Genomic DNA, 72,089 nt, shown 5'->3' with positions numbered 1-72,089 from the left:
CGGTCCATGCCCCAGGGAAGCAGGGCTTTTACCCTCTGGGACCCAAATCCATCACGGTTTGGTTACAGGGTGAAACTTCCATGTTAACTCACCTGTCGCTCCCTTCCTGTGCTGAACTGCCCTCCCCCATCGATGACATCAGGTCGTATTAGAAGTCCCGACTTGCTTGTCCTTAGCTAAGACTCTGAGCCTCTTGCTAAGTCTTCCTGAGTGGAACCACTCATCTGTGGCAGAAAACCTGGGGTTGTCATCTATGCATCATTGTCCTCGGTCTTTTGGATTTTCTGTTGGGATATGGTTCTCATGCAGGGATATCAGTTTGCACATGAGAAGAACCTGTAGACATTTTGAAAAATACAGACACTGGATCATCCCCCCTCTCCAGCCAAGGCTGGAAGCTTTCTCCCTCTAGCAGGGGTTACACAATCATTTGCTTGGGAATTGACCACACATGTTGGCATAATCACAGTAAATTTCCCTTTACTCAGTGCCTGCCAAGTGGCATTTTCTACTTCATGTTGTCTTTGTACCTTCATTATCACAACTAATCCCTGCATTATAGATTATCACCGTTTCGGTTGAGGACACTCCCACTTGCTAATCTTGAATACAAGTATCTTTGAATCTCTCAGTCTATTTCATTCCTGAGTTTCCTGTTCCTGAAATTAAAGAGTGAATTGTGGACACATGTATTTAATATTCTCTTATTATATGTATCTGACACATCCTCTAACCAATTCATATCTGGAAAAGAGAGATTTTCTCTTTTAAACATTTGCTTTTTCTTATTCTATAGTAGTGCATACACACGGTGGAAAATGTAGAAAACATATAAAGTAAGAAAATTACAGCCATACATTATCTAAACACCAGAGGACAATGCTATGTCATTTTGGGCATTTAACTATTTTTATTAATATTTTATCATAAAATTTCCCTAGGGCAAGTTGCTTAACCCTGGAATTGTACTAGCCTTTTTTCAAGTACACAATAACATTCCCAGAAATGACCCCAATATCAAAATAGTATGTGGGGCTGGGAAGGCCACAGGGCTCTCAGCTTATACTCTGAGTCCTACAAAGAATGCTGTTAATTCACTGATGTCACGCATCTGATGCCTGTGAGTCACTCACCCACTCAGCTGGCTCGGACTGAGACCTACTTTATACCAGCTGCCGATCCAAGTGCTGGGGAGACCCCAGAGCGAGCCTGGATCACGGCATCACTGTCCTTCTTCATTTGCTCCCAGAATCCTACTCAAGAAGTCCACATGGAATTTGAAGTGTGGAGGCAGGTGAGTTATGGTGAAATTCATTTCATTATGTTCCTTTAGACATATTTAAATAGCATGAAAATAGTTGTCAATTTTGATAAGTTTTCTTTTGCCTTCCTATGTATTTTTGAGGATGGGTATAGTTTGGGGCAGCAAGAGTAATTGATAGATCTCTGGTATGTTACGATTTTCTATGAAAAATTAAGAAAGAAACTGGCACCTTATACAAAGAGAAGAGGCAGTGAGGAAAACGCAAGCCACCCTCGAACTTAGCTACAATTCAGCATTCCTGGTTTTCAAACAAGAGAAACATAATTCAAAGCATATTCCCTAAATACTTCAGTCCAGAGTAGAAATACATGGAGGCAAAGTTCAGCTCACTGTAACCTACAGCAATGTGCTTACTTAAGTGAAGGTATAAACAGACCACAGATACTATAATGCATCCTTTACTTTAAACTAGTTCATGTGAGCCTGTTTCATTTCACATGAATTGCTCAGTACCAATTTAGGAAATATATCCTTCTCCTTGATTGGTAAAAATAGCTCACTGATAACCAGATTCAACAAAATTTACTGTTAAATAATTAACCTATTTCCTTCAGGAAATGCTTTTCTGTAATCTGAGTTAAGCATTTCCTCTATCGGATCTATTTCTTTTCACAGAGAAAAACAGTATTATTTGCACATGAGCTACTTTTACTCCTTTGGAAAAATCTGACTGTGAGCTCAGGGTAAGAGTTTTCTACTGCACAGTAGGGAAAAAAAGGATTCATTTCACAGCGAAGATCAGAATCTTTCTTTTTTTGAGGGGCATGGTGAGCTGGGGGACAAGGGATATGCCTTTGTGCAGAGAGAGACCCCAGTAATCCACACTGAAGCTGAAAGATGAAGCCCTTGTGAAAATGTGGAAGGACACACTGACACCCAAAGGTGTTCAATCGGCAAAAACGGAAAGAAAGAAAGAAAAAATAATTTAACTGCCCTATAAAAAGAATGGACAGAAACTTGGTAATAAGGGAGAGAGACGGAAGGTTAGGGAAGGGAGGAGAAACAATGAAATGGAACTTGGATGCGGTGGGCAGAATAGCAGGTTTCTGGAGCCTACAATGAAGGATGATAAGAAAAAAAGTAAAGTTTAAAAAGTAACAAAGTTTAAAATAGTTTAAAAATTAAAAAATGAAGTTAAAAAATAAATTTTTTTATAGTGGAATGGAAAATTTTAAAATGATGGAGGTTTTTTATTTCAAAATTCAAGTTGTTTGAGTTTCTCCTCCATGCTCCAAACAACAGTAAGGCCTGCTTGTGTAAGTGATTTTGGGGGAGACCACAGAGAGGGGTGAGCTCTGCAGTTAGGTTGGCCAGGAGCAGAATGCTGGTGTGGAAGGCAAGACAGAAGAGAGATCAACAGTTTCATGAGGACAGAAAATCAAAGCCAGAAATTATTTTAAATAGATTAGTGTGGTAGGCAGAAAAATATTCCCCCTCAAGATGTCTATGTCCTAATCCCCAGAGTATATGAAGAGGTCAGATTCCCTGGCAAATGGGGCCTATGTTTGCAGATGCGGTTAAGGTTGCTAACCAGCCGACTCTAAGATAGACGAGCCGGATTATAGAGGTGGGCCCAGTGTAATCACCAGGTTCGTTGAAGGAGGAAGAGGGAGGCAGAAGAGGGGAGAGAGAAGAGGAGATGTGACCACAGGATCAGAGTCAAAGTCACAAAACCATGCTGATCTTGAGAGAGAGAAAAGAGGTCACAGGCCAAGAGATGCAGGTGGCCTCTGGGAGCAAGAAAAGTCAAACATACAGGTTCCACTGAGGCCTTCAGAAACAGCCCTGCCAATAATTTGACTTCAGCAGGATTCTGCATTCAAGTACGCTACAAAGTTAATTTTGTGTTGTTTAGTGGAGAATTTTTCTTTTTTCTTCCTACTACCATGATGTTTGGGGATACCTGTTACAACAGCAACATAAAGCAAATACTGTAAGCTCCTTGAAATGTTCAGAAATTACAGATAACACTGGACTGTCCACATTGATATAGGATTGAGGATATTTGAAAATCAAAAGGACAGTGTGACCTTTGCTAACATCTGCTTTTCTCATTTTTAGGAAGAGAACAGTAAGTCAAAACTTCTGTAGTTATTATTTTAGACAAGTGTCACTTAAAACATTATGTAACCCTGTGCCTTAGGAACCCAAGAGAGCCTCTGTTCTTAGAAGAACATGGATTCAGAGAGATAGGATCTTATTTGTGTGTCCCACAGTGGTCTCTTATTGGCAATGAGAGCTTGGGCAAATCATTTACCCTCTTTAAGCCACAGGATCTTCATTTGCAAAAGGAAGATAAGAATAAGGATTGTTTGGGTGATTAAATTGTACACACACATGCGTGCACAGACACACATACATGTACAACATTTAATATAGTGTCTACAACATACTAGGCACTCAACAAATTCCTGTTATGGATTTTTAAATGCATGTGTAAAAGGAAGAGAAAGTTGTGGGAAGTTGTGGGAAAACTTTGTTCACAGCCCCAAAAATGGCCATCTCTCAAAGGACTCTAATCAGCCCATCCCTAATGATGGGCTCATAAGAAGAAACTATAGCACTTGGGGATTTAAGTTAACATAAAAAGGAAGGTAACTAAGCATAATTATTAAACAACAGGTACGTTTACATTGTTGGCTGGATCACCTTATCTGGAGAGCTTTAATAAGCAGAGAGTCTCCCCTGTTTTAGAGATGGGCACGCAGGAAAATGACGTGGATGGGTGGGCCGTTTTCACCCCAAGATCATGTGACTTAGTACTCACGGAAGTAACACCTCTTGTATGTTATTCCAGATGGACTGTCCTCCCATGATTATTGTCAGCTGTGTCTTCAGTTCAAGGAGACTGCCACCTGGGTCACACTGGAATATTAGAAAGAAAATCCCATTTAAATTTTAGATAGCTCTGACATGAAATAAAGTCATTATTATATGCCTAAAAAAGTCTAAGGAACAGAGAGTAAAGACACTCTTCATTGGGCAACTAAGAGAAAATATGAAACGGTCAGACTGTCAGAACACAAAGCTGTATTCACACATCTTCATTTCTGTATTTTCACAGCCAATACACCAGATCTCCTGGCTAAGTCACAAATCTGCCCTTAAAGAAAGTGATGTAGAAACACGAAGAGTAGTAGTTGACAAACTGGAGCAAGACCACCTCCATGGCTAGGTTGTTCTCATAGTCAGTCTGGTCCTTGGGAGCTCTGCAGCTAGAATAAAGAAAAGTTAGTTCTGTAAAACTGTGAATGGCTTTGAGACCCTCGTCAATGCCACGGACACATGAGTTAACACGGTAAATATGTATATATATACACAATTCACACTGTTTTCATTTAAGCTGTTTTGAATTCCTTAACATAGCTACTATGTTAATTCCAAGTGTACACACTGTTGTAAGAGTTTCTCCCACTATGAACGCAATATCCAACAAGGCAAAAAAAAAAAAAAAAAAAGTCAGCCGTTCCTTAAAATTTATAAGCACAACAGTAACCAATGGGCAAGAACTGCCCTCTGTCAGGTGTAAGTTGACAGAAAGCTACTTATAAACATCCTGCTAAATGATAACCTCCTGTCTCCCTGAACGGGACTTAGGTAGGACTATTGAAGAAAACAAACAAAACACGGGGCAACTTGCTAGAAGCATTTGGGGAACATAAAACAGGTCATCCTCCTAGTTCAGAATTTGAATTGGTCTTGGTGTTTTCAGAAGATTACCACTGAGCAGACCACTGGGAGAACGACCCAGCCACATGCAGCGTGTGGGAAGCAGTTAACTTGGGCCGCTATGCTGCTGGCTGGGATACAAGCCAGAGAGAAGAAACATTTATTAAAGAAGCCACAGCTGATGAGAATGGAGCTACACTAACAGGAACAGCATGCGGGGAAGACACATAACACTGTGATTACTTGTCCTCTCCGTAACACACAAGCAAATCTGCCACTGGAACCACGACCCTCTTCCAATTATATGCAATACAGAGACTATTTACTTTCAAAAATAGGGTACATGATCTAATGTAATTGAAATTATTATTAAGCACTGACCTGTTTACACAGAGCTTGGACATTCTAATGCTTCCTTTTTCCCTTTTACTAATGCAAAGCTGGAGCTATTTCACTTCTCACATAGGCTAGAGAAAATACGTTTACACTTGAAGTTTTCTAAAGACTGTAATGTACTGGAATTGAATTGCCTACAAGATACAGTCTCTGTTTAGACCTGGTTCTAAAACTGGTGTAGAAATGACCTCAGCTGCAGGAGGAGCTCACCAGAGTCAGTCATCATGATTGCCACTTTCTCATATATGGCGTTCAGGGTCACGATGATGATAAAACCAATGAGGGAAGCAGAGATGGGCGTGGCCCACCTGCACAGTCAGGTACTTCTGGATCGGGTCTCTTCCATTCAGGTTCTTGGGAAGTTTTGCAGAAAATACAATGAACACTGAAAGTCCATAGACAATGATCGCAATAACTGAAGCAATGGTCAACGGGACCTGACAACCCAAAAACCCAGCAGCATGAGACTCACTAATGATCGTATTTTTACACAGAAAACTTGCCCCCAACCCACGCTTAAACAGACAAAATGCATATGCTGTAAACCTCACATAAAGGTGAGAAGTGATGTAAATAGCACTTAAATGCCACAAGAGACGTGAATATCAGGCATGTTAAACCTTAAGGGAGGAGGAATGAAAGATGTCAAAAAAAATGAGTGCATCCACTAATGTAACATGCTGACAGCAGGAGCAGCTGAGTGCAGGGCATAGGAAATATATGGTACTCCACTTTCTGTGAAGTTTTCTGTAAACCTAAAACTGCACTAAAGAAGGAAGCCTGCTAAGTATATCTTTAAATGGCTGAAAATGGAATAACTGGCAGCATGTTCTTTCATGTTCTTTTGGAGACAATTCTGTGATAGCAGAACCAATGAAAATACCCCTTCTACATCTATAGAATTACTTAGGTTATGAACTAGTTGTAACCCATGAAGGAGATACGCTTCCTTTCAAGGGAGAACCTATCACTGATTCAGGGTTCAGCAGGTGCTAACTGTCATCTTCATTCTGAATAAGACCAGTGAAGCTGTGGATGTGCCACAAGGGAAATAGTGGAAGTGACAGCAGGTCTCTGCTGATGAAAGCTTCACATGGTTTTCATACTCCTTGAGATCTTAAAATGGCAGGTATTCATACTCCCTGCATTTGCACAAGGTTCATGTCCCTTATCCATTGTAGTTCTGACTGTGTGGACCCAAGGGCAACGGGGGTGTCTGAAGCATAATTTGCACGTGGCTGATAGGGTTTCAGCTTCTCACTAGGCAGGTATTTTTCCGCCCACTGAAGAATGCACATTAAAGTTCCCATTTTTAAACTGTTTTCCTTCCATCTACCTTCTTGGTCATAGTCCAGAAGCATGTACTCTGTGTCCCTGGCCGCTCCTGATGGCTGCCCCAGAGAGAAAGCTACAAAGATTGTGAATTTCAAGACTAAGTGAACCACATCATGTTATTTACAGTAACAGCGGGAGGCTGGCTTGAACCTGCAGGGGAGAGCAGAGGGAGTGTTTACAAGCCCCTCCTGGAGCCACACTCCTGCATCTGGATCCCAGTTCTGATGCTAGCTGTGGGGCCTTGTGCACATTTCTTAACCTCTAGAGGCTTCAATCTCCTCACCCATATAATGGGTGGGTAATAATAGCAATTTATAGGACTATTCTGATGAGTCAATGATTTACTAACTGTGAAAACATTTGGGACATTAACCACAGGCATGTGAAAAACTCTACCTAAGTATTAGCTATGAATATGGTGACCAAATTCTTAAAAAGGTGTTTTTCTTAGTTTTTAAGCCATCAGTTTGTAGAGAAAGCATTTTATTTCCTCCTCTACTCTCTTTCTTCATCCTTTTCTTCACAGTTAATGCTTCATGCCTGTGAAAGGAATAACTTTTTGGTGTGTGTGTGATTAAATGTGAAAATTAGTTAAGACTGAGAAAAATGTATTATAGAAGGTATATTAAGCCTTCCTCTCTTCTACAGCACATATAGGCCATTTAAATAGTGTGCATTTTTAAAAAGTCTTCATAATAATTTTTAAATTATGTATTAAGAAATCATAATAGTTAAGATTTTTAAAGGCTTACTATTGCTTCAGCACACATCTATTTTTCTAAATCCTCACAATCACCCTGTGGGGAAGGTAATATTATATCTCTTTTACAGATGAGGAAGTGGAGCCACGTGGAGATGATGCAATTTGCCCCAAATGAAGCAACTATTAAGTGAAAGAACTAAAATACTCAAAGAGCCCAAAGACACACTAACTGTAGAGCACTGTCTCCTACATGGTCTGTGAAATCAATTCTAATTCATTTCAGAACTTTTACAAACTTGAATCATTTCCATTTTTCTTCCAAGCACTTAATGGGTTCAATATTTCTAAAGAAACAGGAAAGCTTTCCATTCTCCTTCCTCAAGTTTCTTCTTACTTATTATCTTTTCTGATCATAACTTTAATATTTGCTCATTAAAGAAAATTTGAAAGTACTCAGTAGTGGACAGAACTGCTGTCCTGGATCTGTCCCCAGTCTTAGAAGAGGACCCAGATTTTGCTTTAGGATAAAAAACCTCCCTTCTGTTTTTAGTCGTGTGATTTAAGCTCGATTGACCCACTCTTTCTGAAGCACCATAGGTAGATGTAAGTTGGTTTTAGACAAATAATACCCCTCATTCTATTGGCCTCACACATGATTTGAGAATTGGCAAATAACCCAGGAAGAGCCACTATTATGTGAGGAGATACGTGCTGGTGCCCATGTGAATGATAAGCTTCCTCTATCAAGAGAGGAAGCTGCCAAAAGAGAGCTCTGTTTGTTTGGATGGATGTGTGATCTGGGATGCTGAGTGCCTAGAAGCAGCATGCTGAGACATCCTTGGACACAGAATGAAGACCGGACAAAAGCAGCCCTTGTCATCATCTGGGCTACAGTATCTCTCCTTGACTGAAGCCAGACCTCAGACCTGAGGTTTTCATTTACAGCAATCAATAAATCCCATGCATCCCCATTTTTTGGTTGTTGTTTAAGCACATTGGAGATTGATTTTGTCACCTACAATCAAAAGACTCCAACTCTGAAAATGAATAAAAAATAAAATAAGAAAAATGCTTCCAACTTTAGACATAATTCCTTCAGAACTGTGCATTGTTTGTATATTACAAATGATTTTATATATTAATTTTTTTCTCAAGCCTAACATAAGTATAACACTTTGACATGTCATAAAATATTTTCATGGACACAGTTTTTCATGGCTGCATATTATTCTACTATGTGAAGGGTTGGAAGAATATTTTGGCTGAGATTTTATATATATATATACATATAAAAGTGTGTCTGTGACTTGCATCCATACTGACTTTTCCCTGCCATTTTGAAATACTTCCTGATTAAAAGTTTTTCAAAGCTGAATTAGTGGATTAAAGCACATAAATATTTTTTACTCTTGATATGAACTGCCGGACTGCTTTCTAAGAAGGCTGGAAGTGTACAGCAGAAATTAACACATCATTGTATATTAACCATACTTCACAAAAAATATCCAATAACCTAGGCATGGGATTGGTGATCACTGGCAGTTCATCCTCATAAACAGAGCTGTGTCACTTGAGAGGTGGAAAACTATTTCATTTTGATGTGCACTGACTGAATTACCATTGGAGTGTGACATCTATTTTTTCCTTTGTGAATGTGTGTTCATCTTCTCTGTCTTCTACACTCCTGAGTTTTTTTGATGATACGTTTCAAATGATCTGAACTCTCTATGTATTAAAGGAATTAGCCCTTTGTCTTATTTGTAAACAAACAACATCTTCTGGTGTTTTGTTTAAAATTACAGTGCTTCTGATGCATGGAAATCTTTATATATTTTCCTCTGAAACTTACGGTTCATCTAGAGGTTGTATATTCATCCATATTTATTTCTAGTTTTTTTCTAATTGTGTTACTTTTTTAAATATTTCTGGAATTTATCACAATATATGGTTCACTGTATGATTTCAATCTTTTCTTTTCCCCCCAAGTAGCTAACAAGTGTTCCATTTACTGAATATCCTTTATTTATCTCCATGATTTGTAATGTCTTCCATCTCTTATATTAAATTATTATTGATATCAGAGCCCATATCTGGACTTCCTGTCCTATTTTCTAATCTGGCTATTCTTGAACTAGTAAAACGTTCATTATCTTATTAATTATTATATTACTAATAGGATTTTATTCACAATAAACCCCAAATCAATTTTATAACTTCTGATATTTTGGAGATATGATCTTTTAATCTAGAATCATGTGATTAATACATAATTTGTATCTTTCAGTAGTTTTTATTTTTATTTTTCATAGTTCCTGCTATCCTTTTGTTAGGCTATTCTTAGATATTTTACCTTGGTTGTTACTCTTGGAAAATTTTAGAATTTTTAATGCCTCCATCTGGTCTCTTATTCAGACCCTGGAGAATCCTAAACCACTGATCTGATTTTAACAAATGAGGTGAAAAGAATTGGGGAAAGCACTGTGAGCAGAGGAGACGGTGGAACCTCCAGAGTGGTGCCCTGCATTGGCTCAGATGTTCTCTGGAGAAAGTTTTCTCTATGAGACTACATATTTCCCAGCTTGACTTTCAGTTTTCTCAGCATTTCACATTAGATTCTAAAAAGTCTGTGGCAGGTTCTTACCCAGAAAAAGAGCACTTGCACAAAGGGTTATATGTATAGACTTTCCCCAGCTGGTAAAGGGAACACGCTCTTCATCCTAATTTAAAAAAACAAGTTTAGTCATTCAAGTGATTACACCAATGAAATGAGTTTTCTCCTAACTGGTCACTAAATCCTAAACATAATTTAAAAAATAATAATAATTTTCAGACATAGCCTCCTTATTTGTAACTGTATGGGCTTTTTTCCTTCTTTTTTTTTCTTTTCTTTTCTGTTAATGATGTCAAACACAAAACAAAATATGTACAGTATTCATTTTAATACTATTTTTTTGAAAATGCACATGTGAACAGCAATCTGTTTCCCTGCCATGGTCTGAGCTTGGGGGTCTGGGTACCTGACGAGGCCAAGCTGTAAAGCTCTACTCCTGAGCTTGCCTTAGATTTCAGAAGTGACGGTAGTGACAGCTTAGAGTCCGTGCAGGACAGAATGTTTCACAGGTGTCTGCAGCTACCTGGTCTCCCGTGTGTGTTCCTTGGTTGAGCTTTATGTGTTAATTAGCTACAACTATAAAGTTTTAGAGTTTCCATTTTAGAGTTTATATTTAGTTTTTTTTAGAGATAAAATCAGTAAGACTCAAGATTTACCTGGATTATAAAAGCAGATATAGCATAATAATAGGTGGAACTAAGTACATGGCCCTCCCTCTGTGCCAGGAAGTCTTCCAAGTAGATTCTGTACATTAATTCGACCCGTCCTTACCACAGTCATGAGGAAGCAAAACTATTATTTTTATTTTATAGGAAACTATGGCACAGAGAAGTTAAGTTGTCCAAGATCACTCAGGATCAAGCTGCTTTGTTCAAATATGTATTTAGGCAACTTCATTCCCAAGCTCTCACTACCACAACACTGGCCTCTAAAAAATGGAGCATGCATTTGCAATTAAAGTAAAACGCTTCAATTAAAAACTAAAAAAAAATAAACAATTTTTTAAATAAGGAAGAACGATAAAGTGAAATGAGTCTTCATCTTCAATTTTTCAACAAGCATGTTCCATTGAAAATTTAAACTTATTAGTTGGCAATTTTAAATTTAAAATTGGCAGTTTAAATGACTAAAAAACTTTTCTTCAGTATTTTTTCTATGCTGCCAATATGATACGTTTTTGTTTTTCAGGACTCAAAAATATTATGAACATCTAATTTTGTCTAAGTTTCAGCTTTCATCTCTGGATGTATATTCTTTCACCAACATATGGTTTGACCCCCATCTTCAGTTGTAAACAATGGGAAATATTCATAATGGGGATTATTAGAAGCTTATTACATTGTGTAAGACAAATGTCCCTTTCTATTGGTAGCTGAACCTCATTTTTTTCCATTTATAAAAAGAGGAGTTTGACCTGCTCCCTCCAGACCTTTTCACTGCCAACATTCTGTAGATCTGTGATTCAATTTATAAAGTCTATAGTTGGAGATATTTTCAGATGCTCCTAGAAAAAGCATTTTGTTTCCAAGTGTTATTCACGCTCACAACCTACTGTCCTGCTGCTGCTGACTGCAAGTACCAGCAGCTCTAAATTTTCTCAGCTGATGGAAAGAAGCAATAATACATATGACTCAAAAAATCATTTTTTCATAGCTCTGGAAAGTTGATACAAAGAAATATAGTTTTATTTTTTTAATTTTGCAGCAGTAGTGGCAGTAATAAATTTACATTTCCAATTATATAAAATGCCTAGCTCAAACACTGCTCAAACACTGATGGCACCTCAACAAAGGTTTCCCTTCTTCTTCTACCCTTTCTCTGACTTTAGGATGGAGCCACGCTCTTTGTGCACATCTCAACCGGAAGTGGGAGCAGTGACCGGAACTTAGTTCAAGACAAAGGGGCACCTAGTCTACGATGAAAAGGAGGCTTCAATAATGAAGGCACATGTGAAACAATGGGATTCAACTATAAAACCAGTGTGTCTTTCCTTCTAAATCCATGTCATTGCGGATAATTTTTTTTTGCATTTTTTTATTGGTGTTATGAAAGGATAAAAATCAATGCCTCTTTTCTTATACATTTATGCCAGACTTTTTCTTTTCCCCATTTTTACTGTTATTATGAAGGAAGGACCACACTTCTCTTCTGTGTCCACCATTCCGGGAAGTGCTCCTTCAGCTTGGCTGCACATTAGAATAACCAGAGGAGCTTTAAAAACTTCCCTATGCCAGAATGCAACCCAGGCCACTAAGTACCATCAGAGTTTGCAGTGATGGAATCCAGGCACCAACATTTTTTAAGGTCCCCTGGTGATTCCAACATGCAGCCAAGGCTGACAAGCCCAGAAGTAAACAGACTAAAGTGCATCTAAACAGCGCCCGCTTTTCCTGGGTAATCTCATCTGTCTCCATGTGGGGACACCGCACCTCCTATTCTGGCCTGACTTGTTCTTCCCACTCAACCGTGTCCCGTTTGTACTCAAGTTCTGCCTGGCGCCGCTTCCAGAACTCCAGAATTAAGGTGACTAACAGACATAGAGAGCAGCAGAATGTGGATCTTCAGTGATGACTGATGCTTCAGAAATCTGTACTTAATACTTATTACACTTAACACTTTGGTTAATGGTTAATAAAGTCACATTTTATTTATAGGTGATACTAAAGAGAAACATGAGTTCATGCCTTTTTTTAAGAAAAAAGAAAATGTAGATAATTTATTGAACTTGTGAAAACAGACTATGTAGCTCTCTAGCTCGGGGGAAACGTATTAACGTGATGGTCAGAGGCAGGTGACTGTGTCTGATGCTAAAGGACCTGCTACCAGCACATTATGCCCACTAAAAACACAAATATCGGGGGGAAGGGTGGGTACAGCTCAGTGGTAGAGCACGTGCTTTGCATGTACAAGGTCCTGGGTTCAAGCCCCAATACCTCCATTAAAAAGAAAGTTAAAAAAAGCACAAGTAACTGTCATAATTTAAAAGCAGTGCACGGTCCACCCTCCAAGACTTCTCCTCACATCCCTCTGTCTCTTCTGTCCGAAGGACCTGAGGGTGGGGAAGGGGATGAGAATGCTTTAGTAGCCCCTGCATTTCTATTTTCCACCAACCCAGTCACACAAAATTAAAATAACATTATTAAATATGGAAAACTGAAATTTTCCTCAATCTTCGGTAAAGTAATTTTTAGAAATTGTCATTCTGTTTTAAGATTCGCAACTTCAAATAGTAGACAAATCAACATGAAATGTTAATTGAAAATGCAGCTTCAGGCTAAGTCCCCTAAGCCCTTCTTCCAACCAGACTTACCCCTAGGCCCCAACTCTAGAGAAATTCCAAAATAACCACTGTTCCCTCCAACTTTATACCTGAGCCTCTACCATGCTCTGAGAATAAAGAGAAAAAAGTCACTGTCCCTGCTTCCGGGAGCTCCTAGGTGCACAGGAGTCATCATGAAATGATGGATGAGGAGGCGTGTTAAGAGGGCTTGCATAACAGTCAGCAGAGGGTGCTTGGGGCAGAGCGCCAGAACTGTAGCCAAGGCTCTCCCAGAGGAGGGAACCACCGTGGTGAGTTCTGAGATGCCCTAGAAGTGATCAGATGAAGGTATAATGTTAAGGCCATTTCTCCCTGGGGAGCTGCACATGAAAAGGAGGGAAGCCAAAGAAAGCCAGCTCCCTTCCAGGAACTGCAAATAGTCTAGAAGTGAGCACAGGATGTGGGAGGCAGGTGAGGCAACCAGGTGGAGAGATCACAGGTACACATCACAAAGGACTCTTTGTGCCTCCAAGGTAGAGGAGACATGCAAAGTGATCTAAAAAGAGACAAGATAGAGGCCGGGAAACCTTTTTGCAGGTTCATCTGAAGGCCTGCTGAGGCCCCGCCAGGAGGAGAGAGAAGAAAACAATTCAGAAGTTGGACGGACTGGCCACAGGTGTGATGGAAGGGCAGGGAGAGATCAAAGATCCCGGGCAGCTTTCTGGCTTTGGCATTGTCCTAAATTATAGTCCCATTCCCTGAAATAAAAAGGACAGGAAGAGGGGCAAGTCATGAGAGGAGACAACTGATTCAGTTCTGGCTGGGTGCCTGTGGGCTCCAGGAGAGATGTCCAGTAGGCAATTAAAATCCAGCAATTGGGAGAAAGTTCTAGGCTGAGACAAGTAGTTTTCCTGTTTCAAGAGGCTAATGGGTCTGAGTGGACAAGCTCACAAGAAGAGGTGTAGAGGGGTAGATCTCACATTCCTGCACATGGGAAGCATCTGGGAGCCTTTAAATAATAGTGCACCCCTGCCTGGAGCGGGGACTTTGTACTGTTTATTGTTTTTCAAATACTTCTTTCCTTTTTTGGGGGGGAGTTAGCTTTATTTATTTTAATGGAGGTACTGGGAATTGAACCCAGGACCTCTTGCATGCTAAGCAAGTGCTCAACCACTGAGCCATACCCTCCCCACCTTTTTTTGTTTTTAGACATTAGCTCTACTGAGCAGTCAGTGTTGAGAATCAACCTGTAGAGAGCAGAGAGCCTTGGGGTAGAAATCAAGAAGAAGCTGCCCAGAGCCCTGCAGACCCCACCAGGGGCAGCCGGAGACACAGGGAGCCTCGGACAGGCTGTGAGGAACATGAATTCAACACTCCCCAATGGCGATGACAACAAACATATTTCAAGCACCCACTTCCCAGCAGTGTTTGTTCTGAATTTACTAGTTTTCCAGTAATACTGAGTGAGAATACAAATAATCTGGACACAGGGATCAAATTCAAATGCTTGTTCTGACCATTCTTAGCTGCGTGATTACTGATTAAAAGGTTACCCGTCTGCCACGTGTAAACTAGGGGACCTAGAACCGTGTTCGTGGGCTGCTGTGATCATAATGAAATGACAATTATAAAGGCCCTCCTGACTCTCAGAGGTAATTGCTACTATTGTCCCCATTTGCGACACCAAGAAACAGAGGCACGGTAAGCTTGAAACATTTGCCCAAGATGAAGGTGGGGTCAGGACTCAAGCCAATGACTTCTTTGATCCAGAGCCAAGGATCTTCTTACTAGCAACACGTCACTGCTCAGGCTCCCTGCTCCAAAAGCCGCCTCCCTTTGGCTCAGTTCCATGGCGCCTGCGCTGCACAGATGTCATCACTGTCTGTCTGCCCGCCCGGTGTCTGACCCTGGCACTGCTCCCTCTGTCCCACACACCGCTTCCTTGGGCACACCAACCCTCACGAGGCCATTGCTGTGGCTACTCGGATGTTTACATGGAAACCCAGGTGGCAGCCCAGCTTTTTGCTATAGCTGCTGCTGTCAGTGGAGGCAAAGAGCTCACAGTTGGTGGGGGAGGCCACTTCTGGTCTCCTCCTTGGCTGGAGACCTGGATGGAATTATGTTTCCCTCTGCAACTTAGACATCCAGCATGAGAGATATGTAAGGCCATCTGGCCTCGCAACGTAGATATGATGCCCCCGCAGTTGTACTTATCATTGTAATCGCCTGGCTCCACCAGGGAGCAGAGGCCATGGCCTGTTGTCCACCAAATTTTGTTTCCTTGCACAACAGCTACAATGGGGTGAGTTAACACTGGACCAGAAAATCTACAAAGCCCTCGAGTACTATTTCCTGACACTTGCAGGTCACCCAAATACCCCAGATCCTCCAAGTAAACAAGTAGAAAGAGGAACTGAGCTGGCTCGTCTGTCAGACCCCTGATGACAGGACTGATTTGGCCTCTCCTGCTCTCGGGATGATCCGTTCTCCTTCTGTGTGCCCTTCCCCGAGTGAAAGAGATTGTTCTTTTTTAATGGGCTAGGGAGTATTTGTGCCTCTCTCACCAGAACCTTCAAAAGAAGAGCTCTTGGTGTGAATGGAAGCAACGCACCCATGTATCATGAGCTCAGCTACCCAGCAGCCTCATCTAGCCAAGGCTGTGGCCAACACCAGGGGTTCATGCTGTTGAGTTTTGAGTCCGGAGAGCAATGCCTCCACCACTGAGAAGCTGCCCCACCACTTGTGCCCTTGTCCCCATCCAGGGGGAGGTGATGCATCCATGGGATGAAAGCCTTGAGGGCACTAGGTGACTGTGGACCAAGCTGTGTCTGGCCGGTCCTGCCCCCCATGTGATCCATGTTAGCCTCACGTGCAGAAAGTCCCCAAAGAGACCTCTGCTTGAGTGAATAGGTCACCAATAAGCCAACTCTCCTCGGGCCGCCTAAGAGTCAACACTGTATACACAGTGAGCCACCCACTCACTGAAGTCCCCAAGGTTCACAGCTCCCTAATGGGATACCAGGAAACCCCAGCAAACAGAAGACCCTTACTTTATAATTGATTTGAGAATTCTACTGCCAACTCTGCCTTCCAACTTCCACTTATGAAGTAATTTCCACTCTGTCCCCTGCTCTGCAATTGTGCAATCAATCCAGAGCTCCTTCATGAGACAGGAGGGAAGGGGGCCGGGCACAGCCATTAAAAGAATGGCACAGCCATTAGCACCAAGACGGTGGAAAATTCAACTACCAGTAAAGTTTGATCTTCAATACACACTTACCGAAATACAGCAGGATGCTAGATGTCACTCCCACAGGTGCCAGGACAGGTTCAAGGCTGACCATAAAAGGTCAAAGGGTGAGTTCTGGCCCAATTTCTGGGAATCCCAACACGTTCCCCAAAGTGGTTGGAAAATTCCTCACACTTATAAGCATATGAAGATACTGAGTGCATAAAAACTAACAACCCCACACCTCGTGGCTGCTCTCTCTGCTGAGGGAGACAGCCCAAACTCTGTCTGTGGAGTGTTTATCTACTTTTACTTTAAACTGGAGCACCCAACCCCCACACCTCATGGCCTTTCTCTTGCCTTCTGAAACAGCCCACTCTGTCTATGGAGTATATATCTCTCTGAATAAATCTAAATTTACCGAACTGTGGCTCTCTCTTCAATTTATTCCTGTGGAAACCAAGGGCCTACACTTGGCGAGGTGCATCCCAAGGACCCAAATAAGACCTGGGATCCGGCCATCCCCTCCCCGACATTTTCCTGTATCATACATTACTTCCCAAAGGATCTCACCTTGTGCACTCCAAAATAGACAGCATTCATGTGTCCTGACCTGGATCTGCTTCTGCGTGTATCATTTCTCACGTCCACTAGAATGTCACCTTCATGAGGACAGGGATTTGGTTCTGTTCACAATGGAAGCACCAGCACATAACAGGGGCTGGAGAAGTGTTAGCTGTATGAATGAGCTGTGGGAAGTCCTGGGGATTCCACCTGCAACTCCTAGCCACTTGGGTCCCAGCTGACTACAGGTGCTCCCTGCTACTCATGGCTGACCTCTTGCCACCACTCTCTGCTCTGCCTTCACCTGAGCCGGGATGAGCTGAGATGGGCACACACCCCGGAGAGCATGGCGGCTGGTTCATGAGGTTGCAACACACTCGCCCTCTGACTGCCAGGGGTTACTTACGATGGACAAACTGAAGGCAGCCCCATGTGCACCGCCCTGCCCCACAACTCACTTGAAGCACCAGCACTGCACACAGGGGAAACGCTGGCCCTTTCCACCCTAAGGAGAGGGACTATGGGTGAGAAGAGGGTCTCTGTCAACTAACAGTCTCTTTACAAGCCCAGTCTTAGAAAATCTCTTTAAAGACACTTTTGGTATCTTCCTTGTGTTTCTGTAATCACTCTAGATTTTGTCATTTTCATCTATGCATCAGAAATACAGATGGTCTTGAAATCTCTATTGTTTTTCAATGAAGAAAATCCTCAATTTCCTTCTCTGCTAAGAAAATTACTGCACTTTATATTAAAAAAAGCAGCTTCCTTTCATGAGTTTCTATCTTCAAACACCTAATTTCACAAGAATCAGTGAAGCATGGCAGGAAAATCATGCTGTGCTTTATCACCTACTGGTGGGCAGGGATGAAATGAATGAGGACTGATCTCATGAGACGGGAAGGCTGGGGCTGTCTTAATCCTGCTACAGATGGAAAGGTCCATATCTGTGAGGTTGAGGAAGGACCAAGGATGTGAAACCAAAATTTTCTAACCCATTTCTCTTTTTCAGACTCCCAGACAAAACAGTGTCATTGTATCAACAAAAACAAGAACATCTGCACCCTTCTAAATGCACGCTACAGATTTACTACTACACACGGCACTCTGTCACTGACCTAAAGGCTGATGACAGCCCAGAAATTTGCAGGGATCTTATTCTGTGCTCATCCCTTTTTGTCTTTGGAACCTCAGGAAATTTGTCTCCTCTCCGTGAGTGTCATTTTCCTCATACTTCAAATGGGAGTGTAACAGTCATTCATTTGCTCAGTGTCTATTTGACAACAGGAGACGGCTTATGAAAACAACAACAATAAAAAGCAAAATAGCAACTCTGATCTGTGATGTCTTCCTCCTCCTCCCTGAACATGAACTTACAGGGTAAAATGGCATTTTTCACTAATTCCCGAACTTAAGGAGCAGTTCTGATAAGGTAGTCACAGGACTGCCGTGTAACCGAGAAATGACCTGGTGAAAAAGAATGAATTAGCAGCAAATCCTCGAAACCCATAAGGGTGCAAACACTGGGAGCTACAGGCATGGGTGGGAGTTCCTTAGTTCCCCATTTCACAAAGTCAAGAACGTTGCAGGGTCCATGAAATACACAGATATCCCAGTACAACCACACCATGTTTTGGAGTACACCGGGGCCACGTCGCTGCTGACCTGCACTGCTGTGTGTCCCAGAGCAAGAGCCCTGGGCGGGGGTGACTGTGTTTGAGGCTGGAAAAGAACTTCCTGTTCTGTCTCTTTTGCTCTCTCTCTTCCTGCAATAAAACAACTGGTAGGACTCTGGTGGGGAGAACTGCACCCACTTTCTCTGGCAAACCACACACCAGGCAGCTCTAGCTGATCTGAGAGAGGACTCTTCAATGAACATATATACACCAAAGTCAGGCAGAAGGCTGCCTGTGACCTTGGGAATCCAAACCAGCTTGTCCTGTTAATCAGGATATTAGGCATCTAAAGAAAGTGTGCACCAGATGAAGACGATGCCTTAGACAGCGTTGGTGGTTATGTCCAGCAGTGTCTAAGGACAAGTCATGCTCTGGTAGATGGGAGCATTTTGGTTGCTTTCAGAGTTTTCTACTGAAGGGCTGGGACATTTCACTGGGCCTTGAAACTCCAGACCTCTTTACTCACAAATGCAGACAAGGTAGGTGAGCCAACTCAGCCTTTATTCCAACTTCCTAATCAAAAGGCTATGAGGTTGAAAATATATTTCTCAGACTCTTCTGCAGCAAGGGTTCCAGATGTGGCTTTAAAAATGCCCATCAGAGATTGAGGTTTGCAAATATTAACTACTACATATAAAAATAGCTAAAAAAAATTAAATTTCTTCTGTAGAGCACAGGGAAATATATTTAATATCTTGTAATAACCTTTAATGAAAAAGAATATGAAAGGGAATTTATACATATATACGTGTATATGAATGACTGGAACATTGTGCTGTACATCAGAAATTGACACATTGTAACTGACTATACTTCAATTAAAAAAAAAATATATATATATATAATGCCCATCAGCAGCATCTGAGTGTCACTGAAAGCAGAAACCCAGATGAATGGAGGTAGAGGTGGTGGAGGAGCTACTTTATTTTGCTGGGGTGGATGCAGCTGGCATGGCAGAGATCTAGAAGGAATGGTCACAACAGCCACTCACTGATCTGCAAGTGATTTAGGGTAACAACTTCCTGAAATCCTCCCCACCCCTCCTGATGAACCAGGTGTCTGGCGTTTCTCTGGTAATCACTAGGTGCAGCCTGGAACTCAAAGGTAAAAATTAAAAACTGCAGTCAGGCTGCGAAGAGACTGGCAGGATGCGTTGGACAAAAGTAGATCAGAAACAACATGGAATGGGGAGGGGATAGAACGTGTGCTGAGGACCGTGACTTCAGTGGTGGATTGACTGTGTTGAGGACTCTGATTCAGTATGAGTAGATGGATTGGTGTGGACTAAAATGGTGGCCATTGTTCAGATAAGTGTGTGATTTGGACTATATTTATTAGAGGAGGGTTATTTTTTCCACTTCAACATTGATCATTTCTAGGGAGCAGAAAAATAATCTGCCACAAAACTTCAAAGTGCAAAAGAGATGCTACGGGATGATGGTGATATGAAAAATTTCATTTCTGCAGTTCGAAGCCTTCTTTAATGAGGTTCACAGGAGTAGGTACTTAAAATAAAATAAGATACTTAAAATAAAGACATCATCATATGTACATATCCTTAAAGCTACAATATGGAGCTATAAGTGGGCCTGAAATGTGTTCTGCATTCTAAAATCAGATGAAATAAAATCAGTAGATCAATATGCCTGTCGGCTCTATAAACATGATGTAGCTAATGATCACAGAAAGCAAGATCAGCTAGGAAATATGAGATTTGTCTTTTCCAGTGTCAAATTTAATATTTTTGCTTTACTTAAAAAGCATTTTTTTAATTAGGGCTGTGAGCATCCATTTGTACACGGGGTTCAGTAGATGTGTTCAGATGTTCTAGACAGTGAATCAGAGCAAAGAGTGAGGTTTAGACAGTAGTTAAATGTCTCATCAGTGTGAACATCATCCACATACTGCTATACTGAAAATCCTTAAAAGTGGGAACTTCATTAAAGCAACGAAAAGAGAGGGAAAAAAAATAGCCACAGACTAGTGGAAGTTTTGTAACATGTAAAAATGACAAAGGGCTATTCCTGAGCATATTTTTAAAAACCACTACACTTTAATAAGGAAAACAACAAACTGACAACAGGTTGCACACTGCTCCCTTTAGGAGAAGCCATGCAGATGGACTCTTATCTGAATGGGGCTGGAGCTGTAGAATTAGTTAGTCTTGCAAGTAACTCAGTTAAAAACAAATGTAAATGGGATACACTTCTAGAATATCTGAGTAAATATGTTGGAAAACTTACTCCTCTATGAAACAATGATAATGGCAAAATTTGTCAAAATTAACCTCTGCAGAACTCTGGAAATTAAACCAAGGCTTCCAGCAATCCAGGGAGTGTTTATTTGAGAAAAAACAAAACAGCAAAATCTCCATAAAGATAGTGAGTCTTGTGGCATTGTAACTTGATGTACCCCCATCCCCGTATCCTCACCTAAATGGTGGCCTTTAAAAGCAACAGTCTCACAATCAAGGTAGGAGCAGATGTGATTTGAAGTTACCTAAAAAATCCGTCCCCAGAGAGCTGTCAGTACTTGATCTATCTCAAACCCATGCTGTGCAAACAGACTGTCCCCAGAGTGTTTGTGGAAAACAATCAGCAGTGAGTATGACATTACAACTGCCTGAGGCAGTGGTACCAGTAGAGGCTAACTACATGCTGACTAGGAAAATTCGAAGGCAAAATTGAGTAATGAGACGTTCTGGGGGTGGAGGTAGTGTTAAAAAGCTCCAAAAACTTCCGTGAACTCTAGAAGGCCGTACACATATGTGGCACATGGCAAGGAAAGATCTGAGAAAATTTTAAGCCTTCAACTCTGGCTGAAATTGAGGTTCTGCCTAAGCAAGAACTAAAGGCTATGGAAGAGCTGCAGACTGCCTGCCGGTGCTGAGGGCATCCCTCAGCATGCAGACACACAGCCACCTGGCAACAGCTCAAACGATTGGCTCCAGGCATTGAAAGAAATCACTGTCCATTTATTACAGTGATGACAACTAGGCTTTCTGCACACACACTGATCTCATGGCCATGCATGATAAAGAATACAGACTTTAAAGAATTTGTTCAGGAAAGTAACTAAATAAATAGCTGCAGCAGCAATGACAATGGAAGCAACGATAAGCCCTGGAAAAGAGGAAACTCTGGCTTTCAAATGAGCCACATTTTAATATTTTAAATGTCCAGTTTTCAACAGATAATTACAAGATGTACAAAGAAACAGAAAAGTTTGGCCATAACACAGGGGGAAAAGTAGTCAATAGAAACTCCCTGTGGAAACCCAGACACTGGACTTACTAGACAAAGACATAAATAAGCAATTACACATATGTTCAAAGAGCTAACAGAAACCATGCCTAAAGAATTAAATTATGTGAACATCTCATTGTACAGAGAATATCAATAGATAAAATTTATATTAAAAACCAACTAGAAATTCTAGTGATACAAATATAATGACTAAAATGAAAACTTCAATAAGAGGTTTCTCTGTAGATATGAACTTTTTGTAGAAAAAGTCAGTTAACTTAAAACTACTGAGATTATCCAGTCTGTGGAATAGAAAGAAAAAGGAATGGAAAAAATAATGAACACTGTGTCAGAGATAGGTGGGACACCATCAACAATACTTATACACACATATTGGGAGCGCCAGAAGGAAGGAGAGAAAAAAAGGGGTAGAAAGAATATATAAAGAAATAATGGCTGAAAAGTTCCCAAATTTGATGAAAACATTAATTTGTACATCCCAGCAGCTCAACAAACTCCACGTGGTATAAACATAGAGACATCTAAAATCTGCACATCAGACTCAGTGTGTCAAAAGACAAGAACAAAGAATCTTGACAGTAAAAAGAGAAAAGTGGCTCAACATATACAAAGGCTCCTCAGTAAGACAGTTGATTTCTCATCAAAAACCATGGAGGCCAGAAGCAGTGTGATGGTATCATCAAAGTGATAAAAGGAAAAGACTGTCACCAAGTATTTTATAGCCAGCAAAATGATTCTTCAAAAAAATTAAAGGAGAAATTGAGACACTCGTACAAAAACAAAATCTGAAAGAATCCATTGCTAGCAGGCCTGTTCTACAAGAAATATTAAGGATAGTCCAGCAGCTGTAAATGAAAGGACACTCACCTGAAAAATAAAGAGTACTGGTAGAGGTAACTACATGAGTAAAAAAATAAAACAGTATAAATAGAGTATTACATGTAAGTGTTTTCTTCTAATTGATGTAAAAGACAACTGCATAAAACAATACATAAGAAACTGTGTAGATGCACTTATAAATGCATAAAGGTGTAAATTGTATGACAGTGATAGCATGAGGAGGGGGAGGGAAAAGACTGATACCAAAGCAATTTTTTTGTGTACTATTGAAATTAAGTTGGCATTCATGTGAACTAGATTGCTTTAAAACAAGATGTTAATTATAATCTCCAGGGCAATGGAAGAGAAGGAGGAAGAGGAAGAGGAGGAGGAGGAGGAGAAGAAAAAGATAAAATAAACAACAAATTAAAATGGCACACTTGAAAATGCCTACTTTGTACAAAAAAGTGTAGTAATAGAGGAATGGGAAAAGTAAAAGACATATAGAAAGCAGATAGCAGATGTAACTTCAACCTGATAAGAAATTACATTAATGTAAATGAATTAAACATTCTAATTAAAATACTAAAGGCAGAAATAAATGGAATAGAGAATAGATGAACAACAGAATAATCAACAAAAAGAAAAGTTGGTTCTTTGAAAAGATCAACAAAATTGAGAAATTTTTAAGTAGTACTGAAGAAAAAAAGAGAGAAGATTCAAATTACTAAAATGAGAAATGAAAGGAAGGATGTCACTACTGCCCTTACAAAAATAACAAGGTATATAAGGGAATACCTTGAATAATTATATAGCCAATAAATGAGATAATCTAGATGAAATGGATAAATTCCTAGAAGGACATAAATGACTGAAGCTAACTCAAGGAGAATTAGAAAACTCAAATAAACCTACAATAAGTAGTGTCTGAAATTGTAATCCAAAACATTCCCACAAGGAAATGCTAGGCCCGTATGGATTTGCTGGTGAATTCCATCAACTACTTAAAGAAAAAACAAAAACAAAAACAAATAAAAAAAAAATGCTTCACAAATTCGTCTGAAAATAAAGAGGTGGGCACACTTCCCAATTCATTCAATGAGACTAGTATCACACTGATACCAAAACCAGATAAAGGCTTCACAAGAAAACTAAAGAGTATCTCTTATGAATATAAATGCAAAAATCCTCAAGAGAATACAAGCAAATCCAATCCAGTAACATATAAAATAGACCACAATTAAGTGGGATGTATCCAGGTATGCAAAGGCAGTTCAACATACAAAAGTCAATTCATGTAATGTGCCATATTAATAGAATAATGGATAAAAACTAGGAATAGAAGAGAACTTCCTCAACTTGACAGACAACATCTATGAAAATCCTGCGGCAAATAACATACATAATGGTGAAAGACTGAATTAATTCCTCCCAAAATCAACATTGTACTACAGGTTCTAGTCAAAGCAACCAGACAAAGAAAATAAAGCCTCTAGTTTAGAAAGAAAGAAATAAAACTATTTCGATTCCAGATGACATGATATTATATATTGAAATCACAAGGAATCCACAAAGAAAAAAAAAGAGAGAGAAAAGAAAAAAAAAACCTATTAGAATTAATACCCCAGTCTGACCAAAATTGTAAGACATAAATCAGTATATAAAAAAGTAATTATATTTCTATACAACAGCAGTGAATAATCTAAAAATAAAAAGAAGGAAACATTTTCATTAGCAATAGCATCAAAAAGAATAAAATACTAAGGAATATTAAGAAAAATATGTGGAATACTGAGAAAAATGTCTGAAACTTGTATATTGAAAACTAAAATACTACTGATAGAAGTTAAAAATGACCTAAAATAAATGGAAAGCTCCTCTGTGTTCATGGATCAGAAGCCTTATTATTGTTAGGATGCCAATTGTCCTCAAAATGACCTATAGATTCAATGCAACTCTGTCTTTTTGGCAGAAATGAACAAGCTGATACTAAAACTAATATGGAAATGCAAGATACCCAGAATAGTCAAAACAATCTTGAAATAGAACAAAGTTTTGAAGTTTCCAAATTCAAAACTCACTAACAAAATTGTAATTCATACAGTGCAGTACTTGCATAAAGGACAGACAAATAGATTGAGAGAAAAGAACTGAGAGTCCATAAACAAACTCTTACACGTAGCCAGTTAATTTTGACAAAGGTGCCATGACAATCCAATGGGGAAAAAGTAATCTTTACAAAAATGATGCTGGGACACCTGAACATACACCTGGAAAGAAAGAAAACTGAACTTTTATCTTAACGCCATTTATGAAATTTAACTCAAGACAAATCACAGACATGAAACTATAAACCTTTTAGAAAATGAACAATGAGAAAATCTTCAGGACTTTGGATTACAAATACTTCTAATATATGACACTAAAAGCACAAACAACAAAAGAAAAAATCAAGTAAACTGGAATTCAGTAAAATTAAAAACTTCTGTGCTTCAAAGGACTTCATCAAGAAAGTAAGAAGACAATCCACAGAATGGGTGAAAATATTTCCAATATTTTCCCTGATAAGGGACTTTTACCCAGAATAGACAAAGGGGACTTAAAACGTGACAATACAAAGACAAGTACAATTAAAATGGGCAAAGAATTTGAATAGATGTTTCTCCAAAGAAGACATACGAATGGGAAATAAGCACATAAAAAGATGTTCAACATCAGTAGGCATTAGGGAAACAGAGATCAAAAGCACAATGACATGCCACTTCATACCAACTAGGATGACAAGTATATATGATATATGATTTATAAATATGTATCTATAAACCTGGTAATAAAGTGTTGATGAGGATGTGGAGAAACTGGACTCCTTCTACATAACTACTGGAAATATAAAATGGTGCAGTCACTTTAAAAGCTACTTTAGCAATTCCTCAAAATGTTAAAAGTAGAATACATCCCAGCAATTCCATTTTTGATATATCCTCAAGAGAACTGAAAATATGTGTTCACACAAAAACTTGTCCATGAGCAGTTACAGCAGAATTATTCATCATCAACTGATGATGGATAAGCAATGTGATGTACTTATAACAATGGCATATTATCTGAACACAAAAAGGAATTTGGGTACCGAAATATGCTACACCATGGATGAGCTTTGACAATGTCACACTAAATGAAAGACGACAATCAAAAAAGGCAGAATACTGTATGATTCTATTTATATGAAATGCCCAGAACAGGCAAATCCGTAGAGGCAGAAAGTAGAGTGGTGGCTGCTGGGGGCTAAGGGAAAGGAAGGTTAGGGAGTGACTTACTAAATGGTACTGGTTCCTTTTGGGAGTGATGGCTACACAATCCTGAAATGTTCTTAAAACCCTAATGCACACTTTCAAAGGCTGCATTTTATGGTATATGAATTATATCTCCATAAAGCTGTTATTCTTGAAGTTGAGCCCACCTATGGAGCAACTGGCACAGCACTGACTGCGGCATCCGGAGTGGGAGTGACCCACCAGGACCCCTTGAAGGAGAGCAGCACCTGACCCAGTGTTGGAGGGGCATGATCTTCTTGCCGACGGACACTGTGAGCAGCACAGACGAGGGGGCCAACAGAGCAAGCTGAGTTCGTGAAACAGGGTGAAGACACAAAGACCTCTCAATAAAACCATTAAGAGTGCACTGTCTCTAGGAGAACATATCTTTGTTTTTTAAATCTTGTTATGTCTGTTTTGTTTTCTATTACCTTTTTAATCTTTACTTTTTAAACAGTTCTATATGTTTACAGTTCTCATTTCATTTTTAATTCTCTTGGTTTTGATCTGTTATTGTTTATTCACAGGTTTCAAATATTGTGTTTTGATTTTTTTCTTCTTTTTATTAAGGTTTTTAAAAGACACCTCAACTCGATTCCTAATCTGCTTCAACTTGCTCTTCTATTATTGATTATATACTTTTTTCAAACTTTCTTTTCCTCCATTCTTTTAAAATTCTCTCTCTCACTCTCGCTTTTAAGTTTTATTCCCACAAAGACTTTAGATAGATAAATAAACTCCTTTAAGGACCACAATAGATAACTGATACTCCTTAAGCCACAGTGCCAGAGAGATATGAGCATTATGAAGAAGCAGAGGCAGTACTCCCAATTAAAAGTGCAAGAGAAATCCCCTGAAAGAACGATCAATGAAATAGACATTGATGGTCTACTAGATCAATATTTCAAAAAAGAAGTGATCAAATTACTGAAGGAACTAAAAGAGATAGTGTTTAGAGACATAAAATATGTCAAAAACAAAATAGAAGCTATAAAGAAGAGCCAAGTAGAATTGGTAAATTCATTGGCTGAAATGAGGTCAGAACTAAAGGCTGTACAAAGCAGGCTAGATAATGCAGAGGAATGAATAAGTGACCTAGAATACAGGACAACAGAAAGCACCCAATCAGAACAGCTGAGAGAAAAACAAATAAAAAACAATGAAAACAATATAAGGAACCTATGGGATAATATAAAGCATGCCAATCTATGTATAATAGGGGTTCCAGAAGGGGAAGAAAGAACAAAGGGGATGGAAAAGGTATTTAAAGAAATCATGACTGAAAACTTCCCAAACCTAAAGGAGGAATCAGACACCCAAGTACAGGAGGCTCAGAGGTTCCCAAACCGGAAGAGCCCAAAGAGACCCACACCAAGACATATCATAATCAAGATGGCCAGACTGAAGGATAAAGAAGTGATCCTAAAGGCAGCAAGAGAAAAACAAAGAGTGAGTTACAAGAGAAGGCTCTCAGCTGATTTCTCTACAGAAACACTACAGGCCAGAAGGGAGTGGCAAGATATATTCACAGTCCTGAATGAAAAAGGAGATGCAGCCTAGGATACTTTCTCCAGCAAAGCTATCCTTTAGAATAGGTGAGGTAAAGAATTTCACAGAGAAGCAAAAACTAAAAGACTTTAGCAACACTAAACCCATGCTAAACGAAATATTGAAAGGTCTATTCTAAATAGAAAAGATGCACGATTCTACAGAAATGAGAACTCATAAGGGGAAAGGTGATAACTGCCACGAATTACAAATAGAATAAACATGAAATTGTAAAAGAAGACATCTAAATCATTGAGTGGGAGAGGGAAGCAAGAAAATATAGAGTATTATTTTCTTTCTTCTTTTTTTTTAAATTTTTTGTTCTTGGTAGGATGGGTTTGAGATTACATTACTATCTGTTTAGTACACACAGTTACAGTAATTGGTTAACAGACTTACAAAAAAGTGTAACTACAAGCCAAAAACATACAAGTGAGTCACAAAAACTAAATACAATCCAAGATAATACAAAGGAAAATTACCATATCATAAAAGGAAGAGGAAAGGAAGAAGAAATACCAAATCAACTGCAAAAATAAGTTCAAAATAGCAATAAACACTCATCTATCATTAATTACTGTAAATGTTAATGGACTAAATGCTCCAGTCAAAAGACAGAGTGGCAGACTGGATAATAAAGCAAGAAACTTCAATACACTGCATACAAGAGACACACTTTAGGGAGAAGGATACATATAGATTGAGAGTGAATGGACGGAAAAGGTAACTCCATGCAAATGGAAATTCCAAAAAAGCAGGTGTAGCAGTTCTGATTTCAGACAAAATAGACTTTAAATCAAGGGCCATGAAGAAAGATAAATAAAGACATTTTATAATGATTAAAGGAGCAATACAAGATGAGGATATTACAATCATTAATATATATGCATCCAACATGAGCACCTAAGTACATAAAACAACTATTAACAGAGAAAAAGGGGGAAATTGATGGGAATACAATCATTGTCAGAAATATTCACACCACATTAACATCACTAGACAGACCTTCCAGACAGAAAATAAATAAGACAACAGAGAAATTAAATGATACAATAGAAAAATTAGATTTAGTGGAGATTTTCAGAGCATTACAACCACCCAAAATAGGGTATACTTTCTTTTCAATTGCATATGGAACATTTCCTAGGATTGATCATGTACTTGGTCACAAAAGAAGCCCCAACAATTTTAAGAAGATAGAAATTATCTCAAGCATCTTTACTGACCACAATGTCATTGAAAGTAGAAATCAACTTCAGAGAAACAAAGGAGAAAAAAAAGGAAAGCATAGAGATTAAACTATATGCTATTAAAAAAAAAAGGGTCAATGATGAAATCAAAGTTGAAATTAAGGAATACCTTGAGACAAATGAAAATGAAAACATAACCACACAAAACTTATGGGACACAGCAAAAGAAGTGCTAAGAGGAAAGTTTAGGGCGTTACAGGCCTTTCTCAAAAAAGAAGAACAGTATCAAATAAACAATCTAACCCACCAGTTAAAAGAACTAGAAACAGAAGAGCAAAAACACCCAAAAGCCAGCAAAAGGAAGAAAATAATAAAGATCAGGGAGGAAATAAATAAAATAAAGATTAAAAAGAAATAGAGAAAATAATCAATCACACCAAAAGCAATTTTTTTGAAAGAGTAAATAAAATCAACAAACCTCTGGGAAAACTCACAAAGAATAAAAAAGAGAGAGCACAAATTTGCAAAATAAGAAAGGAAAATGGAGAAATTACAACAAATAACATAGAAATACAGAATATCATATGAGAATATCATGAAAAACTACATGGAAAAAATGGATAACCTAGAGGAGATGGACGTTTCTGGAAACATACAATCCACTAAGACTGAATCAAAAAGAAACTGACCACTTGAACAAACCGATCACTAGGAATGAAATTGAATTAAAAATAAAAAAAACTTCCCTACAAATTAAAGTCCAGGACTGGACAGCTTCAACAAGGAATTTTACCACACATACAAAGAACTCATACCAGTCCTTCTCAAACTCTTCCAGAAGATTGAAAAGAAGGAATATTCCCAAACTCATTCTATGATGCCACCATCACCCTGATAACAAAACCAAGCAAAAACACCACCAAAAAAGAGAATTACAGACGAATATCACTGATGAACACAGATGCAAAAAAGTCCTTACCAAAATACTATCAAATAGAATCCTACAGCACATAAAAAAGATTATACATCATGCTCAAATGGGGTTCATCTCAGGGACACAACTGTGGTTCAACATATGCAAATAAATCAATGTAATACTTCACATTAACAAGAGAAAGGACTAACCACATAATCATCTCAATAGATGCATAAAAGCTTTTGATAAAATTCAACACCCATTTATGATAAAAATTCTCACCAAAGTGGGTATTGAGGGAATGTATCTCAACATCATAAAAGCTATATATGACAAACCTACAGCCAGTATAGCACTCAACGGTGAAAAACTCAAAAGCTTCCCACTAAAATCTGGAACAAGACAAGGATGCCCACTATCACCACTCCTATTCAACATAGTCTTGGAATACCTGGCCACAGCAATCAGGCAAGTAAGAGAAGTAAAAGTTGTCTAAATTGGAAAAGAAGAGGTAAAAGTGTCACTATATGCAGATGACACGACACTATATATAGAAAACCCTAAAAGATACACACAAAAACTACTAGAGCTGATCGAAGAATTTAGCAAGGTAGCAGGTTACAAGATTAATGTTCAAAATCATTTGCATTTCTTTACAGTAATGATGAATCAACAGTAAAACAAAGTAAAGAAACAGTCCCCTTTAAAATAGCACCCAAAGTAATAAAATATCTAGGAATAAATCTAACCACAGAGGTGAAAGAATTATACACAGAAAACTATAAACCATTGTTGAAGGAAATTAAAAAAGAGTTTAAAAAATGGAAAGATATCCCATGCTATTGAATTGCAAGAATCAACATTGTTAAAATGGTCACACTGCCCAAGGCAGTCTGCAGATATAATGCAATCCCTTTCAAATTACCCCAGACATATTTCATAGAACTAGAACAAATCACAATAAAATTTATATGGAACCATCAAAGACATAGAATTTCCAGGGCATTACTGAAGAAAAAAAGAAAGAGGCTGGAGGAATAACTCTCCCAGACTTCAGACAATACTATAGAGTTACAGTCATCAAGACAGCATGGTATTGGTACAAAAACAGACATATAGACCAATGGAACAGAATAGAGAGCCCAGAAATGAACCCACAAACTTTTGGTCAACTAATCTTCGACAAAGGAGGCAAGAATATACAATGGAATAAATACAGTCTCTTCAGCAAGATAAACATAAGACAAAATACAATAAACCTCCTAGAAGAAAATACAGGCAAAATATCTGACATACATCTCAGAAATGTTCCCCTAGGGCAGTCTACCCAAGCAACAGATATAAAAGAAAGAATAAACAAATGGGACCTAATGAAACTTACAAGCTTCTGCACAGCAAAGGACACCATAAGTAAAACAAAAAGACAACCTAAAGAATGGGAGAACAGTTTTGCAAATGAAACTGACAAAGGCTTGATCTCCAGAATATATAAGCAGCTCATATGACTTAATAAGAAACAACCAAATAACCCAATCCAAAAATGGGCAGAAGACCTAGAAAAGCAATTCTCCAAGGAAGACATACAAATCATCAATGGGCACATGAAAAAATGCTCAATATCACTAATTATCAGAGAAATGCAAATCAAAACTACAATGAGGTATCACCTCAAACCAATCAGAATGGCCATCATTCAAAAATCCACAAATGACAAACGCTAGAGAGGCTGTGGAGAAAGGGGAAACTCCTACACTTCTGGTGGGAATGCAGTTTAGTGCAGCCACTGTGGAAAACAGTATTGAGTTTCCTCAAAAGACTAGGAATAGACTTGCCATATGACCCAGGAATCCCACTCCTGGGCATATATCCTGAAGGAACCCTACTTCAGGATGACACCTGCACCCCAATATTCATACCAGAATTATTTAAAATAGCCAAGACATGGAGACAGTCTAAATGTCCAACAATGGATGACTGGCTAAAGAAGTGGTATATTTATACAGTGGAATACTACTTGGCCATAAAAACTGACAATATAGGGCCATTTGCAGCAACACGGATGCTCCTGGAGAATGTCATTCTAAGTTAAGTAAGCACAGTAACAAGGAATAAAGTTACCTCCAGGTACAGTTATTTTGATTAAAATATCCATACAGAAAGCAAGTCACCCCCATGACTGCTGCCAGTAGGAGGATCTGAGTGTAATAGCTCAGCCAAGCAAATTAGTTTCAGACCTTCTCTGCACAGAATTTCCTGCAGAAACACAGAATTTAGTTTCAGAAGACACACATAATCACTCTGTAGCTTCATCCTCATGTTAATCCCTTTTTACTTTGTTTTTTTTGGGGGGGCATAATTAGGTGTATTTATTTGTTTTTTAATTGGAGGCATTGGGGATTGAACCCAGGACCTCATGTATGCTAGGCATGAACTCTACCACTGAGCTATACCCTCTCACAATCATATTAATTTCTGATTCTAAGTCAAGGGGGCTTTAAGTTTAAACCTCTGGCACAATTCACACTTAAAACATATGCGTTTTCACAGCAGCCCCCGAAATCTACCGTGAAATAAGAAGTATTTTATGTATCATAGTAGTACAGATCACTGGTTCACCTGCTGAAGAGAGATAAATGAGAACAGAGCAAAGGAGGGGACGAGGCCGACTCCGGAGCAGATGCAGGGGATCATCACCACTCACTGGACAGTCTGGCACATTCAACAAATCCCCCCAAATATCATTCTTAACAGGCTTGACATAAGTGGACATCAACAACTGGCTCAGTCATCTGCTTCTGCCTTATCTCGGGAACGTCCCTGGAGCAAATGCATCGTAAACCACAGATAATAAGGAAATGGCTGATAATGATAACAACTGGGAGTGCAATGTCTCTCTGACAAAATATTTATAAAACTCATTGTGGGAATGGGAGAGGGCAGGAGGGATGTGACTGAGGAAGATACTGCCCTGTATTCTTTGTATCTAGCACGTCTGTTGTTCCTAGGTTTTAAAAACACTTCAATGTTTCTCAGTTAATCTGGAGTAGATGGAACAGGCCAGGGAGGCAAGATTAGAAGAAAGGAGGCAGGGCATGAAGCGGTGCCAGGCTGGTCCTGAAAGGGAGACAGACACAGACAGGCAGACACAGAGGGTTTAGGGATGAGGCGGAACAATGAGGTGGCGGCTCAGGTGTGTCTTGCTGTTCCTGATACTTCCCTCAACTGGCTCACTGCTGACCCGGCAGTGCTGGGTAAAACCTGTGGCTTTCCTCAGCTCTGAGTTCTCTCTGAGGCTTCCGGCTCAGTCTGGAGCTGAGATGAGCTCCGAGGGCTTAGCCTAGGGGGGACTCAGCTCTGAGAACAGCCTGGAGTCCTGGGAACCCCCTTGGGCTTGACCAGCGCTCACAGGGCTGCTGTGAGACCAGCTCCATCGTCAGAGACATGGGCGTGGACCATTCCATGGGGAACAGTGCTGAGCCCGATGCCAAATCAGATAGGAGGGGCAAAGTGTGTTCATTCCCATGTGACAGGGCTTTGTGGCCTGTCTCACGGATGGCAGGCTCAGGATGGTGTCTGGCAGAGAAAACCCTGGCAATGGGTTTGAGATGTCTTGGACTCTTTCTTGTTAAGCTTTTTGTAATACATTCTTATCAACTATCCGTCCAGAAAATGTCACATTCAAAACTGAAAGAATGTTAGAAGTTGCCTGCTCCAACTGGCCAATGGTAAACACACCCTGATACAGTTAAAGAGATGGGCAGGCAGCCTCTGCCTGCGCATTTACAATGACAGGGAGTTCATTACTTGCAAAGGTTACATGTCGGCAACAAGGTCAGAAAGAATTTTTGAACCTTAAACAGATGTCTGCCACCTAGTCTTTGCTGAAAGTCTAGAAATAATGAGGATCACTTCAAATGTAGTTTTGTCTGATTGTTATCTCTGTCAATAACACCCCAATTCTTAACATCAATTTTTCAAAATTCAGCTTTGATTTCTTTTTATCAAAGTTAAACCATACATTCAATAGAGAGTCAAACAATTCTCGTACACCGATTGCAAAAAGGAGCAGTTCCCAACAACCGCCCCATTTCCGGGCCAGAAGCAACCACGTTTAGCTCCTACTGCTGACTCTTGGAATAATTACTCCCTTTCTCTTACTAATATCCTTGTAACACAGCCTACTGACTTTTTCAGCTTTGTGTATCACCTATTTAAATTTCTATTTTGGAAAATGAGGATTAAGCTCTCTTTCAAACGCCATCTCATCTACACATCCAAACTTTCATCCTTCCAAACTTTTGATACAATTACAATTTTCATCAGCTCAGTATCCTTGCTTTACATTATCCAGACTCTGTACAGACTGTTCACAGCTGTAGCGAGTTGTCTGCTAGACTTACTTTTTTCTTCCCTACTTTGTTTTACCTGGAGTTAATAATTGTCTTGGTGTTTCACAGCTTAGATTTCTGTGCACTTAACAATTCAACCTCAGACCTTCTCTTAATGAATATCTTTGCCAATACTTTCCAATACATTGTCTACAAATTTCATCTCCTTGAATAAATCTCTTCAGATCTCCTTCAACCTGGATTAACGACACGCTAGACTTGTCACAGAGCTCAAGGGGCCACTAGTGGGAAGCAACAAGGGAATACATGGACCAGGAGCAGGGAAAAGATCAACATAATTTCCTTAGCAAAACGTACCTAAAATGGTGGGAAAATTGTTTTCTTTACAAACACAAACACACACACAAATCCCAAAAGACCATTAAGAATGATTAAAGAGCCGTCAAACCCATTGCCCTACCATCAAATACTGTATAACATAAAACAAAGATAAGAGAAGGAAAATAACATATAAATATGAATCTCAAGGGGGATGGGGTACACTCAGTGGCAGAGTGTGTGCTCAGCATGCATAAGGTCCTAGATTCAATCTTCAGTACCTCCATTAGAAAAAAAAATTAAAAAGTAAAGAAAAATGTATCAACTTTAAATGTTTACATGTGTACAATCATCCTCTTTTAAAACTGTGTTCTACAGGATACCCCGGGTTAATGAGAAAGTGCCTCTTCATGTCTGTGATCCTGCTGATAATTGAGGGAGGAAATTAGGGTATGACCACATGAAATAAAATCCTTTATGAAATAATGATCTTGGGTGACAATCATTTTTGGCTGATGTCATCACAAAAAAGAGAGTCAACTGGACATTATGTACCTTATGCTAGGAGTACAAAACTTCACATAACAAGTCTTTTTGCACAGAGTTGAACCTCAGTCAGATCAAGCTTTTAGGCGAGGATCAAATCACTTAGCTAAAGCAAATACATAGGATGGAGAAACAAGTCTACGGCCACAGGGGAGAATGAAATCAGCCAAACAGGAAATAGAGAAACCCCTCAGCAATTTCAAGGAAAATGAGAAACAGGAAAATTATAGATTAGAACCCAGTTGAGAGATATGCTAGCAGAAATGTCTGAACCTAGTCTGGATCCTCATTTCAACCCCAAAACTACTTAAAAGGGTATTTCTGTGACAATCAGAGAATTAATTTCTAATCCTAAAAAAAAAAGGAATATACCAATTGTATTTGAAAGAGACCTGGTCTTTTCACTAATGAAAGGTTAAGCTATGTAGGATTGCCTTCAAAATGATCCCGTAGTGGGGGAGGGGAGGAGGTGGAGATGAAAGATGCAACAACAGTGACTCTGAGTTGATAATTCTGGAGCTGGGAGACTGATACAGGCAGGCTGGCTGTGCTGTTCTCTCTACTTCTGTACATGTTTGAATCTTTCCATAATATGTGAAACAAACGAAAAGACTTCCGTGTTTTAAAACCCTCACTTTGAAGGTTAAGAGGTTTGCCCAAGTAGGTGGGCACCTGCATGGGGCGCTGATATTAGAAAGAACAGGCACCTGGCTCCAGGCCGACCTGCGGCTACCTTGACCCTCCTCTTCTCCTCACCATCCACAGCCAGCCCATAACTGCATCCTGTCAGCCCCACTCCCCAAACTCATTCCTCCCTGGCTCCCACCGTCTCTCATCTGGCCCACTCCAAGAGCCTCCTGCCTGGTATCCCTGCTTCCTGGGACCCTGCAATCCATTCTCCACATTATCTTTGCAAAATGTGAGAGAGAGAAAATTACCTTAGTGCTTAAACTATCATGACTGCTTCTCACTGCGCTTAGAGTCTACACTCCTTTCTGGGATCCTGATGCCCTTCTAAACCTCACGTCTCATCACTCTCACCAGCGCTGGCTCCAGTATCTCCTCAAACCTGCTGAGCACATCTGTGCCTCGGGGCCAATGGGCAAGCTGCCTCTATTCCTGGGGTGACTTCTCCCAGATCCTCAAAGTCCAGCCTCCTTATCACCATCTCATCTCACATGTCGCCTACTCAAAAATAGCTTCCTTGACTCACTTCCTCTCAAGTCTCCCATCTCAAAACTGTTTTTTCCTTCATTTCAATCTGACATTGTTTCCTTATTCGCCTGATGATTTTTGTTTGCTCGGTTGTCCTTGGCCTCCCTCCCCCCAGCATCCTTGCCCAAACTGCATAAGCTCCCGGGAATCAGCCGGCGCTGGTACTCTGAGAAGACACATGCTGAAGGCGACATTACAGTCACGTGGTGTAGTGAAACGGTGTCGAGCAACAGATATAGCAAAGCAGTGAGAATTTCTCTCTTATTTTATAATTTAAGTGAAATCTAACATTTACTCCTGTTTAATGAAGAATTTGGTAGGTCTTTGGTCCCTGTTCCTGGATGGCAACCACTAAAGCCTTGAAATTTCCCAAGATAGGAGTGCCTTTGCTGTTCATGGTGGACCCTTGGATGGCTTGTGTTCATGAGGAGACACCAACCATGTGATTAGAGGAGTGGCGCTTTGAGCTTTGTGACAAGTGACTGACCACCAGGAGAGGAAGGGGCTCAACGTTTAGGGCTAAGGAAAGTTTTCAGTTACAGTTATGGTTTGGGTTAGCCATGTCAGTAGTGACTCAGTAAATCATGTCTTTGTTATAAAGCCTCCAGTAAAAACTTGGGGCAACAAAGCTCAGAGCTCCTGTGAGCTTCCTGGTTGGTAACACTCTTGGAGGACTGTCACACTCAGATGCCATGAAGGCAACCCTGAGCCATTCCCACTGGAGTGCTCTCCACAGCATCTCACCTGAGGAGATCTAAGGGCTGCTTCTTGTCTATGCTTCGAGGAGGAGCCCATTCCCTGTACAGAAGGCCCTGTTCGCTGGGGCAGCTGAGGTCCTCTGACAGAGGCTGAAGTTGCACTGGAGAGCAGAAGCAAACAGGTGAGAATCACTGTCACCACATTTTCACATGTTCTGTTGATAAAATGTGGTGCTAACACTTCATGGTCATTTGTAAATAAGGGGCCCTCACTTGCCAGGAGGGATGGAGGTACCATATAATTTTTCATAGTTCTCACCCAGGGTTAATACTAACCCCTTGAGGGTCATTTGCAAACATGGGTGGAAAGGAACGCTTGGATGTTACAGTCCTGGGACAACCGTGGGTACCTGGTGAGAGCCTTGCAGATGCTTAATGTCCTACAACCGGGCCAGTCTTCCACAGCAAAAAACTAGGCCACCCAAGTGCCCAAACTGCTGCAGTGGAGGGACACCTGACGGTCCAGCCCCCTCCTTGGACACCCAGAGGAACCTGGACTCTGGCAGGTTAGAGGCAGGGTCAATTCTAAAACCCAGGCTTATTTGTCCCCACAATTCAGTATTTATTCAGTGACAGCACATGGAATATAACGAAGAACTTGTTTAAAAAAGAAACTTGGCATGATGTTATATATTTAGCTTACTCAAGAAACAAAATTTAAATCCAGTCATACTCCTTCCCACCTGACCTACTTTCCTTTCTCCTGTACTAGAACCAGATTATCGCCCACCCAGCCTTAACTTGGGTCCTGACTCCACTTACCTCCCTCCCAAACACCACATGAGATGATTCCTCAGCCTGGATGTGGGACCAGCAGGTACAACAGGCTTTAGTGGAAAAGAACTGGTTGTGCACAGATGCCAACTAAACCATGTAGAATCCTGGTGTCCCACAATAATAATCATGACAGCTGTTTGCAAGTGTCCCCAAAGCCCATTTCAGACTCTCACTGCTAATTTTGCTGGGACATAAATATAAACCTTGTGGACGGCTGGGCTGGACTGCTATGCTGGGTCTCTGATCCAGGAACCTCAGTGTCTGCTCCCTGCACCCAGCTCCCTGTTCTGTTCATGCATGTGCATCAAGCAGCTGTTTAGTGTCCATTTTAATATCTTAAACAGTGCATTTCAGTATTGTCTTTATCCACAAATACGTGTACCACACAGTAGTAATGATTAATCTCAGTCTTTGCTTTCTTTGTTCTTAGAGAGTCAGATAAATGGATAGCAAAGATAACAAATTCATAGAGCGCTATAATATAGTATTTCATTTATTTCAATGACAGGATTTATTTAAAGAGCTTAAGTAGAAATTCCTTGCATTTATGGCGTCATTAAACGTCGGAAGCTGCTATATTTTATAAACTTCATTTCATGCGAGATGTTATCACTTACAGATGTGCTCCTGAATTTGAGGGGTTGCTGTCATCTCAGACGGAGTCCCTAAAAAATGTCAACACTCTGCACTATTGCCATCATGACAAGAACCCAGACAGATGAAATTTGGAAAGCCCTGTGGCTTTCTAGTGCACAGACAGAAGATGGTATTTCAGAAGGAAAAAGCCTGAATTACAGAAGATGATAAATGAAAAGGTCTAACATGTACTTCCCTTACAAAGAACTAATACTTCTTTGGTTGATAATAACATCTGTCAGTAATTATGAAGAGAGCTGACAGATGCAAATTGCTTACTATTAGCCAGGTCTGTTCTAATATTGACACAAATTCATTAATCCCCATAGCAACTCTACAAGGAGGGTACTATTATTATCCCCATTTTATTGATGAGGAACTTGATAAACAAAGAGGCTAAGTGACTTTTACAAGGTCGACAGCGAGAAACAAGCACAGGTGTTCCAGCCTGAGTTTACACTCTTGGCCACTTCTCTTTTTTTTTTTTTTTTTTGGTGGAGGGGAGATAATAAGGTAATTCTGCTGGGGGGTGGGGAGGTAATTAGGGTTATTTGTCTATTTTAGAGGAGGTGTTGGGGGCTGAACCCAGGAGTTTATGCGTGCTAAGCATGCGCCACATCACTTGAGTTGTACCTTCCCCTCTCGAGTCTATGTTCTTAGCTGCTAATCCGCACTGCCCCACATGGTAACTCTGGGGGAACTACAGTTCATTCATTCACTCACTCGTTAAACTCAGCCTTCCCAGTGCCTGGGATTCAGCAGTGAACAAGACAACATGGTTCTTGCCCTAAATGAGCTTTTCGCCTCCTGATATATTATCTTCATTTTACCCAGGAAGAAACAAGGTCAAGAAGATTAGCCTTTTCCTGTTAACACTGGAGGATACATGAGGTGCTTTATTTCATTTCTGCCATTTGACTTACACCATGGGGAGGGAAAGCTGCCTTGCAGACCCCGGAGCTCACAAACCTGTTAATCACGAATTTTCTTTAACACTGTCCTTACTTGATACTTGATCTGAGAAAGGATGAAGTAAACCTAAAAAGTTTCTAAGAGAGTGTGTGGTTTATACAGGGTAATTAGGCAGCCACTGTTTACTATTCTAACAGGAATCTGTTGGCATATTTCTTTTCTTTCCCTTTTTTCCTTTTTATGGGCAGCTTTTAGAAACCAAACCAAACCAAACAAACCAAATCACTGATAATTCAACAGCAGGTTTTATATCACCCCCAAGACAGCAGCTAAACTCGGTTTAGACTTACAATGTGGCTTCTGCTGGCTGGATTGAAGAATGTATCTCTATCCTGAATATATAAGTCATTCACACAGCTCTTCTCAAATAGGGCAATGAAAAACTCTTGCTCCGGCTTGATGATACTTTCATCCACATGAAGGACTTTCATAAAACAGCTGAAATTATCAAAGGCTGAGTACCGGGTTTTCAGATCATTGGGCTTCAGAGGCAATTTTATGTGCAGTATCTCAGCCTATGTACAGAGCACCTCCCACAGGGTGTGTACTTTTGCAAATACAAGCTTGTCACCCAAAACCTATATTGGGAGAATGAAAACACAAACCAGGAAACTAACTATTTTCAGATTTTCAGTCCACAGATTTTTCTTACGTTGGTGGCAGTTAAAGCACTTGTGCAAACACACACACATATGACACTGGTAAAAGTGAAGATATAATAAAAATAAATTTGCAAACCATCACAGTTTTTTGCCTTAAAGATAATTTCTTTGTTGAAATTACTGAAAAGTTATTTAAAATCCTTACAGTTCATTCATAAAATAACCAATGTTTTAGATTAAGAAAAGCAAACTTGTTAATTTTTAGTCCAAATTAGTAACTAAAAATAGAAACACCAAAATATTCTTTCCAGTGGTATTGTAATGTCAATTTTTTAAATTTCTGAAACCTAGGACTATTTACATATCTGTTCACTATAGTGTTAAACAGCCATTAAAGGGATTTTAAAAAATTATGTTTATTGATATGGAATATATAATAAAAGGAAATAGCAAAAAAATGTGAAATAATAATTTTCCTCTTTGGAAGGGAAAAATATCTTCATTTGAACAAAAAAAAGTTTAGAAGGATTTTAAGATTCTTTATATATAATTAAGGTACAGATGATTTTTAATTCCGCCATTCTTTCATTTTCAATTTTCGTGGGTAAATTGTTATAATAAAAAATCTTTTAAAAGTTTCTTGCATGAATACATTAATAGATATATTTATGACTAAATTCTCTGGCTATTAAAAAAGATCTCCTAGCTTTGGATCTGAAACGTACATTCCATAATGCAGATTCTGACTGACTCGCCTCCCAGCCCACAGCGAAGTAACGGCTAGGGTGACATGTTTCAAATACCATTCCAGGTAACATGCAGGCTCCCAGCCAATGGCTGCAAAGGGACTGACACTGATTTGGTTGCTCCCAGCTGCAGACCATTACAGATGATGTTAGATTCCTAGGCTCATGTTTTCTCTGTCAAAGGAAATCAGAAAATTTTAGGCTTTTACTTTCACCAAGGGAACAAGTTGTTTGATTTTTTTTTATGCAAAAAAATAACAACAAACCACTTTGAACCTGATGAAAAGACATTTGCTCAAAACAGCACAGTAGCAATGAATGTGCTCTGGCTGGCAGGGACTTGTTGGATTACTGTGAGTGCTGGACTCCTCACATGGAATTCCCTTGGCACTCCAGAAGGCCTGTGTTGTCCCCATGGGTTTGTGGCTATATGTGGTGGACAAAAGTCTCTGGTTTTGCCACAATTTCAAAGCCATTTTTAGCTTATGAAAGGTTTTGCACTCAAAGAGAGTTTTCTTGAGTCAACTCACTGATGTCATTCACCTTAGTTATAGTCCAGATCTGACATTCTAGACTCTTAAAATCTTGCAGACATTCAATGGTTTAGGTTTGGATGTGTATTCACCTCTGTAGGCCTGGACCAAATTAGATAAAGCCACCTGGACAAGTTCAGCAAAATGCAAAGACATTTTTCTATCTGCAAGACTGAAATGTCTGTGAAGCTATAAAAACTTCTGCATCTACAAAAATAGGGAACAAACTCATCAAAAACATCTATCCATAATGCATGGCCATTTTAAAAAAATACTGTATTTACTGCTATTAAATTCTATCTGGCTTTTGCCAAATTGTGTCCTAAACTGTAAGGAAAGTATATAAATGTAGAGAATTTTTGACCTTTTAAGAGAAAAAGGAACCCTCCTACTCGGTTGGTGGGAATGTAAATTGGTGCAGCCACTATGGGGGACAGTATAGAGGTTCCTTAAAAAACTAAAAATAGACTTCCATGTGATCCAGCAATCCCATTCATGGGTATATGTCTGGAGAAAAATATAATTCAAAAAGACACATGCACCCCAATTTTCACAGCAGCACTATTAACAATAGCCAAGACACTTAAACAACCCAAATGTTCAATGACAAATGACTGGATGAAGAAGGTGTGGTATATTATATATATATATGTATATATACATATATACATATATACACACACATATATACAGATGAACATACACACACAATGGAATACTGCTTAGCCATAAAAAATAAAATAATGCCATTTGCAATAACATGGATAGATCTACAGTATATTTTGCTAAGTGAAATAAGTCAGGGAAAGAAAAAAATATTCTATGTATTAACTTATACGTATATCTAAAAAATAAAACAAATTAATGACAATAATAAAACAGAAATAGACTCACAGGTACACAGAACAGACTGTTGGTTACCAATGGGGAGAAGGAGGAGAGGGGAGGCAGGAAGAGGGTAGAGGATTGAGAGGTAAAAAGTACTATGTATAAAATGGATAGGTTACAGGGCTGTATCATACAGCACAGTGAAATATAGCCATTATTTTATGGTGATTTTAAATGGAATATAATCTATAAAAATGTTGAGCCTCTTTGTTGTACACCTGAAACTAATATGATGTAAATCAACTACTCAATTACAAAATTTGTAATCAAAGTTTTCTTTTCATATTATTTGCAATAATTTAGAAGCCAGCACTGTCAACTGAAACATAGTGCAAGTCACAATTTTCCAGTAATCCCATTTAGAAAATAAATAGGAACTAGTGAAATTAATTCCAGTAATAATTATATTTATCCCAATATATCCAATATACTATCATTTCAAAAGTGTGATTAACACTTTTAAAACTTATTAATAAATATTTTACATTATTTTTGCTGTATGAAGTCTTGAAAATCTATTATGTATTTTCCACTTATAGAACATCTCAATTCAAAGTAGCCACATGTGGCTGGTGGCTACCATACTAGACAGAGCAGATTACACCATTCCCACTTCTGATAAATTACCTGCTCTTACTTATTTAAAAAACTTGCAGGAAAGGCTTTAGATATTCCCTATATCAAACAAAGCAACCTTGACGGGTGGGGAGTATCTTCATTATAAACTGAAAAATAAAGGTAAGAAAGCCATGGTTACATGTATGTTAATGTAACAATACCTTCTTAATTCATTCAGGACTTTACAATCTTTCTTCATATGCCAAGGATTCACTGTCACTGCGCAATGTTTTTCACTATTATCATCTTTGTAATTGAGAGGCTTCCGATGACTCTGCTTTGTGCATCTGTACATAAAAGAAAATAACAAAACAGAGAAAAAGGACTTATTAAAGATAATTTAGGGGGGATGGTATAGCTCAAGTGAAAGATCATATTCTTAGCATGCACAAGGGCCTGGGTTCAATCCCCAGTACTTCTTCTAAAAATAAAATAACTAAATAAAAACTTAATTACCAACCCCCTGCAAAAAATTAATTAATTACTTTAATGAAGAGTTAAAAAAAGATAATTTAATCCATGCTTATCAGGCTTGAATAGCTATAATGAATGCCCCTCCCCCCATTAATTTAGAAGATGTCTCACAGTATTTCTGAACATAAAGTCTAAAATACAATTCAGAACACTTTCTGATGGTCAGCATGATTTTAACAAAAAAATAGATAATTACCTCCCTGGTGTCAAAGCTCTGTCAGAGATGGGCACAGAAAATTTAGTAAAAATGATTTTGCAATTACCTTTGAAAGAAATGCTGAGAAATGATCTTTTCTGTTGGAAATTAGTCTGCTTTTACATTCTGCAGTAGGCATACGTGCTTACAAACCAGGCAGGAACTGGATCATATTTTACACATACTTTAGAAACTGATTTGAATTTTGCTCTCTACCTGCAAGGCTATATCTTAGGTAATAACATAAGCTGGCCACTGTACTAAATTTTGTTTCCCTGTTTGCTTAATCCTCACAACAACTCTGTAAGCTTCTATTATTACCCCCATATAACAGATAAAGGGCTTGAGGCAGAAAATAATTTGGGTAACTTGGTAAATGGTGGAGCTGGTTAAGACTGCAGCCAGTCTGACACTCAAGTCCATTCTCCTCACCGATGTCTGATACTGCTGCCTTCATTCAGCAATGACCACTGATTTCATATTTATCTGTGTCATTTCTAAAAGCACAAAGCTATATTAGTACTGCTGTGTAAATAATTCTTTTGAGATGTGATTGCCAAAAAAACAAAAATAAAATAAAATCACGGTGCCACCGGGGGGAGGGCGAAATGCATATGGACAGACAAAAGAGGACTTTTTGAGGACACAGTTGCACAACTCTAGAAATAGCTAAAATTGCTGACTTGTACAATTATAATGTGTGAATTTTATGGACTGTAAATTGCACCTTAATACAGCTATTAAATTAAGAACCTGGGATACCAAATTAAGACTAAAACACATATATATATCACACAAAGAACAAGAGGCAAATATCATTATTTACTGAACCATTTTCCTTCATGCAGCTTCCTTTCCTCACCCGTTCCGGAAAGGATGATTCATTTTTAAAATAGTATTTTAATCTATTCAGCAAATAATTTTTGACTGCCTACTATGTACCCAGGACTAGTCTAGGCACTTGGAATGGATAAATAAACAAAACAAAAGTCCTGTCCTCATGGAGCTTGGTTGGAGTCTAGCTGGGGTGGGGGGTGGAGATGTCAATTCACACAACAGAGCAGCAGAGGAGGTGGCATGTTAGGAAAGAGGAACCATGGAAAAAAGTGAAAATGGCAAGGTAAAGAGAGTTGAGAGTATGGGATGAGGGTGATGTTGTATTATATACCAAAGCAGGCCACACTGAGGACTGAGGTTAGAACTAGGACTAGGAGGTGAGAAGTCCCAGGTGGACGGAATAACCATCACCAAGGCCAGATTGCACCTCGCATGTTCCAGAATGGGGGCACGGCTGGAGCTGCGGAGAAGGGTCAGTGCAGATCCTGTATGGCCTTGGAGGACGTTGTAAGGACTGTGGCTTTTACCTGGAGTGAAATAGGGAGGCACTGCAGAAGGATGATACAATCTGACATAGGTTTTCAAGGTTCACTTGAGTGCCGAGTGAGAATCGTCGAGACGGGTCAGAGATGAAAGGAGGGAAACCTCTGAGAAGGGCTGTGCAGGAGGAGAGGACAGTGGCTCAGGGCAGGGAAGCAGCAGTGGAGGCAGGAGCCATGGTGAGAAGTGGCTGGGTTCTGGATATGTTTTAAAGGCAGTGTTAAACCAGATCTATTGACAGAATTCATGTGGTATGTCCGTGAAAGTCAGAATAACTCCAAGATTTTTGACCCAAGCAGCTGGAAGGATTAAGTTCTCACTAACTGAAAGGGGGAGGCTGCAGAAAGAACCAGTGTGGGGGGTAGGAGGACCAAGAGCTCAGTTTTTACACATGTTGGTTTTAAGATATCAGTGTTCCAAGTGAAGATGTCAAATCAGCAGAAGATTGTAAGAGTCCAGAGTTGGAGAGAAAAAGTCTAGCTGGAGACAGAAATGTGGGAATCATGGGTCACACAGTTGGCAGAGGAAGACATGAAACCCAGGTACTCAAACATTAAGATAACCTGGCATTAACCATAGAAGTTATACTTGAGTGCCTGCCTACTAGGTGTGGATATCAGTCTTATTTCCCGACCACTCGAGTTTTAAAAAGGAACTTACAAATGAATTCTTTCAAGACACTGCCTCCAGTGGGTGGGTCCAGAGCTGGAGTGGGAGAATGGGATGGTGCACGCTACACCCTAAGGCAGAATGTGTGTGTGTGTGTGTGTGTGTGTGTGTGTGTGTGTGTGTACACATGTGTGTGTGAGCAAGGGGATGAGTTACACCTGGCTTAAGAAAAAGAGCTAGTAAATCTAGAAGCCGAAAGATGAAAGAACATCCAGATCTGGTAGAGGGAACAGGGGAAACACTGTGTACTGTAAGACATATCCCCATAATGCCATTTCCCACCATCCTTTCATCAGGAACACAGTTGGAAAGGGGGGAATTATGTAGATATGTGCGATGTACACAAACTTTCTGACTATGTAACACTGAATATCTACATATGTAGCAAGTTAATGATATTTATATCTGCTCCAAATTTAATGACACGTTCACAACAGAGGGAAAATAAAATATTGAGGACTGGTAGAAGTATCCTAGAAGGCCTTTCAATGCTCAGAGTGGAAGCAAATCAGCTTCACCCCACAAAGAATGTCATTAAGGCACAAGAATGTTTATATTTGCTTAAGAAATTGAGAGTTACAACTTCCTGCTTTAAAGAATTAACTTTAAGACAGACACCATACTATAAGCAACATCTATACTGCTGATTTCTTAAAGCTATTTTTAGTTCCTGCTTGTTCTGATGTACTCCAGAAACTATGCAAAGAAAACCTTCTATACAAAGGCTTAAAGGAATAAAAAAAGAAATAACACTGCATTCTTTTAAGTGTTCTCTGTACTGAAAGTCACTTGAAAATGCAGCACCCTGGCACAAGTCTACACTTTTAACAATAAATTCCTTTGCACAATTTTTCAATCGCTATGTGACTTTGTGTCAGTCTCTCACTCAGAAGCAGAATGGAGTACCAGAAAGTGACACGTCATGTCTAAAACTGCAGATGTGGAAGATGAACGGACACCAGGACACAGCTAAGTGGGAGGGTGAGGTTTACCTTTTAAGTTACCGTAAGTGCAGTTGCACCTGCTCCCTGTTTCCCCTGTGAAGTGAAGAGCTAGTCTTTTCCAGAAAAGCTCTCATTCTGAGAACTGTCTTCTTTAAAATATTTGGAGATTCTCTTTTATGGTTCTTTCACTCTTAAGTCTTTGCCCAGCTCTACATCCCATAACAAGTGTTAAAATTATCCAAAAGCCTATTGTTACAGAACATACTCTACAAAAGCTGAGGTTTCCCAGGGTTAGGATCCCAGAACTCTGCTACCAGATAATCCTAAAGCCTTCCTTCCATAACTGACTCTTCTGCCAATTCCCAGGTGCGGGCAAATTCGGCTTCTCAGACCAGGTAACTTTCTATATCTGCCTACGAACACTCTACTGCCAGTAAAGGAACTCTCAGACAGGAAGCAATCAAAGTCCCTAGTGAGGATTGCCTCCTTCAAACAATCAAGATGCCATCACTAAGCAAATATTTAAACCTACTGCAAAACTTCTGAAGACATCTTACAAACAATATAGTTTCCATAGATGCCTACTACTTGCTCTGGAACAGTGATTTCCAATGGAGGGAACAAAGGACCCCATGACCCAAGCAATTTTTTAAAACTGCACATAACAGTCTCTCTTCATGTGAGGATTCAGGCAAGCCCGTTTTACAGGTCTAGGTGTAACAGAATGACAGCACCTCTAGGAGTAGGGTGAAAAGGAGCGAGGTAGACTTTCAGTGAAAGGGGGTGATGTAATAGGTCCCATCGCCCACTTACCTCCCACCACAGGACAATCATCTCAGATCGAGAACAAACACTTTGGGAAACAGAGGTTGTTTATGTTTTTATGGTTTTCTGGTGGAAATAATGCCCTGAGTCATGTGAAGTTGTGGCTGCAAAATTGAACAGGGGACCAGACATTTTCACATTCAGGACACAAATAGCCCCTGGGTTACCACCATATCTGCTCTCCCCTTTTCCTGTTCACCCCAAAAGCTGCAGGAATCTCCTGCTTGCAGTGACACCCACCACTTCTCACAAATTCCTGCCAAGTTCACGTCAGCAGCTGGTGGTCTCAAAGTCACCATTTGTACTGCTCTGAAGTCCCTCCATTACTTTATATCCCTTCTATTTTCTCTGTTGTCTTCCTAGATACACTTGCATTCAGAAGCTGGTTACCCCACTAACATTGCCTCTGTAATCAGGATATAGGAAGTAGAGATTCAGCTGTAACCTTTCCCAGAATAATTGTCATGCCACTCTAGTTTCCCAACAAAATACTCTGGCATCCTTCATATCACCCAAAGAAACACCGCATAACTTAGAGGTTGTAAAAGTAGAGGGCTTTCTCTACAGGAAAACACTGTGGCTTGTGGTAGAGTTGTGATTTCAGTTTTTGCAACTAGTTACAGGCAAAAAGACATGTTCCACAAATTTTTTTCAAGCGTTTAGAATTTAAACTTTTATTAAATACAGAGCCGGCGGACAAACCGTAATCTATGAACATATGGTCATATTATCAAATAATGTTCATGTCTGACTTACAGACATATAAGAACTTGAATTACACCTGCATCCTGTAGGCCTTTAGAATTGGATATGAAGCATCCTGTGAGACAAAAAACCTCCTATCCAGCCACAGAACACCTTACAGACAACATCACATTAATGCCACTGAATACATTAAGTATAGTCCATGTATGGTTAAGTTACATCTCCAATTTCTCAGAGCTGGAAAGGAGATGTCTAGAAAAGCTGGAAAAGACAAATTACCAAAACAGCTCAAAAGTTAAAGCAGACTCCTGCACCTCCCAGAGCGAAGGGCGGAGGAGGCATTGCCCACCACACTCTCCTCCCCCAGGATGTGTCATGTGGGGAAGCAGGCAGGAGTGGGTGGCTGGGACTCGGAGGTGGAGAGGTGATGAAAGCAAGAGTGGAACTGCTCTGGTCCTAGAACAACAGAGCTTCAGTTCAACCCGCTCCCTCTTCCACATTCCCTCCCACCTACGTGACAAACAGAGCACAGTCACGCACTTTCTGCCCATGACGGCGACTACTAGGAGGAAAGGGACCAGGATAAAAGCATGTCCTATAAAAGATCAGTCTGATTTTAAAGACTGTGTTATAAACAATGGACAGCACTGTCAGAGTGGGACACTAGTGAGGCGCTCAAATAGGGTGGAGGAGGGTGAGGATCCATTTCCAGCACTTCCATGTCTTTTATCACTCCTATTTCTGACCTTTCCTTTGCCACTTTTTGTAGCACTGCAATCACTGGCAGGTAAACGTGCAGCAATTGGACTTGGCCGCTTGGCTGATGGGGCTACATTTCCCAGCACTGGAATGAAAAGGCACTGGAAGAGGATCAGCTGGAAGATGTGAACCGCACTCCTGGCCTGTGCCAAACACTAACCAGGTGACCCTGGTTTAGGCTCTTTGTCTCTCTGGGCTTCCGGCTGTTTACTTATAAAAGGAGGTTTTGTCATTGCACAAATATATCCAATATGAAATGTAACGTGAAAGTCAAGCATAATGACATCTCACCTGTTTGCCTCAGGGAACTGTACAAGCACTGAACACTATGTGAATGTAAACACAGAGTTAAGAAAACTGTTGAGGTAAAGCACTACACGGAACATGGAGTTAAAGTTTTATGGATTTTCTTAGCTTTCTTTTTTAATTGCAAGACTGAATTAATTGTTATTATCTATAATCCACACCACCACCCCTGTGAATAAATAAAGTAGGTAAGCACTGCCTGGATGTCTGCTATTGCCCGATGCTAAGCAGGGTGAGGGGTAAAAAGGAGGCTGAACAAGGGAGTCTTCTCCAGTTACGAGCTAAGTGAGGAGACACATTGGAAACCACCCTGGAATGGTACCAAGTCAGCACTCAAAGCCAAGTTTACAGGCTACCCATCATAAACACTGCAGGAATACAAAGAGGAGCTAGAAGTATTTGGAGTAAATAGGGAAGACTCTATGAAGGGGATGGGGCTCCAACTAGTTCTCAGGGAAATTCTAAGCTGTTTTAACTGAGGACTGGGTAGGAAATGGCTGGTGACTCCTGGTTTTTAATAAGGCACAGGTTACCCTAAGAGGCTAAGTCACATAATGATTGGAACATATAAGGTAAGGCCAAAATGATGGAGGGTCGACACTACCTGTCTGAGATCTGGTTGTGGTAAGTCTTTGACTTGACTCTAGATGTTGGAGGGTCAAAAGTGTAGGTTGACTGAAGGGGGGGGAGAGAATATCCAAGAAATCAACAGAAGGGAAAATTCATGTATCAGGGGTGAAAGCTCTTCATCAGAGTATCAGCAATCAGAATAGACACTTGAAACCAAAAACATACAGTTCCAGAAGCTGACAAAATGTGGAGGGTGAAGAGACGAAGATAAATCAAAGACCATTCCAAGCCTTTGGGAATTCAAGACCAGAAGAATGATTATCCCACTGAATAAGTGGAGACGCTGCAAGAAAAAAGATTATGAAATCAGCTTTAGACATGTTGAATCTTACACATGAGCTAAGAGTAGGTGTTCTCTAAGAAGCTCAAAATTCAAAACTGAAGCACAGATCAAGAGTACAGGCTTAAGATGCAGATGGACAAGACATGATAAATCTCCTAAAAGAAAACATAGGCAAAACATTATCTGACATAAATCTTAGCAATGTTCTCCTAGTGCATGCTACCTAGGCAATGGAAATAAGAGAAAAAAATAAACAAATGGGACATAATTAAACTCATATGTTTCTTCACAGCAAAGGCAACCAAAAGTAAAAGAAAACAACAACCTAAGAATGGGAGAAAATATTTGCAAATGATACGACTAACAAAGGCTTAATTTTCAGAATATATAAACAGCTCATACAACTTAATACCAAAAAAACAAACAACTCAATCAAAAATAGGCAGAAGACCTAAACAAGCATTTCTCCAATGAAGACACAAATGGCCAATAGGCACAAGAAAAAATGCTCAGTATCACTAATAAACAGAGAAATGCAAATCAAAACTGCAATGAGGTATCAGCCCACACCAGTCATAATGGCCATCTCTGAGAAGTTCATGAATGATAAATGCTAGAGAGGTTGTAGAGGGAAGGGTACCCTCTTGCACTGCTGGTGGGAATCCAGTTTGGTGTACTCATTATGGAAAGCATGGAAATCCCTCAAAAAACTAAAAGTAGACTTATCCTGTGTCCCAGCAATCCCACTTCTGGGTATATAACTGGACAGAACGCCAATGTGAAAAGATACCTGCACCCCAGTATTCATAGCACCACTGTATACAATAGCCGAGACATGGAGGCAAGCTAAATGTAGCAACAGATGACTGGATAAAGATGTTGTGGCATATTTATACACTGGCATAATACTCTACTATGAAAAGGACAATATAAAACCATTTTCAGTAACATGGATTGAGGTAGAGATCGTCACTCTAAGTGAAAGCAGCCAGAAACAGAAAAATAACAAATGATACCGACTCATATGTGCAATCTAAAAAAAGAGAGAAAAAGACACTGTGAACTCATCTACAAAATAGAAACAGACTTGCAGACTTAGAAAACAATCTTAAGGTTACCAGGGAAAGGGGATGGGAAGGGATAAATTTGGAAGTTTGAGATTTACAAATGTTAGCCACTATATATAAAAATAGATTTTAATAAAATTTCTTCTGTGTAGCACAGAAACCTATGTTCATTATCCAGCAATAACCTATAATGAAAAAGCCGATACAGCCACCAACTGAGGAAGCAAGAGAAGAAAGGAGAGTTAGTTATGTTGGGCTAGAGCCCACTTCTAAATTCCTTGTCAGCCACTGAGGCTGCCCCGAGTACACTGAGCCCTCCTCCCAGGGACAGGCTGACATGACATGCATCCAGCTGAGGCCGACCCCAGGTCTGGCCCTGGGGGAGATGGGAGCAAGTCCACCAGCTCCCCCTGGGGCAGCACCCCTCCCCGCAGCCCCCGCCTCCTGGCTGCACCGTGCCTGCCTCTCAAGAACCCACTGACTTGAAAATATGTGATCCACGAACCTGGGGCAGTGGCAGGGAGATCGGCAGCGACCTGGTAAGCTGGTCGATTTGCCCCCATCTACCCCACGGCCTGTCCAGGGCTCGGCCTCTGCTACTTCAAGCACAGTCCCCAGGTTAGCCTGCTCCCGGGAGAAGGGCGCGGTGTGGTCGAAGGCAGTGGCGGGTTGTGGGGTCTGCCCATGGAAGCCCGTATATTTGCTTCAAACTCCCCAGCGCATGGCCTGAGTTTGGCCTCTGCTGCCCCAGATTCGTGGAACTCAGGTTACAGGTCTGCCTGCTCCTGGAAGGCAGGTGCTGTGCTGTCAGGGAATGGCGGCGGCTGCGATGGCGGGATTGGGGCTGCCTTGTGAGAGCGCGGGGGTTGCGACCATTTCCCGCTGCTGCTGCAGCCATCCCAGCACACTGATCGCACCGCGCCCACCTCCCAGGAGCAGCCTGACGTGTAACCTGAGTCACAAGAACCTGGGGCTTTAGAGGCCGCCCCCAAGGTCAGGCCGCAGGGAAGATGGGAGCAAATCCAGGGGCTCTCATGGGGCAGCCCCCATTCCATCCGAGGATCCGCGCCCGCACCGCACCCGCCTCCCGGGGGCAGGCCATGGTCTGAGGGTCAGTCGGAGATGCTCCGGAGCCGTCCGGCGCCCTCCCACCTCCCGGGGCTGTGCCTGCTCTCCTAAACCCAGGTATAAGCGGCGGCAAAAACGCGGGGTTCAGGAACTACTAATAGCGGGGTTACCACTAACCACAGCGGCGGCTGGGACCCGTCTCAGGGTCCTAACGGGACGCGCGGCCGTGACCTCACCTCCGCACCCCTCCCTGGGCGCCTCCCAAGCCGCACAGCCCAGGCGTCACCCGCTGGCTCCCCGAGCAGCGCGCCCCCACCAGCGCCCCCTTGACTGCTCGGCAGCGGCAGCCGAGCCGCGGTCAAGCGGCGGCCCTGACCCCAGGCCGTGTTCCTCTTCCAGGAGCTGGTCCAGGAGCAACCGGCTCCCGCCAGCTTCCACGCGTTCTGGGCGGGTTCCGGCGTCAGCGCGTCTGTCCATCTGCACGTGCGCGCCCCTCCTCCTCCCGCCTGCAGCGCAAATTGCCCGGGTGGGTCTCCTGCTTTACCGGCTCTGGTCACTGGGGCCGGGAGGAGCCATGTGGGGCCCCTCCTGCTCATCCCGCCGGGTCTCCATCCCCAGAGCGTTCACCCCACCACCGACTGGGTCCTGGCACTGAACTAGAACCACGACTGCCCTGGGCCAGGCCACACCCTGCCAGCCCCACTTCCCCTGCTCACCTTCCCCTCCCTGTTACTACCCTCCCACCCCTGGCCAGGCAGTATCCCACCAGACCTTGAAGACAGGGCTCCTTCTCCTCACACCTAGGTCCCTGCCCTGACACTCCATCCTGCTAGATCCTAACCTATGGCCCCTACACCCACAAGGTTACCCCTCATGCCTCAGCACAGGATCCCCAACATCCTGAAATTGTCCCCCTCACCTCTCAGCCAGGTGAGTTCCACTCTGAGCGGGCCCCACACCCCTCAACATGTACCCCCTCACCATGGGATCCCCTTCACTCTGAGTGCACCCCTACCCTGAGCTGACTCCCTCACCCCTCACCCTGTGGTTGGGGTGGGGAAATCCGGGCTCCAGTAATGATGACTACTGCCACCAGTGGGGGATCCAGCCTATTGTGCACCTTCATATTTAATGTCTGAGTCTATAGGGTGAGGCAGCCTTGGCTGAAGGCGGTTCCATCTCTCGCCCTGGCATCCTGATCCCCGCACCCTGTTCCTCAACTGACCCGATGGGTCAAGGTGATCCCAGGCTGCCAGCCACTGGCCTGTGGGCCTTGGGTGGTTGATGGTCCTGATGGTGGTCTGGACCCCTAGGGCGGAGGCACTGGCACGCAGACCTTTGGGGTGGGGGAGTTCAGAGGGTGCACTTGAGCCCAGGGGTAGACAGCAGATGGTGGGCTGTGTGCATGGGGCTGTGTGCGTGGCCTGGCCTCAGCCCAGGTGGGTGCAGGGACCTTGCTCATTCTCACCAGGCCAGAGGGAAGAGGGATGGGAGCTTTTAAAGAATCAAAGTTAGGAAGCCAAGGCTGGAGAGCAAAGTAGGAAGCTGCACTGGCCAGTCCACCATGAAGCTTGCCGCGACGCTTGTCCCTTGCATCACGGGAGACTGGCAGTTGACTGCCCAATGAGACATCCCCTGCTGTGGTATACTTTACAGGCAATTGAAGGGATTTTGACAGGTAATTTTAATCCAATAATTGTCACTTTCTCTGCGGGAGATCAGCTCTGAAGTCATGGTGAATCTGGCAGGGATCCTGCCTGAACTCCAGCCTGGGACGTTGGAGGACCCACCCAGGAGTCATCCTTTTAGCTCTTACCGAAAGGCACTGTAACAGAGAAGAACAAATATGACTCCATGTTAGATCTGTTCCTTTTCCTTTAACCCTTAGCCCATGAGAAGCCCTAATCCCCTTTCTCTCTCTATGTCTTTACCTATCCTGGAGGTTCCCTATCAATGAAATCATATAAAAGGTGGCTTTTTTTTCTCGCTACTCACATATCTTAAGTAGGGAAGGGTGAATTTTTGTTTGTTTGTTTTCACGTGAATTAGCATTTTTGTATTTTGAGAAGGAAGTCCAGATGGATTAAAGATGAGACGTACCAAATGAAGCCCTTTTGGTAACTCTGTGCATAATCTCGTGGTAGGCACTGCTGTTCTAAATGTGAAACCAGAGCCAGAAGGGAGATGCTTAGCTGTTCTTGTGGCAAAATAAAACCAAACTAAAGCAGAAAACAAAGGCCAAGAAAGACAGCTGGAAAGAAAAACCACAGCCTGGGAAAAGCTTTCCTCATGACCCAAGGTCGGAGAAAAGCTTCACATCCCTGTGGTCCAAAAACCTCTTGAAGCCCAGTGTTCTGAAAAGAAACAAAACACACACAGGCAGTTCCAACGAGAGGCAGTGCAGGTGGCCAGAGTCTGCTAGAGATGCTCGACCTGTAAGGTGAGAACATAGGCAGATGGAAAGACTGCAGAGACAGCATTGGCCACCATCACACTGGCAGGTCTTTAGCCCGGTGACAACCAGCCCTGGTGACAACGTGAGCAGGCAGAGGCCCCAGGGGGTCCCCTGGAGGGAAGAGCAAATGGACGCTCCTCTCCAACAGAACAAGGTACAGGATACATCAAAGTGCCACAGGAACATCCCTTCCCTAGCAGTGCTGTTCCTTAGAGAAGATCCCACCAAAGTTCTTCCATAATTTTCAAAGATAATCTTTCTTCAGTAACATGAATTCAAAATAATCAATATGTCATCAAGGGATTTTCAGAAGTGACCTGCCCTGGACCCGAACAATAAACACACATAAATACACACCTATACATATAAATATATACAGACATACATACAGGTAAAGAGACAGACAGACTGAAACACAGAGAAGCAGGGGGAGACAGAGAAACAGAGAGACAAGACAGAGAGAGAGGCACTGAGAGACAGAGACAGAAAGAAGGAACACTGGAGATGGTAATGAGTGGAACTCACGCACATTTTCACAAGTCAGTCTGCATGTCAGAACCTGGTCCCAAACTCCATCCAACCTCCAGGGGAGGGTGTGGGGAACACACAAGGGCGTGGGAACAGAAGGCAAAAAAATAGGAAGCCATTGTGGGGCAGCCCACCACAGAGGCCGAGATGGGACACTGGGCCTGTATGTCCACATGACAGAATGACCTAGGAGGTTGTAAGCCAGAGCGGATGATGTCAGAGTTGTCTTTAATTTCAGTCTCAGGACTGGGAGCTGGGAAGCAAGCAGCAAGGAAAGTGACTTTCTCCAGACCCCAATGCAGACCCCGGCCAGTGTGGCATGTGCTCTGCGCTCCGCCAGCCCTCTGTGGGGTCCTTCTTTGCTGAGTCTGTGCAAGAGCTCCCTGTGATGCCAGCCCATGGGGGTGACAGATGCAGTAGGTGTTTCTAGGTCTAGAGACAGGATGGCTTTTCTAGGAAGCAGGGGCCACAATGATCCCCACAGTGCTGATGGGGGATTGGGGAGACCCTGAGAGGCACGTGGCTTTTCCATGGTGACAGCACTGCTGAGTAGGGTAAGCCAGGTCTGAATCCAGCTATGTCTTCAGAGCTGCGGAGCTGGCTTCATCCAGCCCTCCCCAGGGCTATGAGGGGGGCTGAGTTTGTGTCACTGTGTGTGGACATGGCATGGAGTGAGAAATGAGAGATCAGCAGACCAGAAAGTCCCTTGGGGAGCTTTGTGTCAGGAGGAAGCTTGGGTAAGTGGACCCCAGGAACTGACCTCACTTCCCTGGCAATAGAGCCCAACAGAACTTGGAACCGAAGTCACCAGGCACCCACTCTGTAGAGAAGTCCCTACTCAGCTCACTTGGTTGGAGACAGAGGCATGTTCTGCTGCATCCCAATATCCCGAGGCCGCAGCCACCGGAAAGCCCTCAGCGAGGGGCTGTACCAATGCTGCCGGCGCTGGGTCAGGTCTCACCCAAGGTGCCTCTGGCCTTTTGGTCAGAGAGACCCAAAGGTAACACACGGAGTCCCAGGGAAGGCCCGCCCAGGCCAGGCCACCACTCAGATCCCACCCAGGTAGCCCCACGGTCACGTCCTGGCTGGTGGAGGTGGAGAAGTCATGTTGGGGATTGGTTTCTGCATCAAGCAAGAGCAGGTCAGAGGCCTGGGAGGCTGGTCACATCCACAGCCCAGGTCAAAGCTGGCTGGCTGGGATGTGGAGAGCCAGGGAAGTGTCCTGCTGCCCGAGGTGGAGCCCATGCATTCTGGGTATGACATTTCCCTCCCGGGTGTCTGAGCTGAACAAGGTCCCGGTCTGATCTGGCAGCAGAGGGACGAGTGGACAGAATCAGGAGTGTTCCTGGCCGGGCAGGGCTCTGAGATTTCCAGGCCGGGTCAGCTGCTGGTCACTGTCATTGCAGAGCCAGATACCACATATTGAACAGGTGCTGTTGAGTAAGAACACCAACGCCCCCTCCCCAAGTGAAGGGCTGGTGTGCCACTCTTCTGAGGGCCAGCGGAGGCTCCAGGTGGGTCTGGATATGGAGAGGTCCCCACCACCATGGCCCACAAATCAGTGGGGCAGGCCTCCAACCCAGACATCACACAGGGCTTTCCCCAGGGATCTGCCCGGGGCTAACGGGCAGCTCAGCACACCCGGCTCTGACCTGGAGCACCGTGTCCATCTCGCTGCAAGTCAGGTGGAGGACCAGGGGCCCCTGAAGCAGAGCCCAAAGGTCAGAAAGGCAGGGCTGGTGCATGTGTGCAGGTGGGGGAGGGGAGGGGGCTGGGCCACACAGGGAGGTGTCCCCAGAGGCTACTGTTGAGACCAGAGCAAAAAATGGCCTCAGACCACCTGTCTGGAAGATTTCAGTCACAGAACACATCGTGTGGGCACTTTCTGGGTGGGAGCTGTCTGGAAAGCTCTGGTAAGGTTTCTGTCCTTGAAAGGCACATGGAAATGGAGGCAGGTGGGTAAATTTTTCCTCTCCCACAGCATGAGCTCTCCCACAAGACTTGAAATTCTCACCACATTCAATAGTTACAGAGGAGGCAGGGGCAGGGGCAGATATCAGAGACCAAAAAAAGGACGATCTGGATCCAGCAGGAGACGCCGAGCTCCCTCCTGCCGCTCCTGCAGCGCCTCCTGAACCTGCATCTGCAGCTGGACTGCTGAACAAAGGAGAACCAGTTCAGCCATCACTACGCCCTGGGGCAGAGACCACTCTGCACCCACTCACACCTTCTTTTCCAAAATGTTCTCCAAAATCCCACCATCCGTCCCCTCCCCCTCCCCCTCCCAAACTTTAAGTCCCTTCCGCTGGAGATGTTTTTGTTTGGTTTTCTTTAGTTTCCTTTGTTTGTTTCACGTCATTTATGACATCATTTATTTTCCTTTTTAGAGTTTCATTAATAAAATATAGACTTTTCCCCTTTTAAATTGTACAATTCAGGAGCATTAGGAGCATTCACAATGTTGTGCGACCATCACTACCATCTAGTTTCATACTATTTCTTTCCTCAAAGTGAAACCATGGATCCAGAGAGCGCACTCCCCTCCCTCCTCACCCAGACCCTGACAACCCCATGTCCTCTTTCTCTCTGGGTGTCTTTACCTCTCCTGGGTGTTCCCTGTCAATGAAACTTTAAAAAAGGTGTTTTTTTGTCCCTGCCCACATGTTTTAAGCTGGGGCTGGTGATTTTTTGTTTTGTTTTGTTTTGTTTTCTCTTAAAACAGCAATTTATTATTTTTTTAAGGGGATAACCAGGGTGATTAAAGATGTGATGTACAAAGTGAAGCCCTTTTAGTAACTCTGTGCATAATCTCAGGGTAGACACTGCTGTTCCCCCTGTGACACCACAGCCAGAAGACATAAGGGAGATGCTTAGCTCTTCCTGTGGCAGAAACAAAATCAAACAAATCAAAAAATTAGCAAAAGCCCAGAAAACCTGCTTGAAAGACAAACCACAACCTGGAAAATACATTCCTCATAACCCAAGGTTGGAGAAAGGTTTCCTATCCCTGTAGTACAAAACCATTTCGAAACACAGTGCTCTAAACAGAAACAGAACAGGCAGTTCCAATGAGAGGCAATGCAGGTGGCCAGTGTGTGTTAGAGATGCTTGACCTCTCAGGTGAGAACACAGGCAGACGGAAACACTGCAGAGAGAGCACCGGTCACCATCACACTGGCGGGTCTTTAGTCAGGTGACAACCAGCCCTGGTGACAATGTAAGCAGGCAGAGGCTCCAGCAGATGCCCTGGAGGGAAGAAAGAAGGGACGCTCCTCTTCAGGACAAGAGGGTGCAGGACGCATCAAAGGGCCACAGACGCTGCTCTTCCCCAGAACTTCTGATCCTTACAGTTCATCCCACTAAAATCCTTACACACCTATTCAAAGATGCCTTTTCAAGGGTGTTCATCACAGCACTGGTTGAAACAGTCGGAATTAAAGCAACACTAATGTTGATGGATAGGGGATGGGGTCCATTCATTCTGGTTCATGTGGATGAATGAATGCAGTGCAGTTGGAAAAGTGGGTGTCTGGTCTCAACCCAACGTCAAGGGAGGCCTCAGGGTGGAAGTATGCAGACCCACTGTCTGCACCCAGGATCCCATCTGCACTACCACATATGTGTGAAATCAATATAGATGTAAATTGATCTGATTGTGAGTGTGTGAGAGACAGAGATGGAGAGAGACATACTGAGAAACACAGAGACTAAGACATAAGCAACAAATCATTCATGACAGTCACCTCTGTGGGTGGAAATTACAAATCTCTTCTCTTTTAGGCAATATTTCAATTTTTTGTACTGTGTCTGTATTACTCTAATAATTCTAAAAGGATTAAAATCCTATCTTAATGTGACCCATTCATTACTCATCTATGGAGTAATTAAAGTACATTAGTCCTATTTTTAAAAGAATTTAAAGTCTTCTCAGGACGCAGTTCCATGTCAGCTCCGTGGCAGCAGAGGTTCTCCAGGAGGTCGTGTCTCTTCTGAATCAGCATCCAAAAGAGGTGAGGAAGAAGTACCAGACTTGGACACTGAAGACGACAGTAGATGAGAGATTCTGTTGAGAGAAAATAAGACCTACATTCACAGAGAGTAATCCCATATTCATGGAGCAGAAGGCTTCATTCTACTAAGATGACAATAGTCCACGAATAGATCTAAGGATTCAAAGAATGCCTACCCAAATCCCAGGTGGTGTTTTGCAGAAATTGACAATCAATCTAAAATTCACGTGGAAAATCCAGGGGGTCAGAATACATGAGTGAATCTTGAAAAGGAAAACAAACTTCGAAGAATGGAAAGTCACATGGAACCCATGGTTAATACAAAAGCACTTTAAGCTGAAGACACCTGAGATTCAATAGATGTAGAAGAAAACCTGTCATGGAAGCCAATTCTCTCCTCTCCCTTTGCCCTGTTAAGTTAGGTTGATAAAAAAGCCTTTAACTTTCACCATTTAACATGGTAGTTACTTTTCTGGTTGGCTCCTGCGTGTGTATAAAAAAACCGTTTCTCTCGTTCATCTCCTCTTTACTTCTGTGGGCTCTTTGGGAGGGACTCTGGATGCTGGGGACCTGCTCTTTTCTCACCTTCTTTAGTGACATCTTTTGTCCATGGTGAAGTGCTTAAAAAAAAAGGCTCATTGGTTTTGGGTCAGATTTGGAACATGTATACCTTTGGAGACCCCCTGGAGGAACAAGGGGGTTCAATACTGCTGGGAGAATTTACTTGTCCAAATGCCTAACAAGACGCTATTTGCAAGTTTTTTGTTTTTTTTTTTTTTTTAAAGATTCTTATCCTAAAACAAATACCCTATCTAAACCTCTTGGATGATCAAATAGAAAGAAAAAAGGAGAATCATGTCTGGCCTAAGAACACTTCCTTAACAAAACGGAAGGACAGAATCAGATTCAGAGCAAAAATTAAAATCCATTTATACCATCAACCCTCCCACTCTTTTGTACACTGTCCTCATGTAATCTGCCAGATGGCGCCCTGGAGATGGCCCTTTGCCCGGAACTCGTGCTCATTTTCAGAGCTCGGCCAAGCGGGAGGTTGGTCCCCAGGGCCTGAGAGGGGCTATTTGTGAAATCTTCTCTGCTGAGACCCAGCGGACTGAAGGGAACTGTGTGCTCTGAGGGAGAGAGAGCACACATAGCCTCTGTGGAGGCATCTCTGAGATCATCCCAAAGGCACACAGCTCTAACTCTGGACACGGGAATTTTTGATTGGCATCTTAGTTGGAAATCTCCTCCTGGATAGAAAGAAGCAGATTCAAAATGTTGCAATTGGATGGGCAGGTCGGCCTCACGAAATTGTCGATGAGAAGGACACGCAATTCACTGCAGAATTAGGAACAGCCATCCCTGCTCTGCTGACTTCACCTACAGAGAAACAGAGATGCGGCTCTAGGGGGAATTAAACACCCACCAACCCTTCTTACCGATGTCAACGTCCCCACTTTATTCTCCTGTCAGGTCTCTGCACAAAAACTGTGGCTCAGCCCAAAATATCACATACACATCACCCTGAACCACTCTGTGTCTGTGTCCAACTCGAGCATTAAGGCCTGTGACCGTTACTGTCAAATCGTTTCCCCTCTCAGCCAGTCTCCTGCCATCATCCCAGCCCAACCTCGGTGTCTCTCTCCAGGTCAGCAAGACTCTTCCCACTGGCTTCCCATCAGCTTACCTTGCCCTGCTTCCATTGCTTATTCCCCATATATTACCCACAATGGTCTGATTAAAGTATGAATTGGATCAAGTTGTTCTGCTTTGCAAAATAATCTCATGACTTTCCATTGTATTCAGAAGGATATCCAGAGTCCCTACCAAGGCCCTGTGTGATGTGGTCCCTCACCCGTCTCTGCAGCCACAGTTCTCACCATTCTTCTCCAGCCCATCTTCCCCGACCAGATGGTCCCCACCAGGACAGCGGTGTTTGTAACTCCAAGTCTCGTACCTACACTTCTCCCGGCCTGGGAGGCTTTTCTTGTCTGTTACCTACATGGCTTGTTCTTTTGCTTCATTCAGGACTTTGTTCAAATTATTTTACCCTCAGAGAGGACTTATCTGACCACATTATTTACAATAGCATGCACATATTTCCTATTCAATCATTTTCTCTCCTAATATGCTCTATGTTTCTTTGTGGCAATTATTAGTCCCTTGCAGTACGTCATATATTTATTTGCTTACTAGTTTATTGTCTGTCTTTCTTACTAGACCTATATTCATGGAACCACAAATACCTCTTTTAACCAGTAACTTTCAAACCGCCTTTAAATGAATTCTTTTATAAGATGAGAATTTCAGATGCTTCCACGGGTTGCTTAGGGGAAAAAAGAGAAAGGATTCAGGTTGAACTAGGTTATTAAGGACCTGGGAGTTCGTTATTTATTTTATACATAGTAGTGTGTATCTGTTAATCCCAAACTCCTAGTCTAGCAAAAGACCGAGCTGACTACTATTTTTAAAAGGCATTTTTTCTTTTTAAACTTGGGTTGTTTGAGATCTCTTTTCTTACTTGTTATTTTTCTTTTATTTTAAAGACTTTTTCTTATTATTTTTTTACATTGAGGTACTGCGAATTGAACCCAGCACGTACTCTACCCCTTGAACTATACCATCCCCTCCAAAGAAAATTATATTTATACTTTGACAATACCATATTGAATTAAGATTTTTTGTTCCATTTTCCCTTCATAGAGTTTGTAACTGAGGGAGAGAGTCAGAGGAAGCCCTGGGCCATCCCTTCCTTCTCAGCGGGTCACTACACAGCAGAGGAGCTTTGCTGTCACCAGGCCCAGCTCACCTTTCTGCTCTGAGGGCCGACTCAGGCCACTTCTCTAAACAGAGGCGTGTAAGAAGCAGCAGAAAGCCAACTAGCGAGCAACGATGACAAAACTGACCCACTTGCAGTTGGACATCATCTGCTCTGAAACGAACCTCTTAAAGCTCTTCTTCCTATTAGTGGATGGTTTTCAAAAATATTCCCAAGGACATGAATCTTACTCTAATTTTCTGGATTTCTTGGGCCTTCTATGACTTTAACTGCAGGCTTGGTTTTCTGCAGAACGTCTGCAGGGAAGCCAGGCAGAACACGTGAACAGACCCTGCAGGCCACGGCTGAGGCCTCCGGTCAAAACATCCTTGTTGTGCAGAGCCTACGTTCATTGGGCCATTTTCATGACTGCTGTAATTAGTTCTCGTCCAAGTGTCCCACCGACAATGTTTCTTGGAAGAATGTGGCCTGACGCAGATGAGCAGTGGGGATGTGGGATGCAGATGGAAGACAGACTGGAAGGAGAGACGGGAAATGTTTCTTCAGGCTTCAGTTTGGAAGATTTCAGATTTTTATATGGACATTAAACTTGTTCAGGCTGAAGCACCGTTTGCTGTAATACGGGGTGATGTACACGTATCCCAACAACTTCTAAAAAATATGTTGAAACTGGTCATGCCAGCCTAGGGGACAGACAGCTTAGAGTGACACCTCCGTTCCAGGATGCCTATGATCTCGGGCTCACAAAGAGGAAAACAATACAAATATTTTGCCTGTGTAGTTCTATGTGAAATTATTTGGACCCTTGCCGGATGGTGTAAGATCAGAGATCATGTAGTCTTTCTTACGTCGCAAAGACGACAATTCTTGATGAGTCAGCAGATTGTTTCCGATGGCCCGGGGTCTGTGCCAGACATTAGCTGTCTAGACAAATACCACACAGCCCCCATCCCTCAAGGAGATCACAGTGTGTCGTGGAAGAGACAAATTTAAATAGGTTTTGAAAACAATGTGGTAAGAGTCACTTGGCATCATGTATACTGTATGTTCAGAGGGGCCCTTGCACTGCCTGGGGCTGGGTTCTAGAAGGTAGGGAAGGTGTCAGAGAGGAAATGCTTTCTGCACTGACATCTGAAGGATTCCAGCAAATCTGTAGACCAGTAGAGTGCGTGCTGGGCACAGGATTCTCGGCAGCTTGCGTGTCTCGTGCAGAGGTCTGGTCGTGTCTAAGAGCACTTTGCAATTAGGGAAGGGAGGTCAGTGAGGCTAGAGGCTGTGGGGAACTAACGGAAGCTGAGGCTGAAAAAAAGCAGCAACCAGGTGATGAGAAGGTGTGACGTTAAATCAGGGAGCGTGGACTTCCTCACATACGTAGCAGGGAATTCTTTGGGGTTTTAAGGAGGAGAGTTACACAGATTAGTCATTAAAAGTGAGCAAAGTGGATTGTTCACTCTAAATAACAGCACTGGGGAGACTAGCAATTGGTGTGAATTAATGCAGTGGGGAGCGAGGAGCAGGGACTTAGTTGGGGGGTATTAAGGAATAGAATTGTAGTACTGACGGGGGTGAGGGAGTGGAAAAGTAAAGAAAAACTCCCAGATGTATGTCACGGAAAACAGATGGGATAGTGATGCCATTGTTTGAAGAAGTAAACCTAGTTCTGAGCGAGTGTAAATTCAAACATACAGAGCTTGAGATTTTTATGGGCTAATCAATTGGGAATGTCTACTTGTCAATTATAAGTATATTTCTGGGACTGAAATGAGATGTCCTTGCTGGAAAAGATTTGACAGTTAATCAGTGGACAGAGAGCAGTTGAAGCCACGGGGATAAATGCAACCCACTGACAGTTTACCAAAGAAAAGGGAAGCAGGGCACTTCTGGTTCAGAAAATATGGCAGACCAGACACTTGAATACCCACTCACTGAAGACACATAAAAACGTAGGACACAATGCCGCCAAACTTTTCTGGTTTTTTTAAAGGCACCTTTATTGTGGTATGATTCCTGTACAGTAAATTACACATATTTCACATGTACTATTTGATGAATTTGATAAATGTCTACACCCAGAAAACCATCACCACGATCAAGATAGGTAACATTTCCATCACTCCCCAAGAGGGGCACTTTTCGAATACCCATATTTATCCCTTCCCATCCCCTTCTCTCCCTGGTAACCATAAGTTTGTTTCTGTATGTCTGTGGGTCTGTTTCTCCTGTGTAGTTAAGTTTATTTGTGCCTTTTTTTAGATTCCACATAGAAGTGATATCATATGGCATTTTTCTCTTTTTCTGGCTTACTTCACTTAGAATGACTATCTCTACATCCATCTATGTTGCTGCAAATGACATTATTTTGTTTTTATTCATGGCTGAGTAGTATTCCATTGTATAAATATACTACTACTTCTTTATCCAGTCAGCTGCCGATGGATATTTGGGTTGTTGCCATGTCCTGGCTTTTATAAATGGTGCTGCTGTAAGCATTGAGGTGAATGTGACTTTTTGAATTAGAGTTTTCTTCTGATATATGCCCAGGAGTGGGAAGGCTGGATCATGAGTTAAGTCCATTTTCACTTTTTAAAGGAACCTCCACACTATCTTCTCTAGTGACAATGCAGCCCATTTTGTGAAAGCAGAGCCATGCTCAGAAAGTAACGGATATTTCTAGGGGCCGGACATGAAGCACAGTGAGTGTGGCGTGTTCAAGAATCAGAGGGCAGTCTGCCGGCTGGAGGAGAGTGACAAGGGAAGTGTGGTACAGGTAGGATTCAGACAACGCTGGGACATGACAGGCTGGGATAAGGAGCCTGGACCTCCAGTCATCCATTGTTAACCATGGGGCACTGGTTCTAGGACTCCCCACAGACGTCAACATCCATGGATGCTGATGCCTCTTGTATAAAATGACACAGGACTTGCATGGAACTCATGTACATCCTCCCTTCTACTTTTTTTATATATAGAAACTTTTTTTATTGAGATATAGTCATTTTACAATGTTGTATCAAATTCCAGCATACAGCACAAGTTTTCAGTTATACATGAATATACACATATATTTGTTGTCACTTTCTCTTTTGCTGTGTCCTCCTGTGTACTTTAAATTATCTCTGGATTACTCATGGTATCTAATACAACATGAATGCTATGTAAGTAGTTGCCAGTGTATGGCAAATTCAAGTGTTGCTTTTTGAAACTTTCTGTTTTTTCCCGAATATTTTCAATACACAGTTAGTTGAATCTCCTGGATAGGGAGCCCCTAGATATGGAGAACCCCCAAGATCCTACTTCCCACCTCCTAAATTTCCACTGCAAGCACTGAAGGGGTCCAAACATAGAAGATCCCCATCTACCTGCTGGAAACCCTGAGGAATTCCGTCAGCGTATGTAGCACAGGAGAGAAGGCTTAGGGCCAACTAGTGGGAAAGGAGGGCCTGCCTGGAGAGGAAGGAGGAAGGACCGCAGTGGAAGCCAGCTCGTACCCTTACTGGAACTAGCTGATAGCAGTGAGGGTCGCCGAGGAACTGGGGACACGTCACGTGGGGGGCGATCCTGGCCGCCAGGCGCAGGGTTCACATAGCTGGGACCCAGTTTGCAAGATCAAAATAACAAGGAGGGAGAGGAGCTGCCTCAGCCCCGGGATCCTGACAACGGCCAGAGCGCCGTGACCCCAGCTAATGCGGTTCCCATTTTAAGCCAGAAAAAGGAAACTCTGAGCCAAGATATTGCAGATTCCACCGCAGCCACACGGATAACTAGATCTCTAACCTGACAAAATGTAACCACCAGAAACAGGAATCTTTCCTTTTCTCTTCCTTTGGACCTTTACAGGGAGCCACACATCTTTGACGGGAACCACCTTTAATCCGATAGAGAGCTCAATTTTTCAGGAATAAGCACGGAGATAAAGAGTGGGGTGATGGATTAAAGCGGAAGTCAAAGTGGAAGCCCATCTGAGAAATGGTAAAATCATGCTTCTCAATGAATTCGAGTTATGGCAAAAAGAAGTAGGAAGGTTAAGGAAATCTCTATTACTATCCATTCAGCATACAAGACTAGCCAGCCATAAAAAGACAGCACATTAAGTTAAGATTTTTTTTTTTTTTTTGTGATGAAAAACAATGCCTTAATTTAAAATAAGGTTTGGGCTATGAACAACACACTGAGAGTTGTTGATGAGGAGAACATAAACCTGCATATGGATATGTAAGTGTTCCAAGCCCACCACTAGAAAAAAATTAGCCAATCATGTGTCCAGTTGATTGGGAAATCCCGATAAGTAAATAACTCAAAAGTGGGAAAGATATGGGATTAAATAGTGGTAGTGAGCAATGAAATCCAAGATGTTTATACGTATATTTTCTTTGTTAATGTAACAAACTTAAAGCAACTGTCTAAAAAGTAACAACTGGAGCACACAAACACACACACACACACAATTTGGAACAGCAGAGAGGTAAAATATGCTAAATTTTTCATTATTGAGGAACAGGATCTAATTGATTATTTCATTTTTGAGACTCTTATAGGAATACTGGTCCAATTGCATATAAAGTTATGAAGTTAGAGATGATTTATAAAAATTTAGAGAGAATTTTCATTAAGAGGTAATATAGCTTCCAAATTACTGAAGAGAAAATTAACAATAAAAAAATTAATTAATCCAGGTAATATGGAGTAACACTGACCATATTTACCACCCTACAGTAAACCACAAAATGGATAAAATATATGAAGCAATGATTTTTAAGACACGTGAAAACGATCATCCACTAGGACCTTGTCCTGTCACCTCTATACCAAGGCTGCTAGCTCTCCTACTGCCATCACCAATGATGTCCACCAGGAGGTGACATTTCCTTCCTCTGCTCCTACTGCAGAGCCAGTCCTGAGCAGTCCTTTTCCAGGTTTTGGCAGGCAGCTCCCAGAAGTGCTCTCATGGGCCTTGGTCCCTTTTAGCCACCAGCAAAGGGATCAAGGATGAGCAGTGAGCCTCCTTCCTCATCCAAGACCTAGGAACCTATCTGACTTCTGAGCAGCCCTTCACTCTTGTCTGCTGTCTGGTACTCTCCGCCCGGCTTCCCGAGTCCCGGCTTGGGCAGCCTGCACGCTGGCCAGAGACCATCAGAATCTGTTCCCCCGCCAAGAGGCCACGCATGATCTTGAGCAGGGCTCCAGGCCTCTGGAGCAGCACTGCTTGGACTGCGTCCTGGTCCTGGGCTCGTGAGCTCCATGCCCCTGGTTGAGTCAGTTAACATCTCTAAGCTACAGTTTCCTCATCAGTAAAATTAAGATATAATATGGAAAAAAAATCAGAATCTGAGGGGGATTAAATTTCTGGTGATTGAAGATTATTTTAATTTTGAATTATACAGCAAAGGACATCATACAATTTTTACTACTTCATAATTCTAAAGGACAGGTTCTACTATTAAAACTAATACATGCACGTACACACAAACACACGTGCAGACACACTGGCTCTGCTCCACATACATCCCCACGGGCACACACACATGGATTCAATTAACACACACACACACACCCATAACATAAACACAAACACACACGTCCTCAGGCCCACACACATACATAACATTCAGAACCACATACATCCCCAGGCGTGCGCGCACGCACACACACACACAGTCATGTACCACACACGTCCCCAGGTGTGCGCATGCGCACACACACATCTTACACACTTTGGCGTTATTCTAAATCAATTTACAATTGAGGGTCACAGTGTCCATTGTTTTACCCACTCAGAAGATCCTGACTTTGGAGCGTGAAGCAGGAGTCCCTCCTCTCTGGAGATGATCTTTATCACTTACAGTCTCAGTAGAGCCAACATAACTGCTCTGGACCTTTGGAAGTGCGGGGCCAGAGCATACCTGGGAGCTCACATCCTATACATGTAAACATGTTTAGTGCAGTAGGTTCTAAACTCCTGCCTTTACAAATATACATTCATTACAAGGGGGAAGGCCAGGTTCAAATTTAGAATTCCCAGACACAGGGGAGTCCGGCAAAGAAAGTGAGCGTGTGGGGAGAGCTGATTCCCAGTCTCTGATCACTAGCTTGAACGTTTTCTTCCCAATGCTGGGTCCATCCCTTGCCACAAGGGGCCTTGGATGTGCACAGGGGGACACTCAGATCTTACGTCCGGGCTCTGCTCATACCTTCCATGCAAACAGCTGCCCTTTGGCCTCTCTGTGAGTCCTAGGAATCTGAACTCCGGGGAGAGCCGGTGCAGGCACTAGAAATGGGTCAGGGGCTGCTGAGACAGGGCATTTGGGGTCCTGGGTTTCTAGAGCATGGGATGGAGCCAATGACCATGTCCCCTTGGCCCTGCTAACACCACCCCATGGAGGGCATGGCCAGAGGAAGTGTCAGGGCCATAGGGACCCTCTGTAGTGCAGGACTCAGGGCAGCAGGCCCCCTTGCCGGGGTCTAAGGGCAGAAGCCCTAAGGAAAGGTCTGAGGAGGATGTAAGGTATCTTCATTCCCATTAATTAAAAAAAAAATAAAAGCATACCACAGGCGTGGGTGGAAAGGGTTTTGTTAGAACAAGGGAAGGCACTTGCCAAGGTCTGGCCATAGAGGGCTGGTGGGTTTGCCAGGTTGATGAGGAACCAACAGGCCGTTAGTCTCCACTGGGTCTAAACACCTCCTGAATTCCTCCAGGTGACACTGAAATGCAGTGAGACACGGAACCCTCTTAAGTTGTTAAAATCTTCATGGTGAGATATTCAACTCTCTCCTCATTCTTGGCTACGAAAGCACGATAAACACAGGCAAGAAACTCATTAGCCTGTTGGTTCTTTCACTATTCGTCTGGCGCTCCCTCTTGTAGGGGCCTTTATCACATCACCCAGGGCTGACCCGGCTCAGGATTATATCTGATTTTCCGCAGGTGGCATCACTTGCTGGTGACACAAAGCAGGCACGTTAGCCACCTCCCAAACACTGAGCCTCCTCGTGGGGGGAGCCTGCAGACCCCCAGTCTAGCCTCTGCACCACGATGTTCCTTAGTGCCACTCCCATGTTGCTCTCCTGGCCTCTAGCTCTGACCAGAACCTCGCTGGATTGTCGATAAATGTCACCCATATACCACGTCTAAGCTTGGGGTCCAGATGTGACCATGCTTCTTATTTTCTTCCCATCGATTGATTGATCTTTGTGTAATCGTTTTGGCAGGAAGGCCAGTACCGCCCTCTTGAGGCCTCCCTGAGCCGCCTATGTCTATAACTGTTCTAGCGCCCCAGGGGATTGGGTCTGAAGCCTGGCACTTGGACACGATGGCACCTTGCGTGACAGGAATCCACTCCTGCTGTGGCTCGATGTGGCCATAAAAACGGATCCCACAAGCCCTGACGTCACTTGACTCGCTGCAGGGATGCTCCCACACTGCCCCGTTCCCCTCAGAGACTGAGGGCTTTCTGCCTGTTCCCGAAGGCCCCAGCTCCGTGGGGGCACCAGGTCCAGTGGAGCGTCCAGTCTGCTTCCCCGCCAGCCCTTAGGGCCTTGGTGGGGCCTGGAACATCAACTACCCTCCCCTTAGGGGCCCGTTTGTCCTTTCCAGCAAACAGACCTAGGTCATAAGCACTTTAACCCACCTGAGGGTGTTTTCCTCACTTCAGGGGCAGTGAGGACTGGGTTTCTTCACACTCCAAGAGCCCCAGGTCTGGATGCAGACAGCCTGGCTCTCCCCTCAGTCCTGCAGGTCCCGGCCACACCTGCTGCTGGTCACTGAGTCTGTGCTGTGTTCTCTTCCAGGACGAGAGGTGCACTCTGCCCCCCGCCCCGCCCCCACCAGCGGTGGCAGAGGCGGCGGACAGGCAGGTGAGCTGGGGCCTGAGACCGTGCCCGCAGATCAGTGCCCCAGAGGCCGCTGGTGACTAGAGGGACCACGGGGCAGAAGGCAGCATCAGATGGAAGGAGGAGGAAGGTTCAGGACAAGGAGATGAAAGGGGGAACAGATAGCACTGTGAGGACCTCGGCAATGAAAGGGAAGAGAAAAGAGTGACAGCTGAAGCGGTGTTGGCGTTAAAAGCTGCGGGCTTTTTCATTTAATTTTATTAATTACCATTTCATATAGTGGCATATTTTTATTTGATTAAAGATTAGGTGCCATGTCATATAACAGGATATAGTATGTTATTATTTATTAAATAATACATAATATTATATATACTAGCATATTATGTTCTGTTTATTTATTATCAGATAGTATATAATACATATGTAGGTATTTATATACATAATAAATAATTCATGCATCTATATAACATATAACACATAACAATGTAGGATTATGATTAATATATTTTATAACAAGATTACATAACAATAATGATGTAATATTGCCCATTGTATGTCTTGGTTCATGACATATTCTCACCTTAGGTGCCTGTCAGAAATATTAATGTATTAAACTTAATATTATAAGAAACATTTGTGAACCTATCACCCAACATCAGAACAGGACTATTGACAGTGATATACTGTGTCCTATCCTGCACTTGGCCTCTTCTCACAGGAAGTTACCAGCATCCCGAGTCCTGGCTTCCCCTTGCCTTGTGTTACTTTCACATACACAACATTTAAGATCAGTTAAAACAAGTGAACTGCAGGTACATGCAACGAAGTGGATGAATCACACACTCCATGTTAAATTGAAAAAGTAAGCCCTAGAATGTAGCCGATAGTGTGCTATGCTTTTAACTGTGTATATATGTCAACTAAACTCACTGAATTAAGAACAACTACAGCTAGAGTCCAGGTGGGAGAGGGACAGATAAAAGGTGAGGTGAGCAGGTTTGCTGCAGGTGAGCGAGTTCCTTTCCAGTGACATGCCATTCTCTCTGAAGCAGGAGGCAAGGCCATCTGCTGGGAGTCAGGGAAGAGACAGAGGGAAGGTTAGAGGTGTGCAGAGAGTGGAGAATGTTGACACCACTGAGTGATAAGTGGGGAAATGTGCTCACTAGAGAAACCCTGGAGGATTGCCTGGCAGTGGCAACACGGTGGGCATTGATTTGTAGTCTTAGAAACCTGTGCTGGGAGAGCCTGCTGCCTGCAGGCTCAGAAAAAGTAGAGCTGGGTGAACCGAGATGAAAGTCGGCCTGATGAGGAACTGAAATGGTCAAGGCTCAAGGGGGTATTGTCTGTCATAAAGAGAGCGCTGACTGTGGATGCAGAGCTGGAAGGTGGGGAAGTGGAAGTAAGAGGAACGTGGACAGGCAGGAAAGCAGAGGAATCAGCGCTTGATGCCCCAGTGAGGGTGAAGGAGGGCCAGGGAGGCTGGTGGAGAAGCAGCTGGATGGCTAGAGTTGGGCACTTAAAGGAGAGAGGCTGGACCTGGGGTGGAGACAAGCCCGGGTATGAGCCCGGGGGTAGGGTGAATGGGGGATGGCTGGCTCAGGCTGACGGTGAAGAAGACCCTAAAATGAAGATGCTGGTGGAGGGAGAATGAAATTTGACGTCTTGATGGTAGGAGGAGAGGCAATACAGAGCTGGTGGTCCAGGTGCTCCTGACTGTGGCAGATGAGCAGGGAGGCCAGGGGGGCAGGCACTGCTAGGAATGGATCTGGGTTTTCCACGTGCTCCCTCGACGGGAGGAGCAATCATCTGAAGGGGGAAAGTGAGCACAAGGAGGCCAACCCAGGCTCCTGATCAAACGGGGTTTGTGAGGGGGAAAAGTGTCAACTACAGAGATGGTGGCCCAGGAAACAAGGACCACGGGTGAAGTGAGGGGAAACTCAGAGAATAGAGGGAGAAGAGTCTTCTGGGTGTAGGGGGAAGAGAGGCCCCAGGACAAAGGAGCACAGGGACACAGTGATGAGGATGGACCGGCTCTACGGTGACACTGCAGGGATGGCTGGATCTTTGTCCTGAGGGCTTAGTTTGGGGGGGCTACTGGCCTCATGGGGACCCCCCCTTTCAGCAGCCTCGACAGACGCTCCCGTTCCTGAGAGCTGTGTGGCCAACACTGTTCTTGGAGGGGCTCTGCCTCCATCTTCTATCATACTTCCCTGCCCAGCCCCCGACTGCCAGCGAGGGAGCCTGGGCCTCGCAGCTGCTTCCCGTGGAGGGAGACAGGCTCCTTGGAGAAGCAGGCTGATCTTACTTTTCTCCGTAACCCAGGTCCTAGCAAAGCGCCAGCGTGGCCCATTCAGAGGCTCAGATACTTAATTAATTAACTAAAAGCAGTAGAATAGCGGAGCTGGAGGAA

Source organism: Camelus bactrianus, chromosome 35 (assembly GCF_048773025.1).
Source record: "Camelus bactrianus isolate YW-2024 breed Bactrian camel chromosome 35, ASM4877302v1, whole genome shotgun sequence".
NCBI classification, from domain to species: Eukaryota; Metazoa; Chordata; class Mammalia; order Artiodactyla; family Camelidae; genus Camelus; species Camelus bactrianus.
The sequence above is the reverse complement of the archived record's forward strand: the minus strand, read 5'-3'. Positions refer to the sequence as shown.